At 42.6% G+C, this 69,099-nt stretch overlaps 2 protein-coding genes and 1 long non-coding RNA gene across 4 annotated transcripts in view; 2 read left to right on the top strand and 1 right to left on the bottom strand.

Moving 5' to 3' along the window:
* ube2h (ubiquitin-conjugating enzyme E2H (UBC8 homolog, yeast)) overlaps positions 1 to 2,690 on the top strand; it is a 20,392-nt gene extending 17,702 nt beyond the window's left edge. The window contains exon 7 of the mRNA XM_062382670.1: positions 1 to 2,690. This exon is cut by the window's left edge and continues 666 nt beyond it. The gene's annotated coding sequence lies outside the window, so the exon portion shown is untranslated.
* Positions 2,691 to 20,884: 18,194 nt separating this feature from the next.
* nrf1 (nuclear respiratory factor 1) lies at positions 20,885 to 34,365 on the bottom strand. Of its 2 annotated transcripts, XM_062383060.1 has the most exons (13): positions 34,248 to 34,365; positions 32,182 to 32,299; positions 31,866 to 32,010; positions 31,125 to 31,239; positions 30,832 to 30,958; positions 30,525 to 30,665; positions 27,754 to 27,912; positions 27,338 to 27,553; positions 27,128 to 27,226; positions 26,729 to 26,883; positions 25,866 to 25,964; positions 24,654 to 24,772; positions 20,885 to 21,948 (listed from the first exon to the last, which is right to left on the bottom strand). In XM_062383060.1, the coding sequence occupies exons 2-13, from the start codon at positions 32,254 to 32,256 to the stop codon at positions 21,788 to 21,790; spliced, it is 1,611 nt and encodes a 536-aa protein (XP_062239044.1). In that variant the 5' UTR covers positions 32,257 to 32,299; positions 34,248 to 34,365; the 3' UTR covers positions 20,885 to 21,787. The 2 variants fall into 2 exon arrangements, with proteins under 2 accessions (XP_062239044.1, XP_062239045.1); XM_062383061.1 differs by lacking the exons at positions 25,866 to 25,964; positions 34,248 to 34,365 and having other exon boundaries at positions 32,182 to 32,717.
* A 698-nt stretch (positions 34,366 to 35,063) lies between these two features.
* On the top strand, positions 35,064 to 38,186 carry LOC133949015 (uncharacterized). The gene is made up of 5 exons (XR_009920115.1): positions 35,064 to 35,385; positions 35,965 to 36,057; positions 37,485 to 37,599; positions 37,767 to 37,893; positions 38,047 to 38,186. It is a non-coding gene; the product is annotated as an uncharacterized LOC133949015 (long non-coding RNA).
* Positions 38,187 to 69,099: the final 30,913 nt, after the last annotated feature.

Consider the following 69,099-nt stretch of genomic DNA (forward strand, 5'->3'; position numbering starts at 1 on the left):
TACCTGGAGTTTGCTGCAGTGCATGGCCCATCACTCTCATTGGTCGGACCTGTGGTGTTTACCTCGACTACATCCAATGCCCCCCCCCCCCCAAGTTAGCGTCTGCCTACCAGGATCTCTGTTTGGACATGATGACAAAATAAGAGCCAAGTATATGACATTTAGGCTTGTAGCAATTTATTAGTTGAGGTGATTTAATTTAATTTGTAAAGGTTTGGGCGGGGGGGGTGAGTGTCATTCATTCATGGTTGATTCATTGTGGCGGGTCGAGATGTATCTTGTGATGCGGGGAAAGAGATTTCTATCGCAGCTCTGAGTTTCTTGTGTGCTTCACATTTTCCCTGCTGGCAAACTACCCTGTACAGTGAAGAGCCACCTCTCTGTAGCCTCATGAGAACTCAGTGTTGAGCCCGATACACTGACCCAAATGTTGCCCGTCGAGGCGAACATCAGTCAAACTATCTATAAAACCTTGAATGTATTCAGTTTGTTTTTTGATTTGTTTTTTTGTTGTCGTTTGTGGCAGATTGTGGATCCCCGTAGTGGGTTATGGAAAACTGACCCCCACTCTGACCTCCCTCTTCTGTGCCTCATCACAAGAAGGAATTTTTATTTTATAAATAAATAAAAAGTCCCCAAAAAAGCCATGAAGAAAAAAAAGCCAAAAATAACTAAGCACACCGGTTTTTACTCATCCCCACTTTTCTCCTCCACCAAAAATTATGATTTCATATCCAGCTCTGTTACAGATTAGGGGAATCACCCGGGGCTGAGAGGCTCGGGCGTATTTGAGCTAATGTAGGATCATTCGACTTTTATGGCTCAGGTTTTGAAATACAGGTTTGGTTGTATCGTGCATAGTGATGAAACATTTCACACCCATAAGGTATTGGACGGATGGAAATCATGCTGATACATGTGGAGCCGTGTTCTTGTTTTCTTTGACATGTCAGGATAGTTAGTTTTTCTGGGTGGTGACTTCAACTTCACAACATATGCTATATGGCTGTTTTACAGATAGAGTTTAGCTAGTATGGTCTGCTTACCGGATAAAGCGTTCACTGCTCCATCTGACCTTTAGTTAGTGTCTGTCGTGTGGTTAAATGTAAGATACTCCATAGATGTGCCTGCGTGTCCTCGTCTTGCAGACCCAGAGTTGTACAGACAAGTGTGAGTGGTTTCAAACTGTTTGAGCTAAAGTGAGCCTGATAGATCTAACTGTGCAGACATCAGAGGTATTGATCAGCACCTTGTTGACCCCGCCCCCCAAATAACACGATTTACCTACACACACTCTGTGCCCAAAATAAAAAAATGTCCAATATCTATCAGGAGAGTTTGCCTCACTTGAAGCCATGCGTTAATCATTTCTCTCGCTCAGCCGGCAGAAGTTTTGGATGTTAGCTTCCTGCATATCGAGCTCCTGCCAACCCTCGACACGTCCAAGGCAGCGCAAAGCCACGTCTTTGTTTTCCACGTCTTCAGAGTGACGATCGCACAGAACAAACCTTTAAACGCAGCCTCACAGGTTTCACAACTGGCCTGTGTGGTTTTTTTTTCTCTGTCAGCTGCCTATGAGTGTGTATTTATTCATTCATCGCAGAGACCTCCTTTTTTGTTTTTAATCTTCATTAAGTGCCACTCTTGTAAGTGACGGCTCCGCTTCGATTAGAACTTGAAATTTGGGTTTTCTTTCTCCTTGTTAAGTAATTCAGAAATTCTTGCTTTACTTTGACATTGGTGCAGTATTGAACTTCGTGTGCTGACAAATACAGTATATCCGAGTTGAGAAATGTACTAAAATAGCACAATAATGTGCAGTGGTGCAACAGGGAACTAATTATATTTTGTCTTTTTCAAAAACAAGTTTCTTGTGTTTTGGTAAATACTTATATTTGCACCTGCTGGGCAGTAAATTAATGACAAACTCAACTGTGGCCTGGTGTTGAACTCGTGAAACATGGCGATTATCATCTTCATATCTCAACAACTAAAGAAAATGTCCTCAAACTAGTGATTGATTGTTCTTCCCATTGCAACTTGATGTCTAAATTATTTTTGAATGGAAAACACATTTCCTTTTTCTCCTTTTTATTTAATTTTCCTTTTGTCTTTCTCCTCTGCACCTCTTCTGCTCTAAGATAACAACGTCTTAAACACCCACAGTTCAAAAACATGACTCCAGAGAACTAGGACTCACATGGTGGTGTATCAAGCCTTAGTCCCTGCAACCCCCCCATGTGTTGACTGTGTCTACTCGTGCACTTGCATGCTTCTGGTGTGGAGTGGAGGCTCGACCGGTGCACATCTCCCATTCTGTCTTGTGCTCCTGTGGATTTGTGCCCTGTGCTGGCCTGTCGCTGCCATCAGGGGATTTCTCTGGCACACGCAGCATGGAAAATGGCAGATTTTTATATTGGGGGGTAAAAAACTGTGTAATAGGTACCTAGTGTGTGATACTTGAGGGTTAAAAAAGCCAAAAGGTTTATTTTGTTTTGTTTTTAAAAAGTCCATCCTCGGTCTTCTTTTCATCACCCTCGTTGCCCTCCTTGTTTTTCTTTTCTTTGCATTGTGAAGTTTGTCAAAAAGACAAATGCTCTCTATTAATAGGCTTATAACACCATAAATAGTTGTGTATAAAATAAACTGTTATAACTTCTTTTTTAATAAAACATTCAATGTGTACAAGCGGTCTTTGTCTGATGCTGATGCTTCTCATGTGTTGTAGTTCATGACAGATCTTTTACACACGGAGAAGCCCTGTGTGAGCATCACTTTTCACTTCAATACAAAATGTTCTCTATTGTAACACAAACTCAGCTTTAAAACTACATGAGCTTGTTACTATAAATATAAAATGCTCACTGTATTCACTTGTGAATAGACAGATGTTTTATGGTGCACTATTTTAACAGTGGGAGTTTCATATGTATATTTTCCAGCTAATCCAAACTGAAACTCTCCATCTAACATAATTTTAGCACAAGCAGATCTCAACAGAAGACAAACAGTATTTTACTTGAGGAATTTATCTCATATTTCTTCAAACAGTAAATGTCTCAAGATTGAACTAATTTGTTTAAACACATTGTTGAGTTGGAAACAATGTCAAGAATATTGTGATAAATATAAATACATAAATATAAAAATAACTAAAATAAATCCACATGTTATTATATGTCAGTGTTAATATTAAGACTGAACTTTGAATCTAATGAAAACAACAAATCCTGCAGCGGCGTTCTGTCCACAAGGTGTCAGTGTAGCACCTCTCTCCTGTGCCATGCGTCCCCTCCACTGCTCTCTCAGCCTGCACAATATGAACCTCTGTCTGCCACGAGCACTGTGAAACATGAGACCCAGGTGACCCAGGCTCAGGCACAGGAGCCGCCCCCCATTTTCCCGCCTATGGCGCAAAATGCCGAGAGGGCGGCACAAGAGACTGATTTATCATGACGTGAGACATGCAATGTAAAACAAGCCACTCTTAAAAGTACTTAAACGTTACTTTTATATTTTGGGATTTTAGATACTGGATGATTTAACATGCTTTAAAAACCTATTGTCTTCAGGCGCCTTACAAAGTCTGCTGCTGCTCTTTTCCATGTGATGTCCTGAGGCTGCCCCCTGCTGGCTGCTGGGTTCCTCTGCTGCTCTAGATTGGTTTATGCAGCTTGTGATTAACTAAAGTTGTCCATAAAAGAAAATCTTTAATATCCTTCAAGGGCAATTTGATGTACAACCAGCAATCAGTGCACAGCAAAATATATATATATATATATACAATGTAAATAAAACACAATATAATAACCCTATAGACTAGGTAGCAGGGGGAAATTACTTTTTAATAAATTAATTGATAAGTCGACCAACAGAAAATTACCTGTCAACTATTTAGATATTCTCGAAACATTTCATTCTACTTTTAATTTCCTGTTGTGTTTCTAATAATTATTAATGTTGGTGATATTTTCTTGATAAATGGGTGGAAGTTTTATTACCTCTGCTAGGGAGGTTATGTTTTCACCTCTGATTTGTCAGTCAACAGGTTCATGTAATAAACTACTGGACCAATAACCACACAACTTGGTAGAAGGAAGCTTCATGTATCAGAGATGAACCTATACGGCTCGGTTGAGCTCTACTGAGTGCCAGTGTAGTGAATGAATCTGGAATCTTCTCTCAAACCCCCCCCCCCCCCCCCCCATAGGGTTTGTATTGTGAAGCTAATGAGGTGTTTTATAAAGATGTGATCGAAAACGTCAGACCAAGTGAATCCACTTTATTTTTCACCTCACAACAGTTCCTCATAGCAGCATGATGCATACAAAGAGATGTATAAACACCTCCTCATTTTGGCAGCATCGTAGGGACATTTGATGACGTCACCACCCGTGGCTGCGTGGACAAGCAAGTCAGCATCTAAAACATCCTCCTGGATGGATCCCTGTGCGAACAGTCAGGCGGCGGCTCACACAGCATTTGTGCTTCCGCCTGACGTACACGCTGCGGTGATAGACTGTGGTAAGAGTCAATGATGAATAAAGAAAAGATTAAATTATCAGGTGCATAATTCAGAAAGCACCGCAAAGTAGAGGAGGAGAAGAATAAACAATATAGAGGTAAGAATCACCCCGATTGTGCACATCATGAATGTTTATTTGTGTCGACATGACATGATATGCTATCAGTACAGGACTCTTTTTTATATTTTGTATTGTATAGTTTTTATTGTTTTTTATAGCTTACAAATTTGTTTGCCTGTGTGTCCATCTGTATACAGTCCAAAAGTTCTTGGGGATGCATGACAGTTTGCGTGTGTATGTTGGGGGGCGCAAACTGTCATGCATCTGCAAGAACTTTTGGACTGTATACACATGCACACACATGCAGACAAAATGTTAAGCTATAACAAACAATAAAACTATAGATTATAAAATATAAAAAGAGTCTGAAATCAGCTGTACTGATAGCATATCATGTCATGTCGACAAAAATAAACATTAATGATGTGCACAATCGGGGGTGATTCCTACCTCTATATTGTTCTTTCTTCTCCTCCTCTACTTTTATCAAAGCAGCATAGAATGACACAGACACACACAATAATGTGTCCATCTTCTTATTGTGCTTAGTTCCTCTTGAGACTGAGCAGGCAGTGTGGCCTAGTCGGTGGTCGTTGTCTAACAAGAACGTTCTTCCTCCAGAATACATACATTTCCACCACTTTCCACACATTTTTGTATGAATTTGAGCATGTTAAAGCCCTCAGAAAGCCAATTAATTTCCCTAAAAAATGATAATATAATCATTACAATTTCAATAGGGCCTCACTTTCTGTCAGTGCTCGGGCCTAATAAATCAAATAGTGTTGAATTTGTATCCTTCTCTCAGTCCATCATCTTTTGAAATATTAGGAACACAACTGGGGCAACAGTGGTTTTTTCCCTAATAAAAATCAGTTAGCTTATTGTTAGGTATTACCCCCCAACCAGCTCCTGTGTCCACTGGTATCCTGGTTCCACCCAGTCGTGGCGTGGGGCTGGCTCATCCCTGTGGCCCAGGGATCGCATTTCTCCACGCTGGTTCAGGGGTAAATGATGCTGGTCTTCACAGGTGACCGACCTACGCAACCCAGTGTCTCTGTGCACATTGGTTTGTACATAGCATTGCATAAGTCTTGTATTCTGCACACAAGCATCCGAGCCACCGACTGTGGTTTCATTTTGCAGGGGACGTTAGACTCTGTGAGATTAACCTCGCAGTGAGGGCAGCCTCTGCATGTGACGGACGGGTGCAGGTGCTCAAGTGAGCCGGATGAGGGCGCTGTGCCTCGTCCATCCTGTATCCATCCTGAGCTGAAAGTCCCTCTGTATAATCACAGCAGGGGAAATAAATGCTGTGACATAAGGCTGTTTAATCCTCTGTCCTCTAAAAAGAAAAAAAAAAAATGTATTCTGTCACGCAGCAATCTGCTCTCTCTTCCTGCCTCTCTGTGTTTCTGAGACCTTACATTACTCTACACTCAATAGTGTTATTAACGCTTGTGGATTTAGCTCATTCCCTTATTGTGCACTGGGTTATCACTCGGTGCTCTTCCTGTGTACTCACTTCATTCTCTGCAGTGTAAATCCTCTTCGGGGACACAGGCTCCAGCGTGTCCACATCAGATCCCCAGAGGGTCGTCATCCTCAACAGGAATGTGATCGACATGTGTCTGTTCCCCAACCTGAGGCCTGAGAAACAAGACAAATGATCATTCTGCAAAGATGGTGGTTTTAAGGTCAGACTCCAGCAAAGTGGTTGTGCACTTGTAGAAAATTAGGGAACCAATAAGCGATACATCTTTTTTCAATCAGTAGTGAAGTGTTTAATGAGCATCGTCGTCAAATCTCACTGATGATGATGATGACGATGATGATCAGGATGATTGTGGAAGGTGATATTCAGTTTCCCACTTGAAGGGGTTAATCAAAGTCATTTTTAATGGTAATACCGTTTGACATCGTATATTATAGTGTGGTGTGGTATCCCATCTTACCATTAACTCTGACCAATCACTGTATATACATCTGTGTTGTACCGTTTTCCTATCGTATCGTGTCGTATCAGAAAACTGACCTTGACAAATCAACAGACTTTCATGTAGATTCATTTGTGTTGTTTTCATCTTGTAACTGGTATTGTATCGTTCCCTTTTATCATGTATCAAATCCTATTGTATATCGTAGCCTAACCAGGACAAACAATCAGACTTTAACATTTATAAGTTGCTGTTGTACATGTTTAACTGATGGAAACAAGTAATCATTGTGGCACCTGCCTTTATGGTTTGATAAATAACCTTTTAGGAGGCCACAGTTCATGCTGGAACTACATGAACACAGAAGCTGATGATGTCCTTCATTGTGAACTTGATTTCACATTTTAAAAGCCTCTGTTTTGATCCTACCCCCCCCCCCCCCCCCCCCTACTTCAGAGGAGGATGGAGGGCCGGACAGGGCGAGGCCCTCCCGTCTCTCCACAGCCCTGACCTCCGCAAGTCCAGCAACCTGAGATCCTCAATGAAATATTTAAAGCTTCTGTTTTATCCGCAGTGCGCTGGTCAAGAAGAAAAAACTGCAGGGCCTCCAATGACGTAATGGCACACAGCAGAGGCCTGATTGGTCTGCGCAGAGCAGGCTAGTCAGGTGACCTGGGCCGCTGAGGCCTTTTAAGGCATTACGATGCCCAGAGGCTCCACATTAGGCTCATGCCCTGTCTGCTGCAAGTTATGATCAATCACCGTCGGCTGCGGTACTTTCCGTTGCAAAGCTTTTAGCAGCAAATCTGCCGTATGCGTGCATTCTTTAATGAATGCAGGTTCTGCTCATCTGTGTTTATAAGAGCGTTGACTCGAGGCCTCTGCAGATCCACACTGCGGCATCTCAGTCAGTCAGGCCTTCCTGTGCTATTCTGTTAACTTACAATTGTGCAAGAAGGAAAAAGTGCACTGAATCACACTCATGACCGAAGCTACCTAATATGTTTTAAGATTATTTCCCCCCATCTTTTATGACTATGTGGTTGCCATGGTGAGCCGACAGCTTGTAAACCAATCTGGATGAACCATCACCAGTAACGTGCAGGTGGAGTGTTGGGTTTCTCAGGCTGGGGCTCGGTGGCAGGCAATGGGCTCTCTCGGGTTACAAGCTCTGTTTCAGTGGCACAGTGGGGGGTGGAGGAGGAGGAGGTGGTGGAGGAGGAGGAGGAGGTGGTGGAGGTGCAGCAGCCGCAGCAGCCACAGCTCTACAATGATCCCTGGGTCTTTACAAATAGATGATCCACTGATTAACAGGCCCCCCCGACCCACGCGTCCACCTCTTTGCTGTAGCAGGAGGGAGACATGGGTGGAGGACACCCTGCAGAAACATGGCTACTGACAAGACAGAGCAGCAACATCCAATATCACATCTCTCCCTGTGGCAGAACAAATATTGTCCGCGTTCCTTTGCCCACATCTGCTTTTCCAACAGATGTGTGTTATTGCTGGCTTTGTTTCATGACCTTATTTTCACTGACGTCTTTATTTTTCGGAGTAATGATGCTGCATGTGCTGAAGGCAGAGGAATAATCCCCTGAGCACTAATCCCCTGGAGAAGTAAGGCCAGTTGCAGCTAAAATGCAATTTTACATTGAGAGAATCTCGAAACCCAAAGATATTAGTTACCACCACTCTTACATGTGTTTATTTTATTCTTGTCAAGTCTTTTGCATATTATTCATTCCTGCACAAGATTTACAATAATACCTGGATCAATCATTTTAATTTGGACAGCTTTGAGGAAACTAAAGGCTGTATTATTCAGCACCTTCTCTTTTAGCACAAATTATGATTTTATAAAATGCTAACTGATCGTCTTTTTTATACAATTCTTTGGGGATTTATTTATAAATATGGCCTTTGCATCCCAAATGTTCTACACCTTCTGGGGATTTTCGAATGAATATGGCTTCCATATTCAAATTTTTCTACAGTTTGGGGGGATCTATGAAAAAATATGGCCCATACATTCTAATTTTTCCACACTTTTTGAGAATTTATTTATAAAAATAGCCTCTGCATCCAAAATTGTCTACACTTTTGGGAGATTTATGAATAACTTGGGCCTCTGCATTGTTATTTCTCCACACTTTTTAAGCACGTATGAATACATTTTGCCTCTGCATCCTCCCTGTTCCTGCAGCATGCATGGCCTTACATCCTCAATACAGTGATCGTTGCCATTTATCTTTTGTCTTTTCTTTTTGAGCAACAGACGGAATCGTACCGCATTACTATTTCATCTGCAGCCTCCTATCGTATGGCCTGGATCCCTTCACGGGAGGTGGCACGCACCCACGCACATGCATCCATCTGATCGCTCTCCTGCCGGCACCTGTTTCAGGATAACACAGAACCAAATGAGTATTTTAAATATTCATGCCGGGCTATATACTCATCTCCGATGCACACGCGCCCGGCCTGTCGCACAGATGATCCCCGGCTCTGGTTTCAGCGTCCTCCAGGTGGAAACCATGCGTCAGGGGCCTTGGGAGGCTCCGGGCTGCGCTCTCTCTCCTATGCGCGCTGCTGCAGCCTCGACGCTTCACCTCGGATGGATTTCACTGTCGCTATTCACTGTGAAAGGAGCGAAACCGGACCCAGCCCCGTCAACTCTAAATATTAGACGAGTTTTGTACACCTAGTTATCTGCCTAATTACCAACAGCAGGTAAATGGACTCTGGATGTCCATCGGAGAGGAGCATGGGTGGAACTCGGCCGCGTATATTAGGGGGCTCTGCAGTGGAGTAGGGACACAGCTCGGGCTCACCCTTCAGCTTGGGTCCCTCCGGTGCGTAAAGGCTTGGAGGGGAGGATGAGGAGCCACACTGAGGCCCCTGCAGGACCCAGGAAGACGCGGCAGGCCTCTGGGAGGTCAACGTCAGGTTGTATGGTTTTCACTCGGAGGGTTTTCTTGATAGCTTAACAGAAAATGTATTCCTTAATTGCACTTTATTGCAAAGATATTTTTTTTCCTGCATCCCTCGAACAGGAAACGTTACGCAATTTGCGAAGGGTATAATGCTCCCACCAGTGCAGGCTTTAAATGCAGTGTTTGATCATCATTAGCCATCTGGACGTGGTCATTTGATCCTGCAGCATGTCGACCCGAGAACTGCAGCCTCAACAGCAGCAGCCGACTAAAACTAATCCCGGGGTGGGGGGCTGGGAAGATGCGCAAAATATGTTCACTGATGCACGTGAGCATGGTTTCACATCATTTAGCACATGCAGGACTTTAACGGGGTACCTTGATTTATATGTGTTTCAGCAGAATGTTGTGTTAATTCTCACAATTTCCAACATATAGATGCATAAAACTGAGCAGCAGGAGGGTGTTAGGTTGTCTTCCCCCCTCCTCTTCCTCCCTCCATAGAGGAAGCATTGTGCGTGTGCAGGTGCTGGTGAGGTGAAGTGTAAACTGCAGGCTGCACTGTTGACCTACACATGAAGCACAGGCCTGCAGGCCTCCTCTCCAACAGAGAATGCCTTTTATAGAAAAATACACAGACATAAGGCCTAGAACTAAATTACCGATGTTAGAAGTATATTATTATATAGGCTAGTCATCTATGAAATCTATTGGGCATTAACTGTGTGTATCTATAATCTAGAAATAATATTGGCCAAACTCTGAAAATGTTATCAAAAGCTTCATTTAAATGTGCATATAATTATTTTCTTATACTATTATTATTCTATCTATTTAATGCGGTTAATGTGAGTTGATATATATATATTTTCAATCGAATGAGTCGATAGAAAGATATAATAAAAGAAGGATGTGGATTGGCCATATTCCCCGAGGACAGTCTGAAGGGGTTGTTTCCAATGATTCGTCAGGAAATCGCTTAATCCGGGGGGCGACAACAAAACCAGTGCTCATCCGCTCCCACTGCAGCAGTTCAAACGGCACCACTTTACTTTTAAGGTCTCCTCCTCCTGGGATCCACCTTAAAGAGACTGCGCCCCGGGTCCAGGCTGCTAGAGGCCGGGGCCGCAGCAGAGCAGGAGGGCCTCAGGGGGGCCGCAGGCAGGACGCGTGGATTATTGGTTTAATGCGTAGAAATGCCTGGATGGATGGAGGCTGGAGAGAGAGGCGGTGTGTAGAGGAGGCCTGTGATAGACTGAGAGGACTCCCTGCGTCTTTATTACATTGAAAAACATCTAGAACCATCGACAGGCCAATAAGGGGCCTTATCCCAAAAAGAATAGAGCCATACAAGTTACAATTTAAAAAGTCTCATTCGTATAATGTTGCTATTTTGTTGAGTATCTTTGTAGTTGGAACCGGCTGCTCCTCTTTGTGCGTCTGCGCCTTTAAAAAGGTGCACGGGGCTGCAGCCAGGACGCGCAGGTAAAGAGGGAGGAGGTTGGGATAGAGAGAGAGAGAGAGTGAGAGAGAGAGGGAGGGAGAGAGAGGAGGAGGAGAGGAGGAGAGGAAGAGGAGCGCAGGGGCTGAAATTGACATTTGATACTCAGGAAGTTGAGGACGCCGCTTGGATTTCTTTTGTTTCATTGTAATTCTGCGGCGCTGCTGCTGCGGGCGACGCCGAGCGACCGGAGGCTCGAGTCGCTCCCACACGACTTTAAACTGAGGAGGAAAAAAAGAAACAGCCTCAGAGTAAATAAAATGATTTGAGGTTTTAAAATGTGAGACAACTCCGACCTCGGAGCAGCTCGAAGCCGCAGACGTGACGCACAGCCGTGGACTCGGAGGAAGGTATGAAATCTAACGTTTTTTTCCATGCGCTTTTACGCATGTTTAGACCAGTGAGTTACATTTTTAGCGATGCGCATGGAAGTCCGGGGACTGTGCGCAACTAAAAAAGTGGAAACGATTCAATGATTTAGAAAGAGGCCACGTTAAAGACAAAATAAGGAGATTTAGATGTGATTAATACTCGATGTTATCCTAGAAAATAACACCTCGCATTGGAACAGTTTGAGGATTTATTCAGATTTTGATATCAGACAATTTATTGAACTGCTCACCAGTATGTGACTTTAAAAAATATATCTTCTGACCTGAATGAAATAGTCCGACAGGTTGATTTGGATCAAATTAAATGAAAACAATTGAAAACTAAATGAATCCGTCCACTGCTGCAATTATATAAATAAATTAAATGTCATTGATATTTAAACAATATTTTACATAATGCTGGATGCACCTTGCTGCACCTGCCACTATCTTCTTTTTCAAACAACGGGAATATATTACAAAGCCTGTATTCCTGTATACATTTGTATTTATTTTAAATCACTTAATTTAACATCGTTTGACTTCAACTGCCATAAAACTGTATGTTCTTGAATTAAGAATGAGCCAGTAATTTTAAGTAACATAATTCAACTCGCTGTAAATGCAAACATCGGCCATGAAATAGGAAACTAAAGTGATTTTCATTTGCATCTCGTCTTAAGGGGCTCTCTCCTCCTCACAGTCAAACATGTCATGTTGCATGACTGATAGTGAATCTGGATCCCGCTGCGCGACTTATGATAAATCCTCCTGAAATAACCGTGAAGTTGAGGACTTTGTCGAGTCCCTGTTCAGACAAATGCGATTAAGTGCAGGGACTTTGGCGCTGCAGCTCCGAGGTTAAATGAACGATGGCACAGACAAAAGGCAAATCCGGGGCCATGTTAGCGTTTCACTGGAATAAAGCATGATGGTAAATTCACATGCTGCTTAAAGGAAGAGGAGGAAAAATGAATTAGTATTTTCTAAACAACCCTTTACTTGTTATATGTTTGTTCATATTCGCAATATTTAATTTCACATCAATCTTCAGATTTTATTGGGCACTAAATCCTATTAAGCTGATTATGATGGTACAATTTGTTTATCAAGGAGTAAAGCAGGAAATTAGAAACCCTTTTAAGAGGCACTTCATGATTAATGAAACTATACAAACCTTAAAACACAATAGTTTTCATATATATGTTCTCGGTTTATAAATTCTCATCATGAGAAAAGGGTTGATCCAGTTTCCACAGTTTGTATTTCCTCAGTCGGCCTCGATGACACAACAAAACAAAATGACTGTGTTGATATTGAACAAATAATGTTGATTAAGAGGCTGATTAAACATACTTTGAAATAATATTAATAGAATCTCTTAGGCGGATTTAAATCTAATACAGTTGCTTTTCCTCTGATCCACTGTCATGGGTCATAAACACCCTTATGCAACATTTCAAATATCTCCTGCACCTCCATTCTAAACTAATTAAAGTCTATGGAAAAACTCGACACGGCCAAGCCCTTAAAGGACACAGGTTCATTTCGACTCAGGCTTTTTAGTGCTATTGATTTCCCCAGGAAATGGCAATGGGAGTCCTGCTCAGGGAGCCATTTGGGCGTCTGAGGAATCACTTAGTACATGGTTTGATCGCTGGGATCAATGGGAGCTCCGTGCACTGCAGCACCCATGGACAAGGGGGAGCTAATGGCTGAGCCAAGGGTGGGGCGTCTGGGCCTGGAGCTGAGGAACGTAGCAGCCTCTCATATAAATCAGATTATCTGCGGCTGATGCTTTTGACGACACATCAACAAGGTCAGGAGGTGGACTGAAGGTTACCACTCATCTGCAGGATCGCTTATCATTATTTATACAGATTTTTAAACTTACCAAAGCATTAATATTGAGCTGAGGCCTTTTTTTTATATATTTGTATTGAAAAGCCTTGCTCATTAGAATGCTCTTTTGCAATAGTAGTTGAATTGCAATTGGAGTATGTGGTTTTGATTAGAATTAAACCTGTGAACTGCAGGCATGCATTAGTCCACAGACACGCGTGCAACATTTTAAATTGAGAATTAGATTTAAACTTTTAACTTGGCTTCTCTGCATATATTAGCCACACATTTCTATTAAAATCTACACAGATCCAACAGGGCCTAATGCCGACATGCTGTGTATAGAGGAGGTGGGCACCACGTCTCTGTCGGTGCAGCCATGAAGGACACCGATGGCTCAATGAAACAACGCTAAGCCTCGGAGCGAATTAGGAGGTCAAGTCTAGGGTGTCGCCCCTTTGGACCAACTGGGGGGGGTGCAGGGGCAGGATGTAGAGAGATTACCTCTAAACCACAGGAGCTCTCTGTTTACTGACCTCAAGTTTAGTAGGGTTCTCAATAGAGCATGCAATTTAAGTTTGTTCCCTTATTGTGTCTTCAAAAGTTTGTTCACTGGAATCCAATTTTCATTATGTTTTACTGAGGACAGTTGTTCGATCTTCAGAGGAAAACGAAGCAGCCACGTTGTTAACCAGACTCTAGGAGATAGCTCTAATCCTTCAGTGCCTTGTTCTGATGGGGGATGTGTGGGTAAGATCTTGGCATTCAGTGTTTGTGTTGCACAACAATCCCATAACTTCCGCTGTTGCTGCGTCAAACGAAGTAAAAATATTAAATTGGAAGACTTGGGTCCTCACGCAAGCTGCAATAATTGACTATTTATGTATTATCAGTAGCCGCAGCAGCAGCACAGACCTTAACTTGGCCTCAACTCGACCCTTCCAAGAAATCTAAACAAGGCGGCGCAGGCGATTAGCGGTGAACCCTTAGATGAGGGTGTTTGTTCACTTCTAGGATCGACTGGACCTATATTTAGTCGCCCACATTAAGACCCACTAGCCTTTGACCTGTTACTCAACGTGTGGATCCACCCACTGCAGTGCAGTCCGCCTTGAGTTGAGCTGCGTCACTGCTACACTGTTTCACATCATTTATTCACTCGCTCTCTCGTACTGTATCTCCGACCCCTCCTCCTCCTCCTTCTCCTCCTTTGACCTTCTCTCTCCAGGCTTGCTGGTGGTTTGCATAGTTTTGCTTCTCCAGGCTGGCCATCCTCACCAGGGCAGACCAGCCGGTGCCCGGGTGTTGGAATGATATCGACTCCTGTTCTGTGTATGGCACTGGTAGAATTCACTGTGAGAGCTTACTATCAGTGAATTACCATAGGGCCATAAACAGAGCAGAGAAAGAACCACTTGATGATGCCCCGCTAGCGGCTTCGATCTCTGCCCTGTCCTCTCCTCAGTCCACTGTCCTCCGCTGCTTGTGGGTGGAGTGAGTGTGATGTAATGGCTCCGGTGCAGTTGCATGAGCTGAGCTGTGCCCGTCTCACTGGGTTTACTTCGACATCCCTCCGCACTGGTGCATCTTGTGTTTGGATGCCCCCCCCCGGTCACTCCTCTTCTTAGCCCATTTTGGCACTAGCACATTTTTGCTTCTGTATATATACTTTGAGCAATTATGTGTAGTGCCAATATAGGACAAGACAGACTTCCATCATTTCTGCATAACTGTGGAGGGTAATTTTCTCTGTGTCGGTGCATGTTTTGGTATCTCCAAGGTATAAATAGCTCATGATTGACCCTTGAATTCTCCTCACTGTCTCCTCTAAGTCATATTCTGCATACGGTCATCCTTCATGTGTTTTGGTCTTCATTACCCGACTGTATAGGAACATCGATTGGATAGTATAACGCCATTTATGCCAGTCTGTATCCAGGAGGATTTTGTCGGCACATGTGACCCAAACATTTCATGAAACAACCCAATTTTCTTTTCTTTTTTCTGTTTATTAAAGGCTGACTCATTTGCTGAGCTTTTTTTAATTAAGATTTATGCCATTTATGCCTTTTGTGGGTTCCTTTTCCAATCTGAGTCGCCCCACGCCCTGGTGGAACAATGTGTCTGGCTCTCGAGGGTCCGACAAGGCCCGGCAGCTCTCTGGTGGTGTTTGGCAATGGTAGAACTCACACTGGTGAGGTAGATGGATCCGGTGGTTCTAGACTTGCCAACTACTGCCTGAGAGCGTCGACCAGCACCCCCTCCAGTCCCGAGAGGAGAAACGTCTGAAGGAACATTTTAGCCAGTGAGGGAATGAGTGAGTGGCTGACGGTGGTGAAGGGTGGGGTGAGAATCTTGTTCCTCACCCTGCGCACCCCGGCCTCAAAACTCCAGTGACTCTGTGAGGGACATGGAGGCCGTGACATAGATGTGACAAGACGTGGAAATGTTGGATTATTAAGAAATCAATGTCAATTTACCCTGATGAGTTGAATCCATAATAAAAACAATAGTCTATCAAACCTGAGGATGTGTAGATATTTTGGATGCTCAGGGCTTAAAAAAGACTTTTAACTGTACAATTGAAATATAAAAAAGGGGTAATAACTCAGTTACAAGGAAACGTCTCAATTGCTATATCAAGTGTCTGTAACATATTTTAAAATACTTGTAGGATGAGGAGGATTGGTAAAGCTCCAGCAGAAACTTTTATCCAAAATCAATATAAGTGTTTCTTGAAAGAAGAGTTTCCAATGCGATCAATGGAAAAAACGTCTGCCAGCACATCCTAAAATGTTTGCTCTGTACATTACTTGCACAGACAAAAGCGCTTGTCGACCATCTTTCTAAATTCAACAGAGACCAAACCTGTAAATCTTCATACGTGATTTATAACCTACAATTGATGAATCGCTTGAAATTTGTCTTCCAGGTTTTTGTATTTGAATATTTGCTATTGTTGGAAAAAAATTCTGCAATTCTAGGAGGTCAGCTCGAGCTTTATGGATTTCTGATTGGCTTCTCCTCACATAGAATAAAATAATTTAACTGAAGTATGAAGATAATCGTTTCCTGCATTTCTACATGTATTAAATCCGGCTTGCAGCTTCCTCCATTCCGATCATGTTTGTCCGGCGCTGTCAGGTCATGCGGGTGAAGCCGTGCAGCACGACGGCCCCTGTGCTCGACTTCATGTCCGGCTGCTCAGCTCCAACCATCCAGGGGTTCCTCTCTTAGCTCCGTGGCACAATTGCCAAACTGTGCGGTGTCATCTTACCCCTTCTGTTTCGATGTGACCTTTTCCCCTCCTCCCTTCCCAAACGCCGTAAAGGTCTGTAGACGGTATACGGCTCAAAAAGCTGTTCCAGCCTGAGCTGCACAGATCTGGGTCAGGGTCTGCTAATGTAGGTGACAGGGGGATCTTGGGATTAAAATCTCTTCATCTGCCTTTGTATAAATCCTGCTTTATAGCCTACACTTCAGCTTTAGCTAATATGATTTGTATTGTTACCAGTATGCCCACAGGCCGGCTATGTTTGAGCTGCAGGGTGGACGTCGACATCGGACCCGTGCCGAGGCTGTTTTTGCTTTTGTGCAAGGTCGGGAGAGCGGGTAAGTGCGGAGATTGTGGTGATACCCAGACTAGCTGTTAGTCACTGGACTGAACTGATTCAGGTTAACTGTGGTTGTGTTTCATGTTACAGACCATATGTACATACAGTCAATTACATGTTCACAGTATGTGTGTGCCTCTGCTCTCCGTTTTTCCCCTGAAAGTCATTATGTTTTTTTCTCATACAAATTCCTGTATCTGTGATGCAAATAAATACTTTCAAAAGACTGCCCCATTGTGTCGGACTCCCTCTAACCATCTTCTCTGCAGCAAAGTGCATTTTGGGAAAAAATCTTGTCAGTGTGAGGCCTTCTCCAGATGGGCCGGGCGGCTCAGGTTACACCGCATTTTTCAGTGCCCCCTTCTATCCCACAGCCCCCCTGGCCCCTTTCTCCATCTCTCTCTCCCTCACCTACACACATACACAGACACACACAGACACACAGAGACACACACACACACACAGACACACAGATCTCCCTGGGTTGGGTAGAGTCGGGCCGAGACAGTGCCTCTCCTGTGTTCTAATGCAGGCTGCAGAGCATTAGTGAAATGAGATTTATCATCGTTCTTACGCAGTGTCTTGGAGGTGGACAGAGGTGTGAGTTGGGAAGGTGAGGATTCCATTATAACACCATTAGACTACATGATGGGGGAAGACGCCTCATCAGCAACATGTCTGCTGATGCTCAGGCTTCAAAGTATTGTGTTGCAGCAATTCCACTTTTTCTCACTTAACTTCCACAGATAAGAGCTGTTTCCATCTGCAGCCAGTAGAAGCAGCAGCAGGAATGTCTTTTTTCTGCACAATTATTCACCTTTTGAGGAACATGATTTCAGTGTTGCAGGTTACAGTCTGTGTCTCCTGGTATCAGAGGGATGTGGTCTAACACTATGCTCGGGATGAGGGGTAGGAGATTATCTCTTGTTTCGAGCAAGTGGGGGCAGCAGCAAGCGGTCTGTGCCTATGTGTGCGTGCCCATGTAGAAGTGTGTCTGTGTGTGTTTGTGTGAATGCGTGCGGGGGTGTAGGGCCCGGGATGCACGTATTAAGAAACGATTAGTGGAGATTAAAGCTCTGCCCTGGAGTCTGCCTGCACGACTCGAAGGCAACAAGAATGACCAACCCCTCCCTCCACCCCCCCGCGGGGCCCCCTGTGGAGCCCTGGCTGCAGCCTCGTCCTCCGACTGAGGAGGATCAATAGCGGGGCCTCTCCTCTGCCCAGTGATCCTCCACCACTAAACCTATTGCCCCCCTGTGCAGAGTGCGAGCACTCACTCCGCAGCCCCGACTGCCCAGATTGGATGTTTTTCACGACATCCAATCAGGATCAAAGTCAGTTGATGGACGTGGCGATTGGAAGAGTGCACTGCACAATGATGTAACTTGTAACACCGTCACATGCAGTGCAGCTCTTTCCTCGTCAAAGCTCTGAGGCCGAGGAGGCAGATAGTGATTAACCAATGAATATTATTGCCATCGCAGCCCAAAAGAATGTCATAAAAGAGAAAACCTACAGTGTATTTAGCACTAGTGATACAATGACCTTCATGAGGGTCATTGATGATATGTTTAAGTTTAACAAGTTGAATTTATTGTAATTTTTGTTATGGATTTGAACAAAAACTCAAACATTGTGAAAGCATCTTTATAAAGACATCTTAATAAAGACAATGTCAGTCGCTATGTCGCCCTCATCTCGGCCAAGATGAGCAGCTCTGATCACAAGAGCCATGTCAATCATTTTACTAGCACTGGATCTTTGATAGACATAGGAGATAGATTCTTCTTCAGTTTGATCACAAAACACCATATAAAAAGAAATAATCCATTTTTGGACAATGTCTTTGTCAAACACCGAATTCTCTTTTAATCATTTTGCAAATGAAGGGCAGTTTCCACATTGTTCAAGTATATTTCAAGTTTTATTTTGAGAATTTTAAATCAAATTGAAATGTGAAAACTGGAAAATGTTTAAGTTAATTGGATGGAGAGAATAAAGTCACTTTGAGACAAGTTGTGTCACTTGTTCCTAATCTGAAAGTTTTCAAAGCAGACACAGACAGAGATAGAGGCAGGAGAGAGGCTATAGTTAGCATGTGGGTCTTTTTCCCAGAAAGGATGCTAATAAGGCCTCCTTTATCTGCAGTGACTTGGATGTGCATGCGTGCCACACACACTTCTCTCGTCCCACACGATGCACTGCTCCCAGTGACTTCAATCTAATGATGGCAAGAAGGAGAATTAAACCTAAAACAAGAAGGAATAAATTAGATATTTTTCCATGTCGGGTAAACGCAACCTGCTCCAGCTTTAATCTGGAGGAAAAACGGGATATACACTGACGCCTGATAGATTAAGGCCTGAACGCTTCCCTCTCTCTCCGTCCTACTCTGCAACAGAAGGGCCCTGCTGGCAAATCCCAGGCTTTAAAGCAGAGGAGGTTCGGGGCAGCTTATGATGTAATCATGGCCTCGTCGGTCACGGCAGGGAGGGAAGGTGGGGGAGCTGCAGGCTAGTGTGGGTGTTATCGGGTTTTGCGGCAATGTATCTCTCAGAAAAGGGATAGATATGGTTGTGAAATTTGTATCTGTAGTCAAAGTCAAGTCTTATTGTGTTTTCTCCACAAACTGTTATGCCATTATTTATTTTTTTACTGCTCAATAACCGCCCACTAATTTCACAAACGTCTGTCTTTATGTGGAACGAATATCTAGAGAACCTTTCATGTTATCGGCTTCACACTTGGCACGTGTATTGTTAATGACCCCAGGAATCGCAGTGTCAAATATCCTGTGATATGTTCAATATTAATAAAGATTTCACAAACACGAAAACGGTTCTCTGTAGCAGTCAGTGGGGGCGGGGCAGTGGACCCAGTTGAACATGTCCTCTTCTACGTCCTTAGATGAAATACAGCAGGGGCCAGCTATATTATTATTTTTATTTCACCATATCGGACTGAGACAGATATTTATATATCTCTATTATGGCAACCACATTTATAAAATTGCTCCGACATTAGCAATTTGTCTACAGATTAAAAACCCAGCATTCACTTTGTTGCTGAAATGCATTATTTCGAACTGAATTACAAAACTCTTACTTTGAAAAGCAGTGATATTTATGAAAAACACAGACTATAAAATCTTCCCTGCAGATAATCCAGGTAGGATGAACACATTCTAACTTCACTCTGCACCTTAAACAAAAAAACTGTCCAGACAAAGTAAAACTGTTTGAGGAAGACTCGCTAATTGACGAGGAATAATTCAATTGAAGTGACTCTGGAGCACCTCTACATGTCAAGTAAACAGTGAAAAGACACTAGGCACTGCACTAGTATATAGATAATAAATCAATAAATCGAATTTATTATCATACAACACAGACATGCTGTGCATTTACACACTTTTAATACACATTTGTTATAAGCTGATATTTGTGACTCTGCCTGGACCTAAACAGTGCGGGAGGAGCCAGAGCTAACAAGTGTTAGCTTCGTAGGTTAGCTTGTAGTTAGCTAACAAGCTAATGTTATGACCGAATTAATGAGACGTATCCTCAAGCACAAGCAACACAAGGTAAAGAAAATGTGTGTTTGTTATCCTGCTAGCTTAGCGTGTATAAAGTGTAGCATGCTAGGCTAGGTAGCGGCTTAGCTTCCCTCCACTTTGTTTGCCTCAGAGTCAAGCGGTCAAGTTAAAGTTCAACAAGTTCGACTTGAATTTGAATGTTCAGACTGGGGCTAGTGGCTGGAATAAGTTGTTGGCTTAGCTAGCTAGCTCCATGCTATCGCCTGCCAGTACTGCCTGCATTATTCAATTATAATCAGCTATTAAAAACGTGGCTAAAAGTTGATCTCATAATAAGCAATTTATTTAACTCTTACAGTAAATTGTTCAAACAAAATGTAAACAGATTTATTGGTCTTCTGCGGAAATATGCGCTCCACTGATCATGTTATCCTAAATATATGTAATCTGTTAGTACCAAACCCTGTTAAAATTTTGAAACACTGAAACACTTCTTTAATAGTTTATTAATGGTTTAATTATTGGGTGAACAGTGTATTATTAACCGAGACAGACACGGTGCGAGTGGTAAACAGCAGTCAGTCTATTGGACTTTATTTCTTTAAATACACATGTTTGGTGAGAGTGGAATCAACTGTTACAGCTGCATCAAAATAAGCTGATTCTTTGCAAGCAATTATTTTTGTTTCAAGATTTTTTGCATTTCATAGACTGCACTTCCTGTCCAAGTATAACCAACTTCCTGTCATATACAAAATTGATGTTGACCACCGAGTCGTAGGTGACATACAAAGAAAATAACATTCAGAGGGGTTGATCCTATCCATGCACTGACAATAAATGGATTAGGTGGTCAAAACGTCAGCTCAGCAATCCAGCAGGAAAGAAGAAATAAAACTTGATGTGTATCCTGAGTCTTCACAAATCTTAGGATGTGCATGGACCACAGTAAAAACAGCACAGGGGAAAAGCACACGACAACATGGTGTTTCAACATAAATTACCATCTAATGTGAGGACCAAGTCGGGGAGTGTCCACAGCTCAGAGGTTTAAGTGAGCCCAAGTGGAGAGAGTGATATTCAGAGCGGTGATGGAGGATATGGGAAGCAGTGGCTGCTTGACTACACCTAATTGTAAATGCATCCTAAAAACAAAACATTCAAGCACAGAGACAATGTGGAAAATCCATAACAGTGAAAAGGTAAAACACTGAAGCAGTGGTGGCTTTCCTTCCGGGCTTTTTGGTTCGTCTTTGTTTTAAGTAAAAGGTGGATTTGTAAGGAAATAAATACTAAATACTCAACATTACAGAGCTTAAAAAAAAAAAAAAAAAAAAAAAAAGCTACAAGGGAGAAAAACACCAACAAAGTCAAGTTTTTTTTTTACATAATTAACAACGCGCAGTAGGACAGACACATCTCCAAGGTGGCCAATCAGTGCCTTCTGCTCCTTTCAGGATTCCAATAGTCATTGCTCAATGGTCACAACCTCCACCGCCTGGCCGTCCAGAGTGACAGTGTTGTCTATGCGTGTGGCGACAGGTGCCATTGCAACCTGGACAGGCCGGTTACCCTGTGCGAGGCTGGTCACTACAGTCTGATACATGCTGACCGGGATCTGGACCAAACCTGAGGAAGAGAGGGGGGACATGTTGGATTTAGACACACAAACACACACCGTGCAGATTTCTTTGTATGATAAGGACAGATAACTCATTGACAAAGACCTTGATTATTTCAAATAGTTTGTCTACTGACTAACCAATGTTAGCTCAAGTGAGTTTTATTGATCACATTGATTTAGGCTCACAGAGATGATCTATTTAATAATCTCTTCTCTTTATTACGCCACTCTATGAAGTTGTCAGTGATAGAAGGAAGCCATGTTTCTGAACAATGGTCCGATTGAACGTCCTTAGCTTGCTTCCCCCATTCCCAGCTGTGTGTTTGTATGTGTGTGTGTGTGTGTGTCTGTGTGTGTCTTTGCCTGTGGGGATTACTGCTGCATTCACGTGGGCCTCTGCCCCACCCTACAAGCTGTCACAGTGTCACAGGCAGGCAAGAAGGTCAGTGTAGGGGATGGCAGTGGCTCATGCCCGCTCCCATTAGTGTGAAATAACAGGCTGGACACCGAATGCGCCCAACACAAATTATACATGAATCCTTTCAGATACAAATGTGACACGACACAGGCCAGATTTCAAATGTATTTTAGTCCCTTCAATATTTAAAAGATTTAATTTGATGGTTAAAAAACTTCACAGTCATTATTATTCCTCTTAAGTTCTCCCAAATTAAAATACGTCCCCTATTGTCAGGGTGGTAAGTGTTGGTCCTCTTGGCCTCTAAGCCCACTTGCCAGTGATTTGTGACAGGGTTAAGTTGTGCTGATGCAGGTAATTGTGCTGGCAGTGATTACAGAGGAGGGCTTATTGGGAACAGGGCATGGCACTGTGTTGTACATACACAGTACGGCTACTGAGTGAAGTGCCTCCCTCTGCCACTCCAACATGGTTACTAAGACGTTAAGGGCCGTGCCTTGGTGCCGCAGTGTGTACGTATCGGTGTGTGTGCAGGGTCGTAATGTCTGTGTTGGTGAAGGGTTGCTATACAAGCCAATCAGCAGTGTCTGGGCCAGCACACTTCAAACGGTGCTCTTCACTCCTTTGCAGCACTACGCTGATTTGCTAAGGTCAATAGTTTCTATGAAGGACTGGCTCTGGCAGCTCCATCAGTTGTTTAAGTGAGCTATTGCAGCTAAAGCACTGTGTAGGAAGCAAGATGTCAAACAACGAAAGGTGCAGATCTCAGATTTGAATAAAATGAATTTACATTTAAGTAACAATGTGCCAATAAACACTGACACACAGTTCATATTTGTATTTGCACAATGTACTATTTAGGTATTATCTACTCAATGCAGATAAGTTGCTGTCTGGTAACACAAATCGGATCTGATGCTTGCAAATAACAGTGACGACAGTCCTGAAGATCTGATTTGAGAAACCAATCCGAATTAACTGGATTCTGAACAAAGCCCATATTTCTGCAACAGCCTGTGCTGCTTATCACAACAATTTCAGAGCCACTTGTTAAAATGGGAAACTTGAAGGCTACTTTTGGCAGTAAGTTACCACTGGTCAACGGTGCAGCTGTGAAACAAAAGACTGATTTAATCAATGATTCAATGTGAACATGCTTCAGTTCTGTGCTTTTCTCAATGCTAATGCATTGTATGGACAGTTAGAGGAGGAGATAGAGAATGTTCATATACTGGTAGTGTCCGTATGTCCATGTATATAGATGAGCAAGAGAACCTGGGGCTGTGTGCTGACAGCTGGTCAAGTGATTAGTCCATGGACTGATAATGGAGTGAGTCAAAGCTCTTTAGGTGGGGCCCTGAGGGGCCGGCTGATGCCTCTGGAACTAGTGTAATTTGTATAAGTGTGTGTCTGTGTATTTATCCCTGTGTAGGATGGCACTTGTCAGAAGAGATCCTAAATGAGAAAAAGATTTAACAAGATGTGTGTAGCTAACACTTTGAATTTAGGTGATGTATATATCATTTATTGCATCTTTACACTGATTGTAAATAACCATGATTTAAAGCAGAAATTGGAAATAAAAGTAACATCATAACATCTTGACTCTAACATGTAAATTGTTAGGTAAATAATAATTAATACCTTTTAATTAAACAATTGTCACTAGGAATGACTCAATATAAAATGTATTTCATCGTCAGCGTCACAAATATGTATATTCATGTGCAATATGACACTCACATTATTGACTACATACTTACTACATTTGGTGATCAATGTTAGATTAGCATTGCCTCCCATGATGCCCACTGATATTGACTTGATATGCTTTAAACGGCTGCTAATTGTTTACCACAAGGATGTGAGGCTGTCGCTACAAACTGCTCCAATCCTGTCCAGCCACTACAGGGTCATGCAGCTAACAAAAATACACACTGTGTCTGTCTGTCACATCAGCACAGAGTAGAATATGAGTGTATGAGCTCAGAGGCGTCAGCACAGGAAATCTTCCACTTTATAAGATTTAAGAAATAATATTGGCTGGGGAAGTACCATTTTGAAAAAACATATAACATATAACAATCCCTCCTAAGGTTTGCAAGTGTTATAATTTTTACATTCATTAACATGCTAATTTTAATGACCTCATAAAAAAAAAAAATCTAGACTGATATAAAGAAAAGGAAGAAGCCAAATAGCTGAAAAAAAATTGAAAACTATCTGAGGTGTACTTTGCACGGTGCCTCAGTGATTGCTTTGCTGATGATAACATTATAGATAAATATGTACCTGTGGCATCCTGAACCCCAGCTAGTGCCCCGACAGCAGCTGCCGTCTCGGCCAGGACGATCTGACCTCCACCTTGTAGAGTAGCCTCTGCCAACGTTGCTACAGCGTGAGCTGCCTCACTGCAAGAAACACACATTGCTTAAGTACATCAGATATTCTGAACCATGTGTACAAAAAGGACAAATACACACACAGTGCACACATAAATACTTAAGTTTATTTTGTGGAGAAACTACCATAAAAATGTATACACCTCGAAATTTAAAGAATCATGCTATGGTAACTCGCTCAACGTCCTCAAAAGGAAGTCAAATCCCTATATTTAAAACAGTTGAGGTCCCGACAACATGAGTAATGACTAGACCACATTCACACGGTCGCACACACACAGTCTGCTCACAAAGGCAGGGGTTATTAGAGAGATGTGGGGTGAAGAGCTAGGAGCGTATGAGACGTAAGAGGCTTTTCAAGTCTGGACTTATGGAGAAATCTGTCACATCTCCCTAAACGCCAGGTGCTACAGGTCTAACAAAGCAGTTTTATCAACCAGATCTCTCCAGTGGATTTACCATGAGCCTATTACCACACCAGCTTCGTTATGAACTAATGGAAGTGTTCACAGCTTGGCTCATAATCACATCTGAGATAGAAATACAGATGGACAGATAAGGAAGAGGAGCTGAGAGAGAACAGAGAAAAGATGGTGGCAATAAAGTCAGGCAATTTTGGCATTGATGTTTCATCATGAAAAATATAAACACAAACTTATATCAATGTATATTTAATAATCAAAGTAATGGGAGTTGACCATGTCTGATTCATTTTGTCAATACGGTGTCAATTTTTTTGCTCAACACAGCAGAAACGACAGCGAGAGGAGGCCATGTTCCTGGAGCTGGAAAACAGAGACACAATGTTCCAGAGCCTGTGGAGCAGAAGGTAACTCAGCACAGGTAAACAGCAGAAGGGGAGGTGAGGGGAGAGGAGGGAGGACTCAGGTGGGTGCACGTAACAAGCCCCACTGGGACATACCCACACACACGTGAAATTATTGTCATGACACCAGTGCAGTGAAAAAAACAGTCTGGCGGATAAATTCGGCAAGTTTACGACCTTTTAAATTCACGAATATCAAAACTGTGGATCCAGAAGTGGCTTCAGCTCTGTAGGTTTTCATTTGAACCAGGCTGCGGCAAGATTGTATTTATCTACCTGAGATTGTCAAGCTGCTGTATTGTTGTGATGTAACCCGATCCGGCAGACGACCGGTCCTCCATGGGACACGCTTTTAGATCCCGCTGTAGGCCCCATCTGAATAAAAATGTGTGCGGCACATTTCCCAAAAGGAAAAACGGTCCAACACAACCCATGTACATTGTTTATTACGACAGTCTGTACACTCAATGCTCACTGCATTTTTACAACAGGTTATGGGTTATAGTATTTCAAACCTTTACTGACTTTATCACACTATGTGGAATCATGCACTTATCACCTGCCTTGGTTTTACTTAATAAGCAAAATTAGCACAGGTTAATATGTGCACATCGTTCCCTTCCATTATAAAGGCCACAGGCTAATTAATTAGATGCTGAACCAGGATCAGCTGTAGTTCACTAATCTCGAGAGGACCCCAGTGATCTGCCCTGACAGTTGCCTCATTCTCTTCCAGTTGTTAAAGCTGCCGGTGCAATTACGGATTCCTGTTATGGTTTGCAGTGTTTGCTGGCTCCACCTCCAGTGACTGAACACACATGAGGGTTGCATCAGTGAATGCTAAACACTAAATCCTGCAGTATCCCCCCCTTCCCAAAAAAAAGTTGTGACAGTTTTGCATTGAGAGCTCTACGGTGCCAACTCTGCTTTACTGCTGCCGACAATCCAACTGACCTGAGGTTAGCTAAAGATGTAAGTAAGCTCAACTATTAGACTAATGTTCTTGATGAGAGGGGTCTGATTACACACCTACAATTGAACAAATCACCTCTCCACCAAATCCCCCCTGTAACTTTCCCATCTTGTTCCAATTCTACAACCATTGAACCCTTTTCACGTTTCAATTCTCTCACAATCACCTGTTAAGAGCCATCGTGACGGTGGCACCAGTCTGCATCTCATGACTGGCGGCGACAGCAGCTTCAGCCAGGGATGCTACTGCCTGCGTGGCCTCTGACGATTGAGTGGTTTGGATTGTCATCTCCCCGCTATGGAGGGACCAATTCTGCTCCACCTGGAGAAAAGTAGTCCAAAAAACATTTAAATAATGGGTTGATAAACACATTTGTGTTTTGATTTTGTGGTGCTGAATGGACAGCTCCCATAGAGTACGCTTAATATCATCATCTAATGTGCTGCGAAATTATTTTTGTTTTAGTCATTAATGTGTTCTAGGAAATTCAGAAGCATTTTACACAAATCAGGACACAAGCATGTTTTTATTAAGATGTGTTTGTTTGAGTGCACGTGGCTGTCACCTCTCCATCAGTCACAGTAGTGTAGTTAACCTGTGCCACCGTCACACCCGGCAACTCCGAGGCATCTGCCAGAGTGGCAACTGTGTGTCCTGTGCCAACCTGAGAGTAAAAAAATACAGAAAGTTAAATAACCCAAAAAAAACTGATCAAGATTATGATTTGAAAAAGTGCCACTCGAGGGTATAGCGTCCAAGCGACGAGAACATTTACCTGAATGAGCGAGACTGTTCCATCGGGGTTGTTGATGGTCTGTACCACAGTTTGTGACGGCACAAGGTGAGCGATGCTCTGCGCTGTGGTCATGTGGTGCTGGGTGGTGGTAACAGTCGTTATATGATGGTCTTCAAATGCATACAACAGATCCTCACGTCCGTGCTGCTTGTAGCAGTTCTTTACGATGGTTCGCAACGCCTGCGTCCAAGAAACCTGGGCAATTCAAACTATGAGTTAATTCTACAGAGTGACTTTAAGACTACTGGTATTGAATGCCAAAATTACAGATTTTTTACTGTCTAATAGGTAACTCATTGTCGACTAGATAGCAGGTCATCAGATACCATTTGTGACAGAGACAGAATAGGATAAAAACCCAAATCAAACACAGTATTTCCCAGTTTTTTTCTCACCCTCTGTTTCTGCTCCTCTGTACGGACATCGCTGCGGACGTTGGCCCAGGGGATGTCCTCAGGCCACCACACTGGCTTGCAGCTCTCTTTACCCCAGCCAGGCTTCCCTCGGCCTGTAGAGTACTTCAGCATCTCTGGGATGAACGCTCGCAGCTGGGCCTGAAGCAGAGGACAGATGGAAAGGAGAAAAAAAAAAGATGAAACAGACACCAAAACTCCAAAGTGGAGAGCTGCAGTGTCACACACACGCCCTTGAGCAGGCTGTAGGAGGCAGCTATTGATTGGCTACCTGCTGCTTGGTGCTGAGGTGGTCAGGGTCTGCAAATAGAAACAGGCTTTCCAAAAGGGGAACAATGTGCTCATGTTTATTAACAGACCAATCTATGGCTGTGGCTCCAGCCTGATGTGTGAGACAGACACCATGAGAACACCAGGGGGGATCCAACACACTTGAGCAGTCAACCTGTCCCAGCAAAGTCCCAGTACACTCAGCGGATATATCAAAAAGGACAAGCAGGTCAAAATTGTACCAAAAAAGATAATCAATGTCAAGCAAAGGTATTAGATTAACTTTGATCACTAATGATGTGAACTATTTTATCATCTTTTCATTACTGTGGCTGCACCTGACTGTATCAGGGAGTGCTGGTCCACTATATTTGAGGACACCATTCACAGTGAAGTAGGAGACAAATGAACTGGAAACGTGGGACCGACTGCTGCTGCGATTCCTTGTTACTTTTCAGCTGTGAAAATGTGCATTCATTACATTGGCAATGGAGTAAATTATACAAAAATGTATTTATCCAATTTATTCGTCTGACTCCAATAGTCATGTCTATTTAAATTGTTAGTTTTTAATTTCATCCCTGGGACTTGCATCATATTTTAAATATGTTTTCATTGATAAATTAAACCTAGTTCAAACTTAAGTAAATACTCGGGCTCTACAGTAAATCCTTCCTTTATCCAGGTTATTATGTTCAGATATGTTTCAGAGGAGATGCCATTAAGATCTTTGTTGGGGAGGCAGTTTGCAGTGATGTTGAACAGTGCACAAGTCTGATATTTAGTCTATTTTCAAAGCAACGTGCAACTGAGTGTAGGTTCAATGAAGGCAGCTGACTCAAACAGAGAGATGTTAGCTTCCTTGTGTCATGTGTGGTCTTGAGCTAATCTGATTCGTCAGCTATTTATCACCCACCAGCATCACCACTATAGGTGCACAAGTGAGTGGCACACAGACATATATTCACTCACCATCAGGTCAACACTTCCAGACCAGGCACACACATTCACTCACTGACAGGCTAGGGTGGGGTTTAGTGCCAGTGTCCTCAGTGTCCTGGTAATATGCAAGCATCATTGAGGGATTATATTGCACAATGAGGCACTGCAGCGTCTGCCTGCCTTGACATTACGGGCTAAATTTGGTTCCGCAGGAAATAAATCCCTCCCTCCTCCCCCTTTAGAACCCCTTTCTAACTCACAATTGCAAAACACAGGTTCACTGTTTCTCAGCATGTTTAACAATGAGTTAATACAAAAATGGCTCTTGATTGAAAATTGATGGTCAATAATAAAAAAAAGGTCTTGGAACCCAAAAGGTTTTCACATTTCCACCTGTGGCTGGTGTGGATATATGTGGATGCATGTGCACAAGGCCAGATGGCCTAATTACAGTGGCTAGTGAGTTAAGTGGCATGTTGTCCTGGCACCCACCACCCCACTCCTAATCCTCAGAGCAATGCTCCAATCAGCATTTAGAAGGAAGACTATGATTCTGGGTCCCTGGCCCTAACAAGGCTAGGGGATAATTATGGGCTCAGGCTAGTCCGTGGATCACCTGCTACAGATGCTCCGTGCATTGGACTGGTCAAGGCGTCTGCCTGCATCACTAAACCTTACTGGGATTTCTTCCGCTGCACAAAATCTACTGCACATGTCAGCAAAAAAGGAGGTATTTTCCGATACAGATCGGTAGAACTAAGTTAGCTTAGTTCTCATTCATCGCACCACTCTCATTGTCCTGCTTGATATTTCCAAGGTCCCTCAGCCTTTTCCCAGAGGGACACACATGGCACCTCTATAAACACCCGCCCACACCATTCTACCTGGCTTGGTCAAGCTGAGCGAGGCAACAGGTTACTAGAGATAATCGCATCCTACAACCTCCGGAAAAACAAGCACCAACTAGAACCTGCCCTCCGAGGACTCATCCTGTCTCTGGATTGGCCAGCGTGCTCCCAGGGTTGAGGAAAGTCTCAGAGGGCCACGGTCATGCTGGCTACTCTGACGATGATCCAGAGAATGCGTCAGCAGCACTGGGAATGCAGAGTAAACAAGCTGGGATCCCTGGGGTGATGAAAGAACTCAGGCTGCCATTGGTGCTAATGTTGCAGTGAAACTGAAAGGCCTACAATGAGCAGTGCAGCTCCACTCACTGCTGCCACATCCTGTGTACAAACACAGGAAGCTTGGCTTGTTGTCAGACCTATGCATCAAACTAATGTAAGGCTAAATGACATTGGATGAAAAAAATATTCAGTAAGTGACAATGGACATGTGCAAACAACTAAAAATAAGTGTCTGACCATGATGCTAAGTTCTTGTTCACAATGTACATCAAATAACCTGGGATTCTGATTTGTTTCCAACTAATGCCCTCTGGTGGCAAAAGATAGAGGAGCATCTGTACGCTGCAGAATATATGATGATGTTTACTTGGCGGGTTGACGTGTAATATATTAGAAGAGAGTAATGAGCCTGACCTGGGTCATCTTATCCACAGAGACAGGGATGCCGTCTATGGTGAGAGGGGGCAGCTCTGAGGCCATATCTCCACCTGGAGGGGCGTGTTCAGCGAGAGCGTTCTCCAGATCCTCCAACATCATGCTCTTATACTTCCTCACCTGGAGGGCAGAGAGTTTGTGGCACAGCATTTTTGGTTAGTGCCGCTTGTCCTTGTGCTCACTTAAGTTGTAAATGATTACTGGAAAGAAATAGAAATGGTTGTTCAACTGTTTTAATTGTGCAGCAGATCGATGTGCTCAACCTGCTATAGACTCGAACACTCACCACATTCTCCAGAGGAGCAGCACCAAACACCTTGAACACTGGGTTGGGTTTGGAGGGAGAAATACACAGCACTATGGCCTGCTGCCCTACTCTGGTGGTATACTCATCAAGTGTAGCTCTTAGTTTCCTGAAAACAAAAACCGGCATTTGTTGTCTGCTTCAGAATAAAAGCAACACAGTACACCACCTCCTGAGTGCACAATGATCTGAGGTGCTGAAAGGGACATTTCTGGCATCGTAGCTGTTTTACAGGAAAGGGGGATCAAGTTGAGTCCTTGGTGTTTGAAGCTCACCTGAGCAGTCGGGTCTGCTGCCTCTTGCGAATTGAGGGGTTGGATTCAAAGATGTGAGGCCTCTTTCTTTTCTTGCCGGTTGCCACGGCAGCAGCAGCCGCCATGCCTACTGGCCCTGAGAAGAGAAGAAATAGGAAGCTTGTGTACTGGTAGATGATTCGTTTAAATGACCACTAAACTGTGTGTTGTGCATGACAACACACAGTTTCATGACATGTATGGACTTTATGGTTATTGTTATTATTCTCCTGTTTAAATTTCATATTGTAATATGCTTTTAAATCATGAAACTTGAAATGGAGCTGAGTTGCAACTGTGTCTCAAAAAAGCAGAGTCAGGAGCTGTCGGGAGTTGTATGCCTTCAAGGCTTTCTGCCAGAAAGACTTAACATGTGTTCTCACATTGTGAAAGACTCCATTTTAATTTAAAATGTGATCGTTTACTAAGTAGATTACTTGTCTCAACATAACCAAACTGAGACTGAAAGCTGAAGCCAGAAAACCTTTTTATCAGTCAGCACTGACACCTCCCCTCAAAAGTTGAGCTTGACAGGAGGCAACATTGAAAGGGTGGCACTGCCTCCACTGAACAGTACACCAGCTCCACCTGTTGTTCACTTAAAAACATTACACTGAAATCAGGACATCTTGGATGTTTTGTTTTGGATTAGTTGAATTCAAGAGATAAGGAAGTTAGGCACATCTGCTCGTTTTCTATCTATCGAGTAGTGTCTAGATTTACCTGCAGCAGCTAGGTGTGCGGTGATCTCATCGGTGCCTGCCGAATTGAGAATGTCCGTGTCGTCGTAAGGATCGTCATCTGGCGAGGACGTCGAGTCTTCCTCAGCACTCATCATGGATGTTTCAGTGTAAGTGGTCACGTGTACCTATGCACAGTAAAGAGTCAATTAAAATGGGTTTCGAACTAAATACCATAGGATTAGTATGAGACTGAGAAGTTAGGGTTCATGGTTCAATCAAATGACCTATCAATCGATAATGATCGTCTATCTTTCTTACTGGTTTCCTCTAGTTCATTATTTGGGTTATCAGTTCACCTGATGGATCTGTTGGCTGACAGCGCCAGCCTCGATGGTTGTCATCTGCTCATGGTGAACGCTGTGGTCCTCCATTATTGGTCACCCGGTCTACACAGCTAGATCGACGGTTCAATGACTGAGTGGAGACAAAGGAAAAGTAGAGATGGAGCATAAGATAATTGTAGCGACTGCTTTAGCCCTACATCATGTCTGAATAAATTAAATGTATTCATCATATCAACAGACCTTGTATAGGATTAGTCTCGTTTGTATTGACTATTGATATACAGTTCCTCAGATACAATTGTATGGCATATAAAGCATCGTTCCTCAAAAATATACTATTGTTTATTTTGATCAGAATGACTTGACAGCACAACTATGTATATGTGCTTATCTCCAACAAATCCAGACTGATGCCAGATTTCTGATACCAATATATCTGTCAATAAGAAATATAACTGAGGCTTGATATTGTACAATTTAATCAGAAACGTATTTATAAATAACTACAAAAAATATCAGAAATGTTGCCAGAGTAATAAATCTTGAATAAAGAATATAAACATAAATCAACATCTTTTCTGCATTGTTTACTCTTTAAAATGTGAGTTTTTGTATAGGCACATGCTGGCAAATATACATGCCAGGTCATGTTTGATATTTATTGGCTATATATTCATAAATAATATCAGTGGTTCAGTAGTTAAAAAAAAGTATCTAATTCAACAGAATGGAATGACAACCAATTAAAAAATAATAAAAAGTATTGCCTGGTAGGTTATAGTACAAATCTCCTTATCAATATTTGTAGAAATATGCCTGCAGTTGTTTTATTTGTCTTGTCTGAGTTCAGCGACTGCACCACTGCTACAAGGCGGCTTCAAATCTATCACCACTTTGCTTCCTTAAACATTACTTTAATAAAAGCAAGAAAGCAATGTTTTACAAATCCCATTTATTGTGTTAAATCTTACAAAGATGGATTGGCATTATATATCCAGCTTGTGAATGTAGACTGGCTGTGATACATTCAAATCCTCCCGAGTGACTAGTGATAGTAAAAAATATCCTCTGCAAGCATTTACAGTTTGAAACAGTAGTATTGGTGTTTGTATTTCCACTGGTATTATGCACGGGTGTGTGTGTGTGTTTGTGGGTGATGGATCCATGTTACAGTGCCAGGGGGATATCACACATTATGATATATAAACACACAACTCAGTTGATGTATGGTTACTGGAGACAGACTGTCTGCATGAAGTGAAGCAGTTTAATATAATATTCATTCATAGTGGGCAGCTGATTTATACTAATATGTATTCTGGCAAGTATTTATCATTGTTTTTAGAGACAGTGAGCGAGTATTAAAAAAACGACAACACATCTGGAGCCCCACATCTGTCCTGGGACTGCGTTTGTTTACATGTAATCTCGCCTGTGATGAGTACATGAACTGTGGCTGCTAACAGGCTACATGATGCACGTACATTTACACTTAATATCCGTATTCACAGACTGAATCGAGGCTGATTTCCATCTCACATGTAGAGTATTGATATCTGGAGTTAAACGCATAACGCTATTACTGCAGCGTTACAGTCCGATGCTAACCTGCCGGCTGCCTGACAACGAAGAGCTAAGCTAGCTACGTCCTACGTTCGGCTAATTAGCCTGCTAGCTAAGCATTTGTCGGTGTGGTCCCGGTCCTCTGAATGAACAAAGGCTGTGGTCGAGGGGAGCAGCGGGTCGGTGGTGATCGGACACTGGGTATAAGTGAGTTCAGGGAAGAGGAAGGTAGATGTGGTGAGCGCAGGCTCCAACACGAACCCCGCGCAATATAAAACAAAACAGAGGCCCAGCGGCCCGCGGCTCATCCACAGCGACTCTTCTCTATGTGAGCTTTATGTCGATACGCGCCTACAACACCATCCATCGCCGGTGAAAAACAAACACACATGCATCACAACGCGGCTCCAGTCACCATCCGAACACTCCGCTGATTTCGCCCAGACGCTGCCGGGTTCGATGATGCGGCTGCGCCGGGGCTGAAATGCGTGGAGATTGCGCGGTAGGGCACTAACCTCAGAGCGGCTGCGCTACTTCGGGCCTGCGCCGTACAGCGGGGATGGATCCGAGCTGTAATGGAGGACAGAGGGGAGCCAGCAGCAAACACACGCAGGCACACACACACACGCTCAGCCCCGCGCACACAACACTGATCTGCACTAGTGCTGCATTCAAGGACCCCTGCACACTCTCTCCGTAGCCCCAGTCACACGGTTCATGGTGCATTTGGGTTTTACACATGACTACATTCACAGTCCTGCAGCAAAAATGCTCTTATTTGTTCTATTTAATCAAAAGGACACATATGATTGTATGGTGATGACTGACGACTGGGTCACACTGGGTAAAACAGGAGATAGATGGACAAATAAAGAGATCGATAGATCGAGAGAAGGATAGATAAATGGATAGATATATAGATCGATAGATAGTTTAGTTAGATAGATAGATAGATAGATAGATAGATAGATAGATAGATAGATACATTAATGTATAGATATACAGAAAGACAGATAGATAGATGTGTGTATATATATAGACAGATAGATGCACATAAAAACAATCTAAAGTGTTTTGGTAATGCATTAAAAACATCAAAGAAGAAACCATGCAAATACGAATAACTCACTTTATGTAATTCACGATAAACGTGTTAGAAGCTTTTATCTTTCAATCCTGACAAAAGTGCCTTTTTTATAGAATCCAGATCGGTTCATTCACACAACATACAGTGATATTTCCGTCGATCCCTGAACGCCCCATTAGACCTGTGAAACCACGCCCCCTGTCTGCAGACCCGCGTGCTGCTGCTCCTCAGCTGATCTCCTGTTGTCCTCTGTGGTAAAAGATCAATGATCAACAGAAGAAACCAGAAAACAAACAAACAAACAAACACCAGTTTCAGTGAATGACGCGGTCGTCAGTAAAACAACAGAAAACTGGAACGAGACAAACCTTGAACGCGTCTCTAATCAGGAACAGCTGGGTCGTGCAGGAAGCGATGATTCCTCCTCAGGAAACTTTTCATCTAAAGACTTTTACACTTTGTTAAACGAGCATTTGTTAGACTCGAGGAATAAACTTGGTTCGAGACATGAAAGTGATTTTTAAAGGCGGAAGGTTGTTCTCTTAACTCTTCTCACGTGGCTACAGGTAAATTTCCAGTCCAACTCAACACATGCACTGAGTTTCAGGAATAGTTTCACAAGGGAAATGTTGAGCACTTCACAGTCAGTTAACGAGATGAATCATAATATTAGTTCATGCATAAATGATTAGATTTATTGGTAAGACTTTGGTCCTTTTGATTTGTGTTGTTGGCCGATATACAAATGTAATGTTAATAGTTAGGGCTGGATATGGCCACAATCATATCAAATATAACTTCAATATTTTGTATAAGATAAAGTTGTGAGAGAAATCCTTATCTGAAAGTAAGGTTCTCAAATTTGATAAGGGTAAAACAACAACAACAACAACAACAGAAAAAATTCTCAAGCAAACTTTGCTCTGTTAAGGTTGTGGTTTTAAACTCTTCTTTGTGGGAAGAGCATGATAAACACTTAAATATAAATAAATCTAAGGTAGATGAATTGTGTATTATACCTCTTCAATGTGTTTGCACAATACATAGACACTGAACATTTGTGATATTGCTATTGAAGAAAAAAGCTAACAAAATAGTTTTATTATGAGCCCTACTAACAATACTTAACTTATGCTTCACGTCAGGTTTAAAAGGACACACGCTGTGGTGCACAACTTCTGCTTCTGATCCGATAAGACGACATCCTTCCTGAAGAAGTTGACTGAAGGGATATTAAGGTAAGTTTTGGATTACTGTGTTCCTGGAGACAATCATCACAGAGTAGACAGCCGTAACCCAAACAGCCCTCAGGAGGGCAGCATTGCATCACAGATCCCTCTCAGGTTGAGCTGCAGTAACAGGAGATGGCATTGAGGCCTCAGTGATGCGCCTCTCTGTAGGGGTGCCCTGGCGAGCATTCAAGATGATGGATGTTTTACATTAGTGTGTGGTGACAGCAGCTTATGTTTGTGTTTCACTAAATGTCAGCGAGTATCATATTCAAAAAATCTGGCAGGAGAGCCGCTGTGTGTGACTCCACATTTTACAGCTTCCATACTGTGTGACTGACCTTCGTTGCTCCCTGTCTCACTGCCGCCCCCCTCTCTGTGTGTATTTGTGTTTAGAAACCTGCAGACAGGATGTGTTATTAGTTTATCATCGGAATTTGTTGAACTTTCTTTGAAGATATTGGCAATTATTTGGGCGTAGTAAGTCCAGGATCCGGATTGTGTATCTGTTATATTTGTGTTTCAAGTGCACTGCAGGAAAACCCAGTTTCAGGTACGATGATGGAGAGAAGGGCAAATGAAACAAGCTCCGTTTATTTGCCCTCTCTTCTTCTACTTCTTTCATCCATGGTCTGTGGTCGGGTAGAGATAAGGCTTACAGTCTGGGGGTCCGGAATCAATAAGGGATATAATTGCTGAGTTGGAAGTGAGGATAATTGAAGGTAATTGTGTGGACCACACAATATGGAAACCGAGATGGAAACTCTTATTCTACAGAATAAACAATGCAGAAAAGATTTGGATTGATGTTTATTTTCTTTATTCAAGATTTATTGCTCTGGTAACATTTCTGATATTTTTTGTAGTTATTTATAAATAGGTTTCTGATTAAATTGTACAATATCAAGCCTCAGTTATATTTCTTATTGACAGATAAATTGGTATCGGAAATATCGCTACTTGATCAGTCTGGCTTGAGTCTGGATTTGTTGGAGATAAGCACTGTGATGGGGTCTCTCTTAAAAACTCCTCAAAAGAGTGAAAACACAGGCGTAGTCAAAAAGTGTTGTTTCCAATTTATTTTCAGCCGACTCTCCAGGGTGCTCTCGTGGACACTTACAAGAAATACTCAAAAACAAAATACTTTAAAATCAAATTGACTCTTGTCCCATGCTCTTTCACGATGTGAGACCACGTGCAAAGGCAAACCACTCCCAAAAGCTCCTGACTTTTGCGAGCCACAGTTGCAACTCAGCACCATTTCAAACTCAAGTTTTATGATCTAAAAGCATATTCCAATATGAAATCTAAACAGGAGAATAATAACAATAACCATAAAGTCCATACATGTTGGAGTCATGCACAACACACAGTTTAGTGCTCATTTAAATGAATCATCTACCAGTACACAAGCTTCCTATTTCTTCTCTTCTCAGGGCCAGTAGGCATGGCGGCTGCTGCTGCCGTGGCAACCGGCAAGAAAAGAAAGAGGCCTCACATCTTTGAATCCAACCCCTCAATTCGCAAGAGGCAGCAGACCCGACTGCTCAGGTGAGCTTCAAACACCAAGGACACAACTTGATCCCCCTTTCCTGTAAAACAGCCACGATGCCAGAAATGTCCCTTTCAGCACCTCAGATCATTGTGCACTCAGGAGGTGGTGTACTGTGTTGCTTTTATTCTGAAGCAGACAACAAATGCAGGTTTTTTGTTTTCAGGAAACTAAGAGCTACACTTGATGAGTATACCACCAGAGTGGGGCAGCAGGCCATAGTGCTGTGTATTTCTCCCTCCAAACCCAACCCAGTGTTCAAGGTGTTTGGTGCTGCTCCTCTGTAGAATGTGGTGAGTTCCCAAATCTATAGCAGGTTGAGCACATCGATCTGCTGCACAATTAAAACAGTTGAACAACTATTTATATTTCTTTAACTTAACTTATCACAAGGACACATGAGGCACTAACCTAAATTGCTGTGCCACAAACTTTCTGCCCTCCAGGTGAAGAAGTATAGGAGCATGATGTTGGAGGATCTGGAGAACGCTCTCGCTGAACACGCCCCTCCAGGTGGAGACATGGCCCCAGAGCTGCCCACCTCACCATAGACGGCATCCCTGTCTCCGTGGATAAGATGACCCAGGTCAGGCTCCTTACTCTCTTTTAATCTATTACATGTCAACCTGCCAAGTAAACATCATCATATATGCTGCAGGGTACAGATGCTCCTCTATCTTTTGCCACCAGAGGGCATTAGTTGGAAACAAATCAGAATCCCAGGCTATTTTATGTACATTGTGAACAAGAACTTAGCATCATGGTCAGACACTTTTTTTTTTGTTTGCACATGTCACTTTTTTTCATCCAATGTCATTTAGCCTTACATTAGTTTGATGCATAGGTCTGACAACAAGCCAAGCTTCCTGTGTTTGTAGACAGGATGTTGCAGCAGTGAGTGGCCACACTCGCAACCTTCATCACCTGGGGGATCCCAGCTTGTTTACTCTGCCGTCCCAGTGCTGCTGACGCATTCGAAAGCACTGGAGAAAGGGCGACACACTGAAGAGGATGTCGATGGTTAAGAGAAAATGATTCTCGCTGCAGTCGTCCTATAGAGACTGTACAAAACATTTCCATGGCATCAGTTGTCGCTCGTTAAAAGTTGCAAAAAACAAGATTGATCGGCTTGAATCTAAATCCCAGCTTCAAACCAGTGTTGCAGTCTTTCAGATAAATCTTTGGTTGTGTGTGTTGTTGATTCTTGAGCAGAATCAACTGGGGGGAGAGAAATTAGCAGTGGTGGAGATCACACATATCAAGCAAGATGGTTTTGTTTTTCTATCTCGTTCGTTTGAAGCATTTGAGATGAGCTTTATTGATACATTCAACCATGTTGTGCACAGTTTACATATTGCAGTATTATGGACTATGAGCTACAGGTGTTATCTTTTTAATTTGTTCTGTCGTTTGCAGTTCTGTCTGTATTAAATCCTACCTTGATAAATATAGTTTTGGTTCAATGTACCAACTTCATATTATGTACATGTTGTATTGAAAACATACTCTTTCCAGTGGTATGATTGTTTTCAGAGTTTACTGAGTCGTGGGAATTATATAATTAAAAGATCGGTGTGAAATATAATTTTTAAGGTCTCATTAAGGAGACATATTTTCAGACATTCACCTAATCAATGTAGATCTCATAGTTTAAACATGCCGCATAAATAGTTAAAAAGTAATGACTTATAATGGAACTTTGACATTTTCAAACCAGAACTATATAATTTTTAAAAGCCTCTAAGCCACCAACACACTAGTTGTTAGGTGCATTATCATTATTTAGATGAAGTATACAGTAAATTAAAGATGGTCAGTCTGGAAAAGAAGTCAGAAATCTGTTGAGTTGAGGTAGAATTGCCTTGTTGTAACTCCAGAAGCCAAAAACCCAACATCCAAGCTGTATTGTTGCTGGATGATAATTAAACAGTTATTGCCTTGCTGAATGGCACCTCAACATTTGTATATGTGGGAGGAGTGTTCACTTGTTTGCCCAAATCATTTCATCCCAGTAGTGTTAAAACATAGCAAATGTTTTAGGATTATAAATCTGTAGTTTAAATTCGTTTTGCACCGTAGATTTCAACAGTAAATGGTGTTTTTGTACATTGTTGCTTTGTGTGCTTAAGATAAACGCTGTGTGTGCATTTCAGGGAACAAACATAATACTGGTTGAGGAAAAGCTCTCATTCTATCAAGGGTTTCCTTCAGGGGTTGGACTTTCAGGAACAGTCGAAGGTGAAATATTCCCAGTCGTCAGCAGGGGGCACTGCACCGCCACGCATTGACCCGTAACTGCTGCAGAAACTTTGCTCTGCAGAGTCATGCCCGTTGATATGACACGTTCATGCATAATCCACAATCTGTGCTGCGTTATCTTCCTGTGGATTATATGGAATTTAGGTTTGGTCGAATTTACTTCTTGTTGCAGAAAATAAATGTTAACATGAGGGTTAGAAAAAAGGAAAGGCTGTATAGTGTAACCTTGAAAGTAAAAACTACATTGTGGTGGGTACGTTGTGTCAGAGCTGAGAGAGAGAGAACAGCTTCTTTGAATACACACAGTTCTCACTTCATGGACTTTCATATTTTCTTCTATCTTGTTCTTCCTAGATTTTCTTGTAGCTCCATCGAAAGTTTTTAAGTCTGATCGATTCTAGCTTTTAAGAGCTCACACCCCAAAAATCTGATCAACCACAAAATGTCAGAGATGCAAAACGTTGGAGACAAAACCAGATTTTTGTATTTTCAACTTACGTGGGTGAGGGAACATTGCCGACTTACCTGCTGCAGAGTTGCATGAACAAACGTCTTGCAAACGTCTGCTTCTCAAACAATGTAGTGTTGAAATGGTTTAAGTACCTCAAGTAATCAATAGTAGGAGTCAATATCAGCAGCTGAACGTAGCAGTCTGGATGTTTATTGGTTTTATTCCTATGCCAAACATACCACAGCCGAAAAAGAACACGTGTGACTGGGAGCAGTGGGGGGATTAGCTAAATTGTGATAAATGCTAGTTGTGGAGTTGTAAATGCATCGATGCACTGTCACCTGCCTTGATGCTGCAGCTGAGGTTTCCAGGTGATTACACGACTTCACAGCTCTCAGGGGCTCAGATGTAGCCGCTGCACGTTTCCCCCCGTGTAGATCCCACTCCCCCGGGGGGTTTGGTTGAAGAATGTGTCAGTGATGAATGCTCTATGTAATCTAACAGGATATCTGATTGGAAGGGCTCCTGTTATTTCTCTGTTATTTCCCATTCAGCTGGTAAAGGGGATGAGAATAGATGCGGAATATTTAGAATATACTCAACTTTGTATTGGATTCATCTCTTGGCTGTAGTTTTCCGTCTACCTGCTGCAAAGATGCAAGTTTCATCATGTTCACCCCCAGCTCTCCTCCTCTCTCTCTCTCTCTCTCTCTCTCTCTCTCTCTCTCTCTCTCTCTCTCTCTCTCTCTCTCTCTCTCTCTCTCTCTCTCTCTCTCTCTGTATTATTTGTGCTTTAACTATGAGGTTTATAAAGACAAGATGGGAACAATGATTTCAAAGCAGTGAATTCAAGAATTTTAGAGCGAATCTGCCGCTGCTGTGTGAGACGGGAGGAGAGGAGTGAGTGTAGTGTTTTCATTACAGATAATCAAGTCAAGGCTTCGCTGTTATTCTTCAAGCACAGCCTGTTGTCAATAGAAACAGGAGTGTGGAGAGGGTTTGATAATAAAGGGCAAGAAAAACGGTGAAAAGGAAGGCAAGCTGAAAATGTAGAGTAACAACCTTCGGTGAGCTGTCTCTCACTGTGAATTGTCTCTCGTTCCCCCCTCATGATGTGCTCCCCTGCTTAATTGGAAGTGTACTGCATGTAATGAACCTGTTTATTGACTTATTATTACACTATTCCCCGTTAGCAAAGTGTTATTGTGCGAACGTCCGGGACAAACGCTAAGCAGAGGAGAATGGAGGGAAATGACTACATGAGGGACAATTGCAATTCTAGTATTGTGGTCATGAATCTGTGCCCTTTGAAATGCTGCAGGTGCACTTTGATGTCTCCTCACACGCGCTGATCACTGGGACCAACATAATTGGGCCCCTGTCGGCTTGTGTGGTGCCGCTAACGCTTGTTTTAACGCCTGCCAAACGAGGGAGTGTTGCCTCTCCAAGCCGGGCGGCCGTGCATCCTGCAAGCTCAGTTGTTCATTGCAAGACTGAACATCATGAGCAAAGCAGAAATTGGGCACTATAGTGGCGTCCAGAACACCTCGTAAAGGCAACTTCTAGTGTGTGACAAACAGATGTGACATTTCAACAGGGACTGACGACAAGAGAATGTACACAACAAAATGTCAGAGTTAATCGTTACTGTGCTGAGTGTACTATATATTTACAGGGAGTTTCAAGGTGTTTATCATTATCATTGTTGTTCTATTTTATCATAACTGGTGCAGTGTCTTCTCTAAACACGTCTGTTTGGAACAGGCTGTTTGCTTGACCTGTGTTTGCAGCTTTCTGAAACTGTAACAGTGACGTGCAGTAGTTGAGTGGTGAGGAGTGAAGACCTGGACTCTGTCTGCAGAACCCTAAAGCCCCGCTGTTGCACAAAAAGCTTTTCACCTGTTAAATTAAAGTTCATGAAGCTCGACTCAATAAGCAAAATTGCACCAAATCCAACACCGCTCTTCCTCGGGCACTTAACAATCCACATGCCAAGTGTGAGGCCGATAAGATAAACGGTTCACGAGACAGAGATTTCTGGAATTAGTAGATTGCTTACTGGACCCTGAATTGCCAGAGACACTTGTGGGTTGCAAAGAAAGGGAAACGGGGAGGAGCGATCTGCTTCCAGCAGTAACGAAGTTTCAGGTTTGTGTCTTTATTTTTCTTTTACCTAGTGTTGCATCTACATCAACGTTCGAGTACCACTTTCAAATTCACTAGTTCAGTTTTTTTTATTTTGATATGCACCAAATTGGACACGAATAAATATCAGTTCCCTGAATATCCCAGATTTTTCATTAAGATCCATTAATTATTCTCTAAGAATTCAGCGAAAATGTGGAAATGCCATATCTTGCAACGTTAGAGAAAGTGGAAAATTTAAATGCCTGGATCCACCTCCAATCCAGATCTGCACCAAAAATTGAAGGGTTCCTTCCTGATCCATACTGCATCCTTCCACCAAGTTCCATAATGATCCATTTAGTAGTTTTTGCGCATTCATCCCCAAAAAAACAAATACCAGTGAACACTGACCCTTGTATGTGTGTATTGTATGTAGGAACTCGGCAGTACCTCTGCCAAGGCTCACGCCCGCCCCCCCGATCCACTCGAAACCTTCCTCATTGACTCATCCCCCACATCTTTACAAAATGTCATGGAGATCAGTTGAGTAGTTTTTTGTGTAATCCTGCTGGAAGACAGAGGCAAACAAAAATGGCAATGAAGACACAACTTCTTTGACGGAGGTAATAACCTGGTTCTGACTTTGAGGGAGCGCATATTTTGACACCAGTGACTAACTCTGTCATACTTAATTGCACAATATTTTTTAATTACTTTTAATGAGCTTCATTAAGTTCTCACACACTCCTCCTTTGAGTTCCTTTGTTAAACATGTAATAAGGGGAAGTGTCGTTCTCGCACTGAGCGCTTATGGAGTACAACAGTGACAAAGCGTTGTTTGTCTTCTCCTCGTGGTCCATGATGTTGCGTCTTAGTATATGTGTCACAATGTAATTCAGCACTACACTCCACACTTCATTAACGGAGGAGGAACATTTGCCGTCAGTCTTTCTTGTATGTACAGTGTCTCTCGAGCCATTTGTTATCACAGTCAATTGGGCTCCATCCACACCGCAACCAAGTGTATTACCTCAGCCAAGATTCCCTGATGCTGATCCATTTAAAGCTGGAGAAAAGGAGCTGACGAGAGGCAAAAAGTAACTCTGTTTTTAAAGGCCAGACACTTTCTCTGTGTGTGTGTGAGTGTGTGTGTGTGTGTGTGTGTGTGTGTGTGTGTGTGTGTTCTTGTGCTTTCCTTTCTCTAATTGACCAGTTGCGGCTTCGTGTTCTGCCTCCTTAAAACCCCCATTGATCCCATAGCCGTTTCACAACAGGCCTCACTGCTTTTCCTCTTGTACCCTCCGTTCCAGCCGTCCGTAACACTTACTGAAGCGGCGAGGGGAAAACGGTGAGGACTGTGATTGCAGAGTGAGGGAAAATAGACAGATTGCCGGGAGAAAGCGAAGAGAGTGGAGGAGAGAGACCAATAAAGAAGAAAAGGGATCATATGAAAGGACAAGATGTCTGTGTTTTGTTACTTTATGAACCCAAATAAACACTTTATATTTTCTGAATTAAGGATTACATTTGAGATTATATGGACCAAATCCTGCAGAACATGTGTGCCAGTTGCCTTGGGCTAAAATGTTAGTGCTTCCATATTTCTTGAATGTTGCATTTAGGAAAACTTTAATGTATTCTCATCTAAAGTATATAGTATTCAGCTTACCTGGGTGTGAAATGCACTAACCTCATGATCTGGGTTTGGATCATGCCAAGAACCTTTTGTCACCCCTCTTGCTCGTAACTTTGTTGTACCTTATAAAAGCTCAACCTTTAAAAGCAAATAGAATTGGGATTGCCTTTAGCTTTGGGCTAAGGTCACAGAAGAGGGTGCTTTCAGACCTGGTTGCCTTTGACTGCGAGCTCGAGCACCTTTTCAAGGAGAAATACTCAGGGAAAGTCTTGGTTTACGAACTTCCATGTGTTTTACGGGGTCGGTGTGAAGATGGATCCCTGCCAAACATCCTATACGCTTCTGAGTGGCTCCGGCTCGATAATGATAAATTACCTTTGACCTTTCTTGCTCCAGGACTCTACCGCGGGGTTCTGGGTCAGGACTATTAAACCTGGCTTAATAAGCTGCTGAGTCCAGGTATGGAAGTTCAGAGTCGGCAAAGTCCAAGTCTGGTGCTGTCAGCAAACTTCCGAGATGAGAGGAATAGTCTGTCTCACGGTCTTCATCAAGAATGACACTTGCAAATTCACAATGTTAATCCTTTGAATTTGGGGTATATTCTGCACTTTTTAGACGGGTTCAGAGTTTTGTAGGAAATGACGCAGGCATCACAGTGAGCCTGTTAAATGGGGAAGAAAAAGCTATTGCTGCTGAAGAGCCACTAATACAAACATGCTGGACTCTGTCTCCAGGCTTATTACCACATACTGTGTCCCATAATTTCATTTTAGCTTCCCTGGAGACACAAGGAATTAGTTGTGTTTCTCATCTTGGTTTGCACTGCAGATTGTCCTTGTTTGAGATTCATCACTTTTAAGGATAATCCAACACTTATGTGTCATTGATGTGGAGCTCGGTGTAATTGTTGCTTTAAGTTTTATATTCCTTTGTTCCCACCAGGCCACTTTTGGTTTTGCTGGTGCTGCAGCCGGATTTGCTGCATTGCACAACCTTCAGTCTTATTGGCTAGATTATGTAAGACAACAAAATTTGTATAGAATACAACCTTCTGACGGTATCATCATTATCGAGTAGATATTTGATTTGGATTAGTGACTATATTATCTCCAGAAAAAAGCCTAGGAGGTCCATTATAGCTGAAATGTTCCTCTGTATTTGTTGGTGAAATAGCTTTTGTATCGACTTTGGTCTTCTGTTGTGACAAGTATTTGCATCTTGTGTGTTTGTATGTGTGTATGGCTTAAAATCTGTTAGAGTAAAGCTTTCTTCTTGTGAAATAGGTTGTGAATTGCTCTGCTCCTGAGAATATACTAGATATCTCATGATGTTTATAGATGTGGTTGTTTTTTCACTACTCATTTCCATATAAACTGAAATTATTTGCCATTTGTAAAACTTCATGCATTCAGGGAGCCGTAAAAACCATCTAAAGAAATGGAGTGTGTTTAATCTTCTTTGTAATTTAGATTCATTCTGTACATCTGACAAAGGGTATGATGCCATATCAGTGTTACTGTTACCTGTATGTAGAGAATTTGAAATGCAAATGGTAAAAAACACATTGATCCCCACGTGTTTAGCACTGCAGTTTGCTCTACAGTGTCTTACTCCTGCGAGTCAATGCATTTTTAATGTGGACTTATTTTCAGCTGAATAATTTAGTGCATGGTCAGCAGCAGGGGTGATCTAGAATCCATCTGATGAGCAGAAAGAGCACAGGGGGTATATCCAGTTCAGGAAATTTGAATGGGCATTAAAATGCATATTGTTGCACTATGTGTACTATATGGATCGAGTCTGTCGGGAGTCATGTTTGTAGATTTAGGTCTTTGCTTGAAGCAAGATCTATGGCACTGTATTATATTTGGGGCTGTACATCAATATACTGTTTATTGTAAGTATTTTGACTACTGTAGTAGTATTGTATGTCATATTACACATTTCCTGTATCCAGTTCCTATATGAACATCTCTTCAGGTCAGTATTTAAATCTTTGTTCCAGTGTAATGGCAGTGGGATAAATCAGAGTCGGTGTTCCATGGATTGAAAATCTAGTTTCAAATACCTGTTGGTCCTGTCGGTGAGGGTTTGGTCCTTGGGTCTAGACTCTCCTAAAAGATTGTCTTAGATCAGCTATTCTGGGATTATGAGGCTTATAATAAACAAGGAGTTAGAGACGCAACCAGTTTTGCTTCACCTTTGTAACGTCTGTATTATGTAGTTGTACGACGAGCACTTGATCTGCAGCTGCAACGTCCAAACAATGTGGGCTGGTTAATTTTCAAAGACCTCGGCCCCCTGTCGCAGCACACACACACAGGACTGCATTCATTTGTTTTATGGCATTAGAGCATTATGTAAATATGTACATTGTCAGTCTCAGGAGGAAGAGTGCCCTGATGGGTCTGAATAGAGCACCCGAGGCGTGCAATGAATGCCCCCGCAAAACACATGTCAGTTTGTCACACACACACACAAATTGACATCATCATGCAGGAAGGGATGTCGACCCATCTGCGCCAGGGGTAGACCCGTATGTCCGAGGGGTGCGGGTGGGGGGGTGCGGTGGGGGTGCTCGGCCTCTTTTATTTACTATGGCCGCGCGTTCGGGTGTGAATGTGAGGGTTTGTGAATGGCCTGTTATTAATGAGGCCTCATTCGACACAAGCAGACACCCAGGGCCGCTGCTTAGTCGCATGCCCTCTGCCGACGTGAATCACAAAAGGCAGAGTGGGATCATTAGGCCCCCGGACGCCCGAGGGGTCCAGCACTTTAATCACGTTTGTGTAATGAATGCAGCTGCTGTGAATCACTGCTTATTCATAATGTCTCTGAAATGCACTTGTAATGTGGTATTAATGTTTCTACCGCTCCGCCAGAGGTGTTGTGTATCTTTGTGTGTGTGTGTGTGTGTGTGTGTGTGTGTGTGTGTGTGTGTGTGTGTGTGTGTGTGTGTGTGTGTGTGTGTGTGTGTGTGTGTGTGTGTGTGTGTGTGTGTGTGTGTGTGTGTGTGTGTGTGTGTGTGTGTGTGTAATTGAAGAAATTGAGACGGTGTCAGCTTTATTAGTCATAGACAGTGGCACGTGTTTTGGTTGGATACAGTGACAATGTTATGACGAGGCCTAAGGTCATGGACGATTGATCACCACCCTGGGATTTCCTTATTCTACCCTCGCGAGTATGAAATGAAAAATCACAATCTGTATGTGTGATAGTGTGTGCGAAATGTTAGAATAGGCTCTGACATGTTAGCATAGGACTGGGTGTCCACAGTAGATATATTAGATGAGGCTGTAGCTACTGTGTAGAAAGACACAACAGACTACTGCCACTAGTAGTTTTAACTTGCTTAAAACTACTAGTGCTTGAGGCATTTCCTATTTCAGAGGTGGCATTTAAGTTCCCTGTGCCATCTGCTGAGTGAGCAAAGTCTGTTCAAATGAATCCTTCCACTTCAAAGTGTGGTGAATTGTACAGGACTCCAACAGACTGGATGAGAAGACATTTGATTTTGCTTGGGTCACATAAAAATCCAAATGGTCTTCCTGAGAACACCGTGTTCTGGTTCTTCTTTTATTGCCACCGCTTCTACTCATATCAAAATTTGACTATTTGTGTCCTAACTCATACAGTTGGTAACTGGGTTTGTCTGCTTTCCATGTAACCTCCCTAAAGCATGCGTGATCAGCCTCCAAATGAAGGACCTTACTCCATTTGTCTTCCTCAGTGGGGGGCTGTGCCAGCTCCAACAGTTTCCCCCAGCTGTTTGGCTTAACAAACCACCCCTGGCAAAATGCATGACACCCTCTCGTAGTTTTGATCTCTCTACGCCTCTGTGCTAGGCGGAGAGACAGCGGTCGTCTCTACGTGGCGATAAGTCTCGAATAATCTAAATAAAAAATGGCTAATCTTGTTATTAGGCCAGCCCTGTTGGGCCACATGCACTTCTATACATCTGCCTGTCAGCTTCTCCTTTTTCTCTCTTTTTATAGTCATCACTGGAGCCAAATGGCACCAAAGGGATTTAGAGTAACTCTGCGCTGCCCTTCAACAATTTACATTAGTTTTAAGAGTGTCTTGTTGATCGCTGTCTCCTTTGAGGCCATTGTAAATCTGCTCTCTGCCTGTGCCAACGCATCTGCCTTCTTAGTATCGCAAGCTACAATTAATTCCCAGAAGGAGGATCAGGCCTAAATAAATCTCAGCTCTGTTTGGTTTGAGTCGACAAGTACATCTGGACTTTGTAAGGATAGAGAGCAGAGGCCACTGTCTTAAATACCATCTTTTGTAAACTGCAGCACTGTTTCATGCAGACACAAGAAGGAAGTGTAACGACATCTGCTGCATTTTACTCTGGATTTCTGTCTATTTGCATATGCATAGGATGAATCATTGTTGCCATTTTAATGAAGGGGAGGGGGACTCCCTCACGGGCAAAAAGAGACCATTTTGATGGCAGACGTGCTTTCATGATCAGCTTAATAGGCTATTCTACCGGGGAGCGGCATCGAAGTGGAGCGTATTAAGAAAGTGGCTCATAAACTGCCTGGATCCCCCAACGCTCACTGTCATCATCATCGTCATTATCATCATCATCATCATCATTGTCGCAGACAGACAAAAAGCATTTTCAGTATTCTTTACCCTCATCATCTCCTCCCCCCCGCTCACTCAGTTGTTTCATATTTCTGAAGCTGGGAGTGATCTGCTTAGTGTGTTAATGGATCAGAGTGTCGTGTGAAGGGGCTTTCAGGAAACCAAGGAAGTGTGATCTGTCTAATCTAGGCAAGACTCTGATTATACTGCTGAAAAAAAGTTATTTAAAAATAGTTTTTTATTCCTTTGCTGCTCCCCCCCAAGGTCCCTTAAGCCTCACCAAGGAACATTTACCACGCTTTAGCAAAATGATCCTTTAAAGTGTTGTTAGTTTTAGGTCTCCTAATTACAACATGTAGTATTTTCTATAATTTAACTATAACTTATTCTCCCTGACCATTGCTGGCTTTTAACAGATATTAAAAAGCACAGTGGTCTTCCGTTCCCAAAACCCAACACCTTTCTGCGCCAACTCACTTTGTCATTAACTGCTTCCCAAGGGGAACAGATTCCACACACGTCCTTTACTCTTTTTCTAATCTGTCCTCAACTTACTTTGGAATAGAAACAAAGTGATGTGGATTGATAAATAATGAAGCATCACTATGTCAGAGGTGGAGGAAAGTTGAGATGAACCTTAATAATGGAGCTGGGAGTGGAGCATTAAGGGTCTTCCACTGAGGTTAGTAAAGTAGTGCGGTACATCGGGCAGGGCCAGTGGGTAAAACTCAGCATCCATTAAACTGAAAGCAGCATCATTAGACTGAGAACCCAATTTTAGTTTTCTTTGGGTTCACACTTGCTGTGTCTCAAACTCAGGAGCTGCATCCTTCAGAGGACGCAATCTAAACGGGTTGTCACTTGACTTGATTCAAACAGATTACTCCTTTAAATATATTATTAAGTGGCAATCACATGTGACTATCAGAAAAGAAAGTCATAACTATCAAGCTAAAGAATGTTTATAAAAAAAAATGCAACCTGTTGCCACTGATACTGTTTATCTCTGTTCTAAATGGCAGCACTTTGTTTATATTGCAAATGCCAATGATTGTGACCCAGGACTGATAGAGATGGTATTCAGATTTGGTCAGCAAATGAGTGATTTGAAAAAAAAATATTGTCAGAAAAGGTCAACACGTGAATGGGGAGCAATTCGCTGATGTGGGCTAAGTACGTTGCTGTGTCCTTTTGATGTAGTGCGGCTGATTTAATTTGACTGATTATATTCAGTTTTGATAGATACAGCTCTGACTTTGCACTCAGGATATGAAGTTGTTTGGTTAAAGGGAAACTACCTCAATTTCCTATGGGCTGCCAGTATTAAAGGTTAGGTCTCCACTGTATGGAGGTCAACAAGCCTCCGTGTTCTTAATCAATGTTTAATGGCAACTTCACTTCGACATCCACCTTTGAGACACTTCAGAAATGAAGTGAGCATTAGAGAAGCTTCTGTGAATGAGTATATATTTCTAAATTTATATTGCTTAAAGTATTCCTATATCTTGCCTTTTAACTACAGTACAGTGTTTGGAGGTTATGGACTATCATTTTGTATCAGTGGGTACGGCTTCATGCTTTCTTGAGGAGATTAATTATTTTGAATTTGGGCGCAGCAGTGCCTAGTTTATACTTTTGTGTTGCAGCGTCTTTGAAAAGACAAAGTCCTTTCACCACCCAGACTTTAAGCCTTGGTAAATATAATTAATTTTGTGCTTTGGAAATGAACAAAGTGTGCACAGCCACAGTTTACAAATGGGACAGTTTTAGTTTGAAGCAGGGTCATATACTGTGCTATCCAACATTTAGGTTATTAGGAAGGTCTGTGATCTGGGATTGTGCGAAAGTAAAGAATTACCATTCAAAAGGACGCATCTGTTTTCTCTGATAAGAACAATGCAGTTTGGAAAATCGTTTCATTTTGTGCACTTACTACTTCGCTTTTGTAGAGCAATGGTGGTCAGATTATAAATTATTTAAAGTACACAAATACAACAATATACTGAACATTTCGGGACTTTAGCTCAGACATTAAATGCTGTTTACCAACCCAGATTATCCACCATCGTAGTTTACTTGCTGTCGGGGAACTGCGTTGTCGGGCGCAGAGTTCAAAAAGTCAAGTTATAATGTCCCTCGACTCATTTGTGTGTTCATTTGCATTTTATAGATGCTACATTTTCATTTACACACTGCGCTTAGAAGTTAATCTCCACAGGGCTCGGGTATGAGATGGAGACATCACGCCTGCTTCAAAGATGAAGTGCTGTTCCCTCATTGAGGAAAGACGCGAGTTGAAATAGAGGCTAGATAAATAAGCATCATTATAAAGGGCGTGTAATTAAAGCAGTATGGGCAGCTTTAATGTTTTGATTCGGCTATCACCGGAAATCAACTTTATGTGCCAGGTATAATGCTAATGCCATCTGTAGATGTGGTATGATATGCAGCATGTGCACAAAGGAAATGATGAGCAGACACAGTCAATTACACATTATTCAATCCTCTCCTCTAAAAATAGACCACACCATCTGTTGGGCCCTTGGACCAAACCCCCATGTACAGTATTTAGTTTATATAAATATCGCTGGCCAGGAGAAGGTGCTTTTTCATCTTCTAATCCAACTTTTGCTAATTGGTAACCAAATTAGAGACTTGACCTCTGTTTAAACCCACGTGTTAGTATATTACCTGCATGCATGCTGGTGTGTGCGAGGGGGGGGGGGGGGGGGGGAGATGTGAGAAGGTGAATTATGCCAAGGTACAGAAGGGGCTGAGATGAGGAGTGGAGGGGGCAACTTTTAACCTGGCTCCCATCCAGCCCTCGTATCAGCTCTCTGTTGAGCTTTTTCAAAGGCAATTTATTTTTAGATATTTCAAAAACTCATTTGAAGGCGATTTTCGCTGTGTGTCTGCAGCCCTCTGCTCCAGCCTCCTCCCGCCGCACTCGTGTTACCCCCCTCTCGTGTGGCACTCGATGTGTCGCAGAGCCCATTCCTTGGCAGTCAGCACAGTTTTGATTTAATTCTGAGGGCCATCTGTAATCCCCTGCAGGACACAGAGGCCCATAGCCCTGCGCACCACACCTCTATATCTAACTCTCTATCTGACACTCGTTCCCTCTGCTCTCCCAGGACTGTACCTTTTCTTTCTTCCAGCCATCCGCCCACCAACCGCCGGCTCGGCTTGCTCCCCTGTGGTACTTCCAAAACATCTCATACATCCAGGCGATAATGGACTTGCAGAGCGGCAAAAGAGCTATTGCAGGTATTCGCGAAAGCAAAGATGAAGGAGAACTTTAGTGACAACTAGAATGTGCTGATGTTCAGCAATGTTTGTATTTAAGTAAAGGGTCACGTTTCAGTGAGAAGTCCCTGGAGTCGTTATCCTACACAGCATCTTAAGGTATATGGGTCATCAAAATAGATCTCTTTGTTTTTGCCCTGTGTATCTTCCATTTTCAAGTCTGATTGAACAATTTTTCAAGAACATTGAAATAAATTACTGTCCTATTTAGATTTCTGCTGAATAAGGCAAAGCTTCTTGTGGCCCCCTGCAGAGTTTCCTACAAAGCAACTGAAGACTGTCCTCAAAAATAACTGTATGAGGATGGGGTCATGTATGACCCATATAAGGGCCACACTTTAACACTACTACTCTTAACACGCCTTTACATCATTTGGTTTTACATATCAAGTCAATCAAAGCATTTTATTCCATGTGTCATCACAACGATTGGTCTCTGTTCTGTTGAACTTGAAGATATTTAATCATAGTATCAGATGCTTTCCACGACGTAAGCACCAGGGACTCAGACTTCGATACAGACTCGAGCTTTTGCGGCTTTCAGACTCGTTTAGGTTGGACACTCAGCCTTGGGCTTATTTTGTGAGTTTAATAGGCCATAATAATTTGGTATAAGTTATTCATAGCTCTATTAATACTGTTACATTATTTAATTTTATGCAAGTGTAGTTAAGTTAGTGCCAAGTTGCCTAAAGACGCCCTGAATTGTGGACTTTGCTGGAATCAATGGATCAACAGCGTTTTTATACCAGTTGGTTCACACATCAGATTGAGTCATGCATTATCAATTTTTGATACTTAAGGATTTTACATCAAGTTTGACTAAGACGACAAATCATTTGAAACAATAGCTCTGAATCTGCTTTGGTGTCTTGGATTCAAACTTCTTTTTTTCTGTAAGAACCAACAGCACTATTTAACGAACTTTACCTTATACAAACCTGAACCCACAGTTTGGGAGGTGGGGCTCTGAGCTGTCAACTCTTGGCCTCGGAGCGGTCCTGGTACAGGGAGAAAATGTTGAAATAGGAGAAAAGTTCCACAAGCTTGGTGGAACTATCTCTCCCGGACGTTTTCTCTTCACAGCCTGATTGGAACTTACCCGGCGAGTGTCTTGCTGTCGGGGTGAAGCAGTTTGGTGGTCGGTTGAGTCTGTAAGCTCTGGTCAGAGATAAGCACCTGGCTGGAGAGCTTTTCCATTTCCAAGTCAAGAAGTGGCTGCAACTCAGCACTAAAGAGACCTAAATACTCCTCACTCTTCCTGTCTCGCTCTGCCCTGTGGAAGTTCTACTTCCTTCTCTCTGTCTTTACAGGACTTTCAATCTCTTTTCAAACTCTCTCTGTGGCCCCAAAGAGCTCCAGTTAGCCTAATTCCACCCCGTGCCTTTTTTTAGGGGTCACATTGTCAATGTCAAATATTTCATAATTTCACCACTACTCCACTTTCCAGTACTTTTTTAGTGTTCAGGAAGTATTAGGTTGATGAGACCACTTTAATTTCACTCTTGGAGATTGTGGATATCTTCCCAGTTTTGGCTGACTGCTGAAGTAGTTGTGAGGGGTTGTGACACTCCTGTGAGTGTTAATTAGAATGATCAAGGGGCCACACTGCCTGTAATCCCTCATACCCTGATTCCCTCAGGCAGAAATGTCTTCCTTATTCTTTTTGAGTTTCAGCCCTTTTTGCTACTTGGAAAAAAGGTCTACCTGGAAAAAAAAAGATATTCTCGATCCACTAGTTAATGAGAGTTGCAATTTCTCTAAACAAAAAACTACAACTAGATGAGTTGTAGGCTTGGAGATAATGGAAATATAGATTATGTAGAAGATGCTGTAGCTCAGTGTCAGAGAGATGGCCGGGAACTTTTAGTAAATTGAGCGTTTAATGCCATCCGATTGTTGTTAAGATATGTTAGGCCTTTAAAGTCATTGCACTGAATGAATAGCTGAATAGAAACGAGTCCTTAATTGTTTCCTGTTTTCACTTTTAATTACTAATCCAACCGCTTAGCAATGGCGCTCACATAAAATAACCATGGGTAAGAGTTTGAATATTGTTTTATTTTAAAACCGACAATCATGTCTTTTGTAAATTGTTCATAATTGATCTGGTTAGTTTTGGTTTCACGTTTCAATTTAGAGAATGCACTAATTAGGTTTTTGATTGGAAGAAATAAGTCTGAGATGGTATCTTCTCTTAAGTCTTAGCAGAAAACAGGTTAAAAGTTTTTTTGATTGATTGGAGAAAATGAATGAACTATTTCACTTTGTTACTTTCTCTGACACTGTAATATCATTATAAGAAGTATCAGTAGTATCACTGCAGCTGCTTTCAGACATGCACTGAACTCCAGAGGAGGTGCATGTGTGACCACAAATGTCCGAGTGAGAGCCTCTTGATTAAATGTGAACCTTCTCCGCCGGGCCCCCTGATATAAAGTCTGCAGAAAGTCAGGAGAAACTGATGTGAGAACATAGCAGGGCCTTCTCGGCTGGATTCTAAGGTGGCAAGCTGAGAAAGCAGAGCCAGACAGGTAGAAGACACAGACAAATGTGTCGAGCAAGTTTGTGGTGATAAGAGCTGACACCAGTGTTTTTGCTTGCTGTAAATTTGACCACTGCCCTTTTTACAGTCCATCTGCACATCCCTGTGTCTTCTCATCACCGTGTCTCTGACTTCTCCCTCGTTCTCGTCACTTTCTTTTCTCAACATCAGCAGGTGATGTCTGAAAAGTGCTGGATCAGCAGCGCTCATGATGAGACTGGCTGATACTCTGTCTTGCTTGTGACCTTCGCCGCTCCTCTGATGTCCATAACAAATTGCCCCAGGGTATCAGCATGATACATTAGCAACACAGCACATGAAAAGTGTGTGTGTGTGTGTGTGTGTGCGTGTCTGTGTGTGTGTGTGTGTGTGTTTGAAAACTTTTAATTACTGTGCTGAGTACCCTCCTCTTCTTTAAAATGTACATTGTTGTGCACATTTCATTTAATGCCTGTGAGACTGAATAACCTGATCGTAACACCTTGTGCATGTGTAAATGTTTTGTTGTGTAAAAGTTATTAATTACTGAAAAGCCTACACAACCTTACATGTTTGCGTTTTTTGTGGCTGCAGGCACAATTTTATATTATAGGTGTGTACATGTTCATGATTGCCAGTCTGCCCACCTATTTTTGTTTACCCTTGTTGCCAGTGGCTGTAGTTATTAGCGTGTTTAAGTGAATCATTGAGTGCAAATGGCCTATTGGTCAAACTGTAAGTGGCTGTGTCATCCACGAGAGCTGCAGGGGGTGCAATTCTCTCTGTTCAATACACACACTCAGCCCCAGATGAACAAGCCGGGCTGCGTGATTTGCTGCAGGATTTTGTGTTCTCTCTGTGTGTGCGTGTGCAAGTGCAGATACATTTAGTGTGTGCATGTGAGATTGGCTGCACAGCCACACATCACCGATGGAAGCTCTCTCTGTGTTTTTTAATCATTAACCCACCATTTAGAATTGCTTACACATACAGTTATTAGATGCTAGAGTTGTGAAGCACTGCCAGTCCTCCTATCAAGACTTGATAGGCTCTTATATAGTCAGGGTCACTCACATGGACCTATGAGGCCCCATCACACTGAGCTCAGCATGATAGATGAGGGCTCTTACTATTGAGCCCAGCTAGCAATACCACCCTGTGCATCCACCCCCCAAAATCTAAGCCACACATAAACTACGGTGCTGTCGCAGCATCGCATTGGCACACACTCTCATAAAGTTCCAAGGGCATGGATTCAACTCTGCTTCATTAATATGTATTGGAAATTATTTTCCACTTTGTTAAGGCTAGTCTCGCTACTCTGAAGGTTAGGTCCAGTGGGAGCGCGTGTGTACAGTTTGAGCTGATCCCCATACAGTAGATTTTCAGTAATCAATGTACCGTGGGTATTCAGTTCTGGCTCGGCAGAAGAGGGAAACTGAATTTTGTGTCTCAGTAGTATGTTGTTCAGATGGATGGGATGTGGACCAAACCAAAAAGTCAAAGTTCACATTAAATACATTTTCTCAAGGATGGTTTCTTTTATTTTAAGGTATTTCTTATCATACTTATGTATATGCAAGTGTTTAAGATTAAACATCATGATTGTTGGTCGAGCGGGTTTATCGAAGGGACCTCGCTCCCATCCTTCGCCATCCTTCGATCACTTCTGCACAGACTGTGGCATCAAATATACAAAACGGCTGCGTTAGTATTTGGGATGTTTTAGTTTCCTTTCTGGATTGCGAGAGGAAGTAGAGATGCGTCATCCATCTTTATATACAGTCTATAGTTACATTTTTGACAGCTGGTGTACCTAGAGCAAACAAATCGAAGATTGTAAATGGATGGGGCTTTCTATGTGTCAGTTTCCATCCTCTGGATTGGACACCACTACCTGCTGATACTTATCCTTAAGGAGAAAAACAGTTTTTAGCAATAAACTTTTAAGCAAATTATAAGGTTAATGTTTTGTTGTGCAATAGTAGGAGTAGAATTGACGTTGGCTTATTATTAATAATCATGAAATATGATTATTAAATTAACAATTATTTATTAAAAATAATCAAAAATGATAAAGCTATTAATTAAGAACAGTAACACATTTAATTAGAAATGATACGGTTATCCATTAATAATAGTTAAAATAATTAATGAAAACAATAAAATTATCAATTAAGAATAATACAAATCTGTAATCATTGCTTATTGTCGCGGGGCACCACCCTGGTTACAGGGACCAACAATTCAATCTTTAAATATCAGTCTCATAATGATAAATGTCAAATCCATAATCTCAATATTTAATATTAATAATTATTTAATTAACAGTGAAGGCTTCTAAGTTCGAGCACAGGCAATCATAATCCAGCTGCAATCACATACATATGCACAAATAATCACAGACTGCAGATACTTTAATTACAAAAGCATTTATTAAAAAGGGGAAATAAAGTTAGTGTTATTTAATGTTTCATCATTTTAACAAACTCCGATATTTCAAAGATAAACACAGCAGCAGCACTTATCACAAGTCAGAAAGTACATGTAAAACCGGCGGTCTACCTATGTATGTCTGTCATGGTATGCGTGTGTGTCTGTGTCAAAGTGTCTCTCTGTGTGTGTGTCTATGTGGGTGCATGTGAAATACAGTTAGTGTTATTTAATGATTCATCATTTTAACAAACTCCCATATTTCAAAGATAACAACAGCAGCCGCTTATCACAATTTAGAAAACACATGTATTCATCTATGTGTATCTGTGTGTGTGTATCTGTCTGTGTCTATCAATGTGTCTCTGTGTCTGTGTGAGAGAGAGAGAGAGAGAGAGAGAGAGAGAGAGAGAAACAGAAGGGGGGCGTGGCGATGACGAAGTCACGTCACATCTAAGATGGCGGCCGATCATGATTCGTGGAACCAAGGCCTAAAAACTCTCAAAATGGCGAATTGACTACAAAACAAGATGGCAGAGCCGTTATGAATTTAGAGCCAGAATGGGAGGAGAGTGAGAGAGGAGGCGTGGCAATAATAGACTCAAAATGGTGGTTTAACTTGCGTTCTTCAAAATGGAGTCTATGTTAATGACACCATGTGGCCGGAGCTCACACTGGTCGTCACATGAATTACACAAAGGGATTTTCAGACAAAGAGAATTCTTTGTCTCTGCTTTGGCGTTCGGCCGCATGGCTTCCAGATGTGTCCAGCCTCTCTGAATATAGATTTAACTATGTCACATGAACTGTATTCTAAATACAGATCGGATGTGTGTATAGGTCGGTTTAGAAGGAGAGAGAGGGAGAGAATACAAGGAGAGAGCAAAGCTCTCTAAAAGCACCGTCAGAGACAAGTTACATTTACTTTACCACTCAGCACCCAAGTGGCGTTGTGTGCTGAGGTTTGACCGGTAAAGTATCTTCAACGTTGTTCAAACGGTCACAATGAGCTGGAGACGCTGCTCACGGCGCTTAAAAACTATGGCACAAGGCCGAAACCGGAAGTGGCGAATCGCCGCTAAAACACTAGAGACTCTGCGGTCTCATACAAAACAAATACATTCAAGTATTAAAACAATACGCTACGTATTAGATTAACATCTGCCCAGACAATAAAGCCTCTTACTGTGACCTTCACGGTGTTGCATGCGCGTGTCGCGCGGATATTTCGGAAGTCCAGTGAATAATCGTGGCCGCTCAAGCTCTGTTGCGCTGGTTCCTCTGTCGCAGCGGCGTCGGCTGGGCCGAAATAGGAGCGGATTCTCTTGCTCCTCAACGGGATGAACATCGTCCTTCTTCTTCATGGATGTGGAGGTCGTGCTCCTCAGCGGAATGAATCTCGCGCTTCTGCAGGGGACGGCTGTGGAAGCCGTTTGTAGATTGTTGGGAAAAGAAAGTAAAGTCCGTGGGGAAAGTGAAACAGTCTGAGATTGTTCCGCGTGCAATTTCCTGTTTGGTCTTTTCAAGTTAAAACAGCAAAAGTCCTTTTGAAAATAAAAACGTCGACTGAGATAAAAGACAATGAAAGAAATGAAAGAAAATAATTAAGGTTACCCCCTTTAGCAACTAAAACAGCTGGGAGGCCCCGAAGGGGCCTCGTGCTGTCTTCAGAGCAGGGTAAAAATGGCTGATAAACTAGAAGTTAAGGTTACCCCCTTTAGCAACTAAAACAGCTGGGAGGCCCCGAAGGGGCCTCATGATGTCTTCAGAGCAGGGTAAAAATGGCTGATAAACTAAAAGTTAAGGTTACCCCCTTTAGCAACTAAAACAGCTGGGAGGCCCCGAAGGGGCCTCATGATGTCTTCAGAGCAGGGTAAAAATGGCTGATAAACTAAAGTTAAGGTTACCCCCTTTAGCAACTAAAACAGCTGGGAGGCCCCGAAGGGGCCTCATGATGTCTTCATAGCAGGGTAAAAAATGGCTGATAAACTAAAAGTTAAGGTTACCCCCTTTAGCAACTAAAACAGCTGGGAGGCCCCGAAGGGGCCCCGTGGTGTCTTCAGAGCAGGGTAAAAATGGCAGCGAGCATTGATGTCTCAGTGGTTTTATTCTACCTGAGAGGTTCTGCCTCCTTGAGGTGCTGGTCATGGGATGATGCTGGCTTTTAGCCAATTGAGTGTCAGAGGTCAAAGGAGAGTGGGAGGGGCCAGGAGCAGAGCAGGGGTTTCTGGGGAGACCCCAGGGATTAAGTTAACACCAGAAGATACAATCTCCATGCTGGATCTAAGAGGGAGACTTTAGCTGGCTTAATCTTGGCTCAAAGGCCCCGCTTTTACGACCCATTGTGTGTGGATCCTTACACATGGTTAGTTCTGTAGGGACTCTTGCCCAACAGTCCCCCTTTTGGTCTGGAGAGTGGGCTGTGACCCCGGTCTCCAGGGCAAACTATGGTCGAGAGTCCAGCGATAATCCATGAGAGGTAATCCTTGAGTGGAGTTGAAGCATTGAAAGTTAGTTCATTATGAGGCAGAGAGGCATAAATGTCTTCGAGGCATGAGTCTAAACAGAGAGAGGTAATTGTCTGGGCAGACAGGCTAACTAACATATATTCTAAAACACGGCACACATTTTCAATTTCACATAATGCTTATCAGCAGTTATTGTTAAAATACCAAATGAATTTCGGTGAAGAGTGAAATGAAAGAAAAGTGGAAACACAAACAGAAGAAAATGTTTGAGTAGGTGCTGGTGTTTTGAGGTAAACATGTGTTATCCTGTCAAACCAAAGCATTTAGAACGGCGAGTCACGTTCTGTTGTTCGCTAATCTGTGAATTTATGATAAATCCTATTTCTAGGTTTTCAGATCTACAGATATTGGAATTTCACTGCCAAGACTGAATTGCCAAGTGTACCCGTGAGGGCTGCACAACCGTATTGGTAACGACTTCAAAATCCTCAACGAGGTCTAAGGAGGTTCACTACCTGAACTATGTTATACAATTTACTGACAGAGGGTCTAAAGCATGCAGCTACTGATGGAGTGAGTGGTTTGAGCGGTTTTTGTTTTAAAATTGGGATTTCTTCCCCCCCTTTTCAGATGTGGAGGTGAGAGGGGGTTTCTGGCAGCGCCTTGGTCCTTCCCCGTCATTGAAGTCATCTTTGGGAGTGGAGAAGGAGGGCGTCTGCTCCTTGTTTCGCCAACGGGGTTCAGTGTCTGGTCTCTCAGTGGAGCCTGGAGGAACACGTGGCACAATGTCTTCTCATTGCTTCATCCACACATCTCCGTATTTACTCCTCTGTCCCAGGATGCATCCCATGTGTTGGATTTCGGTCACCACATCTATACTCCTGGTACTGATAGGGTTTCCGTCTGTTCCAGCCCCTGCTTCTCTGTTGAGAGGGATTCAGGTGCTGAGGTCGAAACTGTTTGTGGGGCTGGTTGAAATCCTCACCCCCTTGGTTTTGTGGGGCGCCCTGCTGGAAGGGTCGCTGTTCCTGGTTCTCTTTGCTGGGGTTCATCTTGGCGTGGGGAAAGTTGTCATCTTCCAGCGCCGGGTCCACATTTAGTTGGATTTGAACTGCCAGAACCACGGTGTCGTCTTCGTTGAACCCTCGGTTGTCTGGGTCGAAGCGATAAATGTCTTTTTTTTTAAGGGGCTCTAGCTGCCGGGTGCAGATTTCCTCTCTTTGAGGGGGTGCTGAGTCATCAGGGTCTTCTGACTCGTGTGTGCCACAGTGTTCATCTTTGTGGCCACCATCTCTTGCACCGGGAGTGGAGGACCATCCAGGACGCGACCGTGAGTCATGGTGCGCCCCTGCCTGAGTGGCAGACTGGGAATCTCCTTCAGCCCTCCAGGACGGATTCCTTCCGTCGTTGTGGTGTGGATCAGCATGGCTCCATGCAGGACGTGTTCCTTCTGGCTGGAGTGGATGCTGTGTGTCCGCTGGAAAGGCATTTGGAGTGCCTCATAGCGGTCCCAGGTCACTGCACGTCTAGGGGTTGAGTCCAGCCCCCCCCCCTTTTGTGTCGAGGGGGTTGGAGCGGTCGACTGCTGGGTGTGTCTGGCTCTCCAGAGCAAAGCTTCCTCTGCATGAGGGTTGCGTAGCTGTGCTCGCAGCTTTTCTCCCAGTGTCTCTGTTCCGCTGGCTCCACCGGAAATGACGTCAGCTCCTGGCCCTGTCATCAGGGATATCAGCTCGAGGGGGGGGCAGCTCTGTCTGACTGTGTCCCCCTTTCTGCTGACCTTTGACCTTCGCGTGCAGAGTTTCGTGCTCCTGCACCGCCTGGTCCTGTTCTGTGCGGGTCTCGATGATATGCCGCAGGTGGGAGTTTTTCTCCTGCTCCGCTCGACATGCTGCTTGCATGGCCTGGAGCTCCTTCGCATGTTCTTGGGCCTGCAGCTCGGCTCTCTGCTGGTAGAGGAGTGTCAGTTGACCCAGAGCATGGGGTATTTTTGGATGCGGGCCAGTGGGGTTGATCAGGTGAATGGACAGTTCTTTAATCTTATGATCGCAGGTACTTAAATCATACTCACTCAACTCACTCACCGCATCATTAGAAAAATTTATCAGACTGCTACAGTCTCTTATAGGACGTCTGGTCCTGAGGGAGCAGTTGCCACATGGTGTTACATGCTACTCATCTTCTGAGTGCGAAAAGGCACCTGGTGGACTGCTCACGCCTGCTTAGAAAAAGTGGGTAAAACACTTAATTAAAACTACACAACAAGATGCAGAGGTGCGCTTCACCCTGTGTCTATATAGTGTCACTGAAGGATAGCTCGATGGCTCAATCCTTAAGACCTAGTTGGTTAACCAACAAATCTCAACAAAACAAGTCTCTCAAATCTAGTTTGTTTCCTTAAAATTTAAAAAAAACATGCAGAAAATCTCCTATAAAAATAACTAACTACTGAAACGCAGTTAGCAACCAACCATAATTTCACAAAAGTCTGTTTAGCAAAGGGAATTAAGAATGAAGAAAATTCAAAAAGAAATGAGTTCTAAACCTGTTTCTCTCTTCAAAAATTAATCATAATTATTGTGCATTGAAATGACACAACCACTGATATGCTATAAGCAACCAATCACGTATACACAAGGCACTAGTATACCTGCTTGGGACAGGTGCAACGGGATTAAAAATAAAACTTTCAAAGAGAAATTAATTTCCAAAATTCTTTCTTTTCCTTATTATTTATGATTATTTGTGCATCGAGAACACAAACACCGCTTGCAATCTGCAGCCAACCATGGATACACCAGGCACTGGTATACCGGTTTGCTAAAGGTTCAAATGTATTAAAAATAAAACTTTGCAAAGAAGAAATTTCGAAAATTTCTTTCTTCTTTAACAACGAATCATGATCAATTCAAAATGAGAGGGGAAAAAAATGAATTTTTCAAAAAAAAAAAAAAAAAATGTTTTTATTTCTGGGGAAAATGAATCTGGATTATTGTACACAGTATTATGATACAGCTGGAGTTAGATTCCCTCACACGGGCTGCACCATTTATGTTAATTAGGTGCAGCGTTCCGCCCTCACACGGGGATCCATTTATGTTAATTAGGTGCAGCGTTCCGCCCTCACACGGGGATCCATTTATGTTGTGCAATAGTAGGAGTAGAATTGACGTTGGCTTATTATTAATAATCATGAAATATGATTATTAAATTAACAATTATTTATTAAAAATAATCAAAAATGATAAAGCTATTAATTAAGAACAGTAACACATTTAATTAGAAATGATACGGTTATCCATTAATAATAGTTAAAATAATTAATGAAAACAATAAAATTATCAATTAAGAATAATACAAATCTGTAATCATTGCTTATTGTCGCGGGGCACCACCCTGGTTACAGGGACCAACAATTCAATCTTTAAATATCAGTCTCATAATGATAAATGTCAAATCAATAATCTCAATATTTAATATTAATAATTATTTAATTAACAGTGAAGGCTTCTAAGTTCGAGCACAGGCAATCATAATCCAGCTGCAATCACATACATATGCACAAATAATCACAGACTGCAGATACTTTAATTACAAAAGCATTTATTAAAAAGGGGAAATAAAGTTAGTGTTATTTAATGTTTCATCATTTTAACAAACTCCGATATTTCAAAGATAAACACAGCAGCAGCACTTATCACAAGTCAGAAAGTACATGTAAAACCGGCGGTCTACCTATGTATGTCTGTCATGGTATGCGTGTGTGTCTGTGTCAAAGTGTCTCTCTGTGTGTGTGTCTATGTGGGTGCATGTGAAATACAGTTAGTGTTATTTAATGATTCATCATTTTAACAAACTCCCATATTTCAAAGATAACAACAGCAGCCGCTTATCACAATTTAGAAAACACATGTATTCATCTATGTGTATCTGTGTGTGTGTATCTGTCTGTGTCTATCAATGTGTCTCTGTGTCTGTGTGAGAGAGAGAGAGAGAGAGAGAGAGAGAGAGAGAGAAACAGAAGGGGGGCGTGGCGATGACGAAGTCACGTCACATCTAAGATGGCGGCCGATCATGATTCGTGGAACCAAGGCCTAAAAACTCTCAAAATGGCGAATTGACTACAAAACAAGATGGCAGAGCCGTTATGAATTTAGAGCCAGAATGGGAGGAGAGTGAGAGAGGAGGCGTGGCAATAATAGACTCAAAATGGTGGTTTAACTTGCGTTCTTCAAAATGGAGTCTATGTTAATGACACCATGTGGCCGGAGCTCACACTGGTCGTCACATGAATTACACAAAGGGATTTTCAGACAAAGAGAATTCTTTGTCTCTGCTTTGGCGTTCGGCCGCATGGCTTCCAGATGTGTCCAGCCTCTCTGAATATAGATTTAACTATGTCACATGAACTGTATTCTAAATACAGATCGGATGTGTGTATAGGTCGGTTTAGAAGGAGAGAGAGGGAGAGAATACAAGGAGAGAGCAAAGCTCTCTAAAAGCACCGTCAGAGACAAGTTACATTTACTTTACCACTCAGCACCCAAGTGGCGTTGTGTGCTGAGGTTTGACCGGTAAAGTATCTTCAACGTTGTTCAAACGGTCACAATGAGCTGGAGACGCTGCTCACGGCGCTTAAAAACTATGGCACAAGGCCGAAACCGGAAGTGGCGAATCGCCGCTAAAACACTAGAGACTCTGCGGTCTCATACAAAACAAATACATTCAAGTATTAAAACAATACGCTACGTATTAGATTAACATCTGCCCAGACAATAAAGCCTCTTACTGTGACCTTCACGGTGTTGCATGCGCGTGTCGCGCGGATATTTCGGAAGTCCAGTGAATAATCGTGGCCGCTCAAGCTCTGTTGCGCTGGTTCCTCTGTCGCAGCGGCGTCGGCTGGGCCGAAATAGGAGCGGATTCTCTTGCTCCTCAACGGGATGAACATCGTCCTTCTTCTTCATGGATGTGGAGGTCGTGCTCCTCAGCGGAATGAATCTCGCGCTTCTGCAGGGGACGGCTGTGGAAGCCGTTTGTAGATTGTTGGGAAAAGAAAGTAAAGTCCGTGGGGAAAGTGAAACAGTCTGAGATTGTTCCGCGTGCAATTTCCTGTTTGGTCTTTTCAAGTTAAAACAGCAAAAGTCCTTTTGAAAATAAAAACGTCGACTGAGATAAAAGACAATGAAAGAAATGAAAGAAAATAATTAAGGTTACCCCCTTTAGCAACTAAAACAGCTGGGAGGCCCCGAAGGGGCCTCGTGCTGTCTTCAGAGCAGGGTAAAAATGGCTGATAAACTAGAAGTTAAGGTTACCCCCTTTAGCAACTAAAACAGCTGGGAGGCCCCGAAGGGGCCTCATGATGTCTTCAGAGCAGGGTAAAAATGGCTGATAAACTAAAAGTTAAGGTTACCCCCTTTAGCAACTAAAACAGCTGGGAGGCCCCGAAGGGGCCTCATGATGTCTTCAGAGCAGGGTAAAAATGGCTGATAAACTAAAGTTAAGGTTACCCCCTTTAGCAACTAAAACAGCTGGGAGGCCCCGAAGGGGCCTCATGATGTCTTCATAGCAGGGTAAAAAATGGCTGATAAACTAAAAGTTAAGGTTACCCCCTTTAGCAACTAAAACAGCTGGGAGGCCCCGAAGGGGCCCCGTGGTGTCTTCAGAGCAGGGTAAAAATGGCAGCGAGCATTGATGTCTCAGTGGTTTTATTCTACCTGAGAGGTTCTGCCTCCTTGAGGTGCTGGTCATGGGATGATGCTGGCTTTTAGCCAATTGAGTGTCAGAGGTCAAAGGAGAGTGGGAGGGGCCAGGAGCAGAGCAGGGGTTTCTGGGGAGACCCCAGGGATTAAGTTAACACCAGAAGATACAATCTCCATGCTGGATCTAAGAGGGAGACTTTAGCTGGCTTAATCTTGGCTCAAAGGCCCCGCTTTTACGACCCATTGTGTGTGGATCCTTACACATGGTTAGTTCTGTAGGGACTCTTGCCCAACAGTTTCTTATGATGGACCACCACTGCAGCACAGCAACGTAATGGCAAGTTCCTTAAACAGGTTGAGCATTTACACTTTACCTTAATGTTTGTTTTCTTTTCCACAGAACGCACAAGACACCAAGTGGGTTTAAGGTGTCATATTCCATGTCTAATAACATCAGTCAGTTTACCTCTGTTTGAGTAACTCTCCTATGACCCCCCAGCACTCTTTCACTGATGTGTGTGTGTGTGTGTGTGTGTGTGTGTGTGTGTGTGTGTGTGTGTGTGTGTGTGTGTGTGTGTGTGTGTGTGTGTGTGTGTGTGTGTGTGTGTGTGTGTGTGTGTGTGTGTGTGTGTGTGTGTGTGTGTGTGTGTGTGTGTGTGTGTGTGTGTGACTAGAAGAGAGAGGGAGCTGGGCCTTGTTTCTTAATGGGGCATAATATTGGCAGCCCTGGCACAAAGCTGGTCTCGTTGGTGACGTTGGGGGCTAATTTGATTAAAGCCAGCCGATCCCTTTCTTAGGCTGCTCATTACACCGGGCAACCAGGGACCCAATGACAAGACCACTTAGCATATATAATCAGCCAGGTAGTCTGAGATTTAGGTAAAAATTAATGGGAGGGTGGGGGGCACTTAAAAGTTGTAGAGAACGGTAGAAAAACTTTGTAAAAAAAGATTCCATTAGAAGATTGAACTCATGTTCAAGACTTATCAGCTATTAATGTAATTTTTCATCTTTAAATATAGTTTGCCCTTAAGGTGTTATAGACCTCTTGTTGATGAAATGTCAAGTGTAATTTTAATGTGGCTCGTGTTTAAAATATGGGCCTTGGATAGATTGATAGACACCCCACCCCAAAGCACAGTTTCATTCCCCTGGAGCAAATGAAAAGACAGCAACCTGCATTAGCGTTATGAATATACACTCCCAGATGTCGAAAATTAATCCACAGAAAATGCCACTTAATTTTTCAAAAGAGCAGGAAATCTCAGCCTCTTTAAATTGAAAATATCATAATGAACGATTTTTACTGCACAGGCCATCACACACACACACACACACACACACACACACACACACACTCTTCGTACGTGCAGGCTCAGACCAAGAGAAGAGGATTCTCCCTCCACATCCTTTAGAAATAAGAAATTTAAATGGCGGTGTCAGCACTTGGAAGATGGATAGGTCTCAGTTAATGTGTTTTTTTTCTCTCTCACGCGGTAGAAATTAACTCTGGCCCACCCGGGATCTGCAGAGTAATGAACCCTGAAGGAAAACGCTGAGCATGTTTATCTTTTTTTTCCGGCGTCTCTGCTGCCACAAACCAAATTCCTTGACACGACCCATGACTTATTGAGGGGCTCAAAGACAAACTCACAAACATGTCCTCCATCTCGTATTTACTTAATGCCGTGTGCATTGAAGGGAGAAAGAGTACTTAAACGTATATGGGTAAAGACTTGTGTAGTGCGTGCATTATTGTGCTGCAGTGCTGTGATGGTGTGTGTGTTTGTGTACAGTATGGGCACCCGGGGAGCTTCACTCCTTCTAATACAGAAGAAAAACACGTTTTGTTATTATTGAATCTTGTGTTTTTCTTTCCACCAGCGCAGGATGATGAGGCGAGGATAAAAAATCTTTGGTTTTCTTTTCTTTTCCACGCTGATGGATGGTGCACAGTGTTAATTGACTTTCTGAACAAATGCAATTAGATATCCAATAAACAGGGCTGAAATATTTATATTTTAATAACGTATGCTTCTGCAAAATGGTTTGCAAGGGTCCTGGCTATATATCTCACACAGCTAAACAATAAGATGATTCACCAAACACTTTCAACCCAGACAGGTACAGAAACTGAAATTTGGCTTGCCAATTCATCTGCTCCAACTCCTTGTTTCTGGATTTGGCAGCGAGGCGAGCCAGCACCTCAGTTTTCTGTGAGTTCATGATAACAAGTTCAACAATGAAAGGCAGACTCCTCTGGTGCCAATGAGAAAGGAGTTGATTATTTTTTTTTAGCTGGTTTACAGTTGGTTAGATTAGTTACGAGTTAGCACAAGTTTTCAGTTTTCTAAATTGTGAAATGTGCATATTCATCGTAACTAATTTACTGGTCTGTCTTGAATGAGGACAACTTATCCACTCAGCAAAAAAACGACATTGTTTCTGGCCCTTTTTAATGCATTTTAATTACCCACATTCCACAATTTAGGTGTTTTACACATGGTTTGAAAAGAAAATTCAAATTAATTCAATGTCAACACCCACCTCTCCCAGACTTGGTTTGAAATGTGGGATTCTAGAACATCTGGTTCCATGCACACATTTGGTTTTGTGAAACCCATGAGACCCATCCCTGAAAATCGAGGGCTTCTCATTCTGTTCTCTGTTCTCTTACATGTTAAGTTAGTAAGTATTTAAGAATTGTCTTAAAATATTGTACAATGACTATAGGTTTAATTAATTATGTATGGCATTGATTCTGCAAGAATAGAAAATCCTATTGTGCCCAATCACGCTCTTTTTTCCCAACAACAACAAAATAATTCACCTTTTGATACAATTGCACTGTGGTAAAATAGCCTTCCTCTGCAGACCAGAGGGGCGCAGGTGTGAACTGGAACTGAACATCCCTCCACCCGTCACCCTGTCAACACCCTCGTCTCCTTTCCCCTGTTTGCAGACACGTCAGATTGATTTTGATGTTAATTAGGGATCCTCTCACTAACAAATCCGGTGCTCGGCATTATCTAACCATCCATTTAAAATTGTGTAATGTACCCAATGAATAATTGTTTCCTCTAACGAGATAACCATCCATCAATCTGTGTCAGGTATTGAAATGTGGCTAATGAATGGCCTCTGCAGGTAACCATAAATAATGCAAGGCACCTTATCGAGGGGTTGAACTCAATCAGCTCTGTCAGGGCTGGTAAACGACACAGTACATTATTATGTCTGCGTTCAAAACAATGGTTCTATCACATATAAAACTCTCGGCCATGCGTTCACCTCGTAAACTAAAGATAATTAAAGCATTTTTGTATTATTTATATCAATCCAGCATCCTCCATTTCTTCCAGGGACTTATGGCTTTCATACCAAATACATTAAATACAACTGACAACTTCTTGAAGATTTTGATGCTACAACTTTTTGTTTAAAATCTGCTCTTCTAAACCTGCTCTCAGATTTGCGAATAATCTTCTGACATTCTCTGGAGGAGAGCTCAAATGTCAGAGTGAGGGGCTTCTGTCTTTCTTCAGAGTTTCTCCTGCCCGCATGTTGTAATCCCTGTTTTCTCAATCTTCTCTTTTTTTCTCTATCATTCTCATAATGGTGTTACTGTTCTTCTTCGTGCGGTCCACAGATGTGCCACAGTTAATTCCACGGGATGATATCCAGACCCTGAGCCTCTATTTGATTATAATCCATCCCCTCATCGAAGATCAGCCCTACTGATTGCTTTGTTCTGTGTTTGACAAGATTAAGCCCCTTTCCCCTTTGTTATACATGAAGATTGTGTCAGATACAGAGCTTCCGATTGGACATTTGAAAGGAAACGCTGCACTACTTGCCACTGTGATACAAACAGATGAAGTCATGCCAGACCTCAAACATTGCGGCCGCATTTTAGTACAATGAATGTTTTTCCCTGAGGCAAAAAAAAAACAACCAAAACAAAATATTGTATGCCTCGGCTGCACTGCGTCGTGCT

This window comes from Platichthys flesus, chromosome 23, assembly GCF_949316205.1.
Source record: "Platichthys flesus chromosome 23, fPlaFle2.1, whole genome shotgun sequence".
NCBI classification, from domain to species: domain Eukaryota; kingdom Metazoa; phylum Chordata; class Actinopteri; order Pleuronectiformes; family Pleuronectidae; genus Platichthys; species Platichthys flesus.

What these genes read in the sequence shown, in the direction of transcription:
- nrf1 (XM_062383060.1), bottom strand. Translation starts at nt 32,256, where the DNA reads ATGGAGGACCACAGCGTTCACCATGAGCAGATGACAACCATCGAGGCT. An exon ending in CAGAGGAGCAGAAACAGAGG is followed by an intron (nt 27,554 to 27,753) that starts GTGAGAAAAAAA and finishes TGAATTGCCCAG; the next exon opens with GTTTCTTGGACGCAGGCGTT. An exon ending in TGGGGTTCAGGATGCCACAG is followed by an intron (nt 21,949 to 24,653) that starts GTACATATTTAT and finishes TCTCTTCCTCAG; the next exon opens with GTTTGGTCCAGATCCCGGTC.